This window comes from Ascaphus truei, chromosome 5, assembly GCF_040206685.1.
Source record: "Ascaphus truei isolate aAscTru1 chromosome 5, aAscTru1.hap1, whole genome shotgun sequence".
Classification (NCBI taxonomy): domain Eukaryota; kingdom Metazoa; phylum Chordata; class Amphibia; order Anura; family Ascaphidae; genus Ascaphus; species Ascaphus truei.
In genome coordinates, this window is record NC_134487.1 from 201679575 (window position 1) to 201751663 (window position 72089).

Consider the following 72089-nt stretch of genomic DNA (forward strand, 5'->3'; position numbering starts at 1 on the left):
TATTATTGGTTCCTCTTCGGGGTTATCTCATATAATTGGGTTCCTGTACAGGTGAAGGCGCTGCCACTTTATATATTTGTTAACCCAGGCTCCTAGTGGCAAAGGCTCAGCTCTCTGTGAGCCCACAGGTAACGCCAGCAAAAGTAGTCCCTTCATGCTAGAGGGGAAAAGGGCTGCGGAGTATGCGTATGGAGATCCGTGGTTTTCTCCCACAGCTCGACTCAGGGCTTTAACCTGAGTTGCTTGCTCCATTGCTGGGTGATGGGATGCTCCCATAGACGCCTGTTGTGCAGGGTGGTACTGGCCTGCTGGCGTTGGGGGGCGCCCCTGATTAGTCTCTTCCTCATGTCTTTGTTGCACAGAGGGAGCACTTAACTGATCTTCATGGTCACACAATTGAAATTACAGTTTGGTGTATATCCAGTTTAGTAGATCAGTCGATTAAAACCATAATGCTCATCAGGGGTCTAAGCCACAAAAAAAGAAATTACAAAACTGTAAGCTGAACAGCACTATTGAAGAACTCTTCAGAAAGCCTTGTGGAGCGAGTATATGCAACAGGCAGAACAAAACTATAGCCAACGTGGCAACATCTCTCCATCTTTAATTGTTAAGTGCCTTTGAAATGCTACTAAATAAAATTAGCACTGTTTAAAAGGCAAACCCTTCTCTTTCGCAAATAAATGACAGAAGTGGACAACTCAAGTTTATTCGGCTACGTATCAACACAAAGGCTAAATACTAGCCACATGTTTGTCACACTGTTCATGTGGATGAAGATGGATTTCACTTGACTATTTTGAATAATCCTACATTGCTTGATTTTGTAGATGCAGAAGTTTGTGTAATAACCATCACAAAAAACCTGCAAAAAAAAGACACATTACTGTTACAAACTTTCTAAAATACTTGTTTAACATAAAATCTATGACCAACAAAACTCACTATTTTTTTATTGTAGACCACGTTTCTGCATCAAGTTCCCGTGTGCCATATATTCCAGACCATTCATTGGATTTATAGTACACTATATATATGAACAAAAGGTTTTTTTAGATTAGGTGTTTCATGCCACTCTTTACTTCGGGTGAAAAACAACTTTTCTAGTGTGATTTATATATGAATATTTAAACACATTACTAATATGTTAATGCAGCAATACAGGTATCATTGTTTAAATTTATTATAGGCGAAGAGCTGAACTGTGTTAATTTCAGCTCTGGGGACACCTTACTTCCAGAATTAACTTCGTAGGGTGTGACGGTTATCTCTTTTCAGTTTAAACATCCCAGTCACGCAGGACAATAGAATGCCGCACTGGATGACGTTATCTCTAGAAGCAGGGGGTCCAATGAGCTGAAATGAATACAGTGCAGCTCCGAAAACCCCTGCTTCAATCCCGTAATAAAAAAATAAAGTAAAACCCGTATTGCTGCTTTAATTTAACTTTTATGATACAGGGATCGCAACCACGTGATCACTTCAATAGCAATCAGTTACAACCAGCATTCCGATGACTGAAATAGGAGTGTTTTTCCTTTCCAATCATGAATGCAATCTCCCATTCAAGAACGAGCAAAAAAGGTATGACATTCAGGGTCCCTGGAGTGCCGGCCCTTGTGGCTTTCAGGGACCTTCATAAATGCCACTCTAAAAGGTTAAAAATTAAGACAATGCCCGTAGGCCATGCTTAGAAAATCAGCCACCCTCCCCTTTTTCTGTCCAGTAACTCCACATTCAGTAGTGCTATCGTAGTGCATTCAAAAACCTTCAATGCAAACAGAAAATGTGGTACTTCAATACAATCAACGTATTATGGTGAAGCCATCATTTTAAAACAGAAAACATATTTTTTAAATAATAACTCAAGTGATTCTACAGTGACAAGTTGTGTTAAAAAAAAAAAGTTCTGTTTATTTCAATGTTGACCTACGAGTGATTAGCCTTATATTTTCCACAGTTCATTTCAGGGACTCCCCTTACCACTCTTCTGCTTTTCTATTGCCTACATTTTATCTGACTTTTAGGAAGAAGTGAATTTCGAATCGTTACAGAATTTGAGACTTGACTCACAAACCTACCAATTATAACAGCACAGACTGCAAGGCAGTGCCACCGTGAACTATATAAAAGCAGAAGAAAAAAATGTACCTTCTAAAACAGAGGGGAATCTTCTGTTCATTGTATACCTGAAATCTAGTGAAAGGCAGAAAGATTAGCGATTTATCAGTGGAACACATTACAATCAAATGTACAAAACCCACCTATATTCATATTATATTTATTGTAACAATCACACAATATAGAATACTTGTATAAAAGGTGAGTATTTTAACACAAATTTCTAATCTAAATGTAACCACCCCTTACTTTAGGTCCACATAATGCCTCAATAGTCTAAATGGTACAAGATCTAAACAACTGGGGCTAAAACGGTACCAAAAAGGGACAAACAAATACAAGAAGATGATAGGACAACAGCTATTGTATAATGTTTGACCTGTTTTTAGAGTTGATGGTACTTTACAGTCTTTCACTTATTTGCCACCTATGACATATAGTGTTACAGAGCTTTGTTATTAGAAGTTAAGGCCGGGAGTCATCAAAGCACGATGCGGGATAGTCAAACACGATGATGTAGGGTATCGAGCAAATTACTTTATCGGGAGATACTGTCAGACTGAGAGTGACATTCGTCATTGCATTTTTATGACTCCCGGTCTGTCTCCCACATGCACCAGAAGACTTAGACAGAGGGATGCTGGGTGAAATTTAAATACATTTACTGTTTAGCCAGGGTACAACCTAGACTTGAAAAACAGATTAGGAGCAAAGTTAATCCCATTGAGTCACAAATAAGAAAACAAACTGAGCATAAAGGGTCTGATTCCTTAAGCTCCGGATCAGCTGATGGCAGAAACGCTGATTCAAGTCAATTGGAGTTTTCACCCAAAGTGCGACTGGCCTTGGAGTTTTTACAATCAGTCCCAGAGAGTACTGTAACCATGCTGTAAAAGAGCAGAGTGTCCCCCGTGGATAGAAAATTTGAAAGGCGGAGCCCATCCGTCCCCGGGGTCGGCGGGACCAGCGGTGACGTGAGATCCACGCCCACCCTGCGGACTGGTAAGAATAGTCCTTGTTCTTGCCAGGCTCCGGTGCTGACACTAGCGGAGGAGGGGCCGTGCCAGGCCAGGCCGGCGCACGTGGCAGCAGGTGGACTTCCGGATGTCATCATGGAGGAAGAGATCCCGCATGGGGTTCCATCCCAAGATGGCGGCACCTTCGTGTCTGGTGATGACGTCGTTTCCGGCGGAGGCAGCGGAGCAACCGGAAAGAGATCGCCAACGCTTCGGCGATCGGGCAGTGGTTCCCGATCGACTAGGAAGACCAAGAGCAAGCGATGGACCGAGAAGGGTGAGGCTCAGCCGGCAGTACCACTGCTCAGTGGTACAGGACAGTCCGATAACGGAGAGCGGGTCGGAACCCCGCGGCTGCCAACCACCTACCCCTATGCCCAACCCCACGCCCTAGCTAATGACCCTGCCCCAATCACCTTTTCCCGGGAATCCACATCCAGTTTGGGGATATCAGAGGGGTCCTTGGGAGTTGGTGAGGAACGGACTGGGGAAGGACTGAGCAGTTATGCCTCCGAGGGTGGTTCGAGGGGAGGAGGGCAGCTGGGAAAAGCGTCGGAGTCCAGGTGGGTGCCTGAAGTGGCTGATGTGCCGTTGAAGGAGACGCCGAAGCATGAAAGGTGGTCCAGACCCCGTTCAGCGGAGACCTCCGGGATATGCTCTTGGGGGGGTACCGAAGAGGGAGACCCTCTAGAGTCTGGGCCCGAGAGGCCTAGGGAGACCCGTTGGTGGGCTCCCTTATTTGAGGGATATGTGGGGTGGATGGACCGCACGCGGTTTCTGTTAGAAAAGGATGATGTGGTTGACTACTGGTGGGCTAAAGGGGAGTTCACGCCCGCCGAGAGAAGGAAAGAATTACAATTCAGGTGGTTCCTAATAGGCCGGAACGAGATTGAACCAATGGGTCCTGAGATGTTATCAGACCCTGTGGACCCAGATGAGCCCTTGTCCTGGGTATTACCAGGGAGAGCGGGGAACGCCAATTTGACTAGGTGTAGCCGGGCTGAAAGGGCCATTACAGCCAAATACAAGTACTCCCATGGCTTGGAGTATCCATATGTCCCAGAACCCCTCATGCAGGAGATTGAGGATAACAGGGACCAATGGTTAAGGGAGACCATAGAGGAATACATGGTCAATAAGGGGGGTGCCATTACTGGCAGTAAGGCGGAGGAACGAATTGAACACCTAATAAGGGTGTGGAGTATAGGGCGGAGTGTTTACAAACACAAGGTGGTGTACCGGCCTGAGAGGGGTTTGCCGCGAAGTTACAGCGTGACTGTCCTGGACATGGTGGGTCGGGAGGTTAAGAAACCTGATCCCCGGCACTATTATTAGGAGGTACTGGATAGCATTGCGCGAGTTCGTGGCTGCTGGACAGGGCGTGCTTGGCGCGATGTGGTTTGTTTTTCATGAATCTGTAATGATTATGTGTGTGTGATCATTTTACAGTGCTTCCTGGAGAAAGGTACTTCAAATTTAGGTCCCAGCCGGGGTCGGTGGGATTCACCAGGGGGAGAATGTAACCATGCTGTAAAACGGCTGCAGTCATCTCTCCTGCTGACAATAAGGCCAGGTAAGTTATGGGCATGCCAGCAGTAATTATGGAGGTTTGCCCTCACACCCTGGTGAGGTGCCCTATGTATGGATGGGAGTGGTCACATGCTCTGAGTCCATAATTAGTTATGTCAGAGTTGTGTCAGCCCCCAGAGGATACATAAGACACAGCACTGATCAAAAGTTAGGAGTTCAGAAGTAGTTGCTAAGCTGTTGAAGGATTAGGTAATAGTTCTTCCCAGTTCTGGAAGGAGTTAAGAGTGATTCTGTTCTAAGCTGCTGCTTATGAGACTGTGACCAGGGACCTGGCACAGGGTAGGTATCCCTGCGGGGATAGGGAATCCCTACATTAGGAGGACTATACCTTTCAAAGGGAAGTACGGTGAACAATGGAGGGCTAAATACACCCATTGTGGAGAGCAGCTGGCCCACCGTATTCAATAAAGATGCTCCTGATTAAAGACACTCATGTGTAAGTGTGGAATCATTGCACAGAGAGGAGCACCACAGAGGAGTTCCTCACCAGGACCATCCACAAGCTCACGCTGGGATCCTGATGAGGTGGAGGCGCTGCACTGGATCTAGGTAGGACTCAAGCACACTACCTCAGCTGCCTGTCTGGGTTGGCAATCCCCACACAACATCATGCGGGAGACTCAGGAGTCCTGTTGCCAACAGGTGCACCACTGGACATCACTGTAATGGGGACTGGATAGACCACAGGGGCCAATATGGGATTGGGTGGGTCAGGCCAGGTCAGAAAATCCGTTACAGTACTTAGACAGAAGTAGAAAAATAGAAACGGGGAGAGTCCAGAGATCGAAAGGAAAATATTTTCTAAAGCAGGGGGTGTGCAAAATTTTTAAGTAGCATCCTCTGCCTACTCTTAACTTCCACACCCCCCCCTCTTTGGCATCTCTCTCTGTGACGTTGAGACGTTATCGTCATGGCATTGCGATGTTGCGTTGTCATGTGATGCGTTGGCATTTTGTTGCGTTGTCATAGCGACGAGTGTCAAGAGAAGCTGGAGAGAACGGAAGAAGCAATTTAGAGGCCTGGCGCTCTTCCCCAGGCAATCAATTTAAATGTTGTGGAAAAGAGCACGGGGCCTTTGCAAGCGCAGCGCCCCCCCTTTCAACATTTTGTGTCCCCCCCCCCCGTTTGCACACCTGTTCTACAGATTGGTGAAGCTTAGCAAATGTTGGCCATTTGCAGCTTCCAAAAAAGTTAAAGTTATCAAACTTCACTAAAAAATCCTCAAAAGCAAATATCTTACGCAGAAAGCCACTTGTTAGAAATGTTCCTGAAAATAATCGAATTTGTCAACTTTTCCAATATTTTTATACAAAAATTGAGAAGTGTTGAGTGCAAATCAACAAGTTTCCCTCAAACATTTTGCTGATTTACAAAGTTCTTAAAACAAATTACAATAACTTTTATGAAACTACTATATTAAATAAATATATTAATGTAAATACTTTATTACTGAGAACTACTATTAATGGATAAAATCTACTAGGTCCTTCAAAACCAAGTGATAACCCCTGTAAGAGTTTATGGTGTAGAAGTGTCCTTAAATTTAAAACCTCAATAGCGCTGGCATGTGGCATAAAGCCATGTATGGTTGTCACACAGTTAGTGTGACATTTGAAGAGTCAGTATCCTGAATCCTATATATTGGTGTCTCTATTGGTAGGGTCAGTTAGAAATGAATGTTACTGTCTGTATGATCAGTAAGAGCTGTAATAGGATGTTAAAGCATTCCTAGTAATAATATTTGATCCCAAGAGAGCCACTGTATAATATATTGATATTCTAAACTTGATATATGGCGAGACTGGTAATAGCCAATTTTGTGATACTGTTAGTGATAATTATGTGAACGGTATATATACAAAATAAGTCATGGGCCGTTTTAGAGCCCAGAAATGAAAAAAAAAAACGTGAAAAAAAACAGTCTCATGGATTGTGTCAGGAAGTAACTGGGACATCTGTGATTGTCCTGGAACAGGATTACACATTTTCTGTGTCTCTTTGCAGCTCACAGATTTTTGTCTCCTTAGTTCAGCTGCTTGTTAGTTCCCCTGTTCCAGCAGCTAGTTGCATGTGTAAAGATACATTATTGACACTTTCTATCTTTACACTGCCACCAGTTGGTTGCCCTGGCAACCTCCCATTCTCATTACCATGCGTTTGGTTTAGCCTTGTTGTTCCCCTACCCATTTCTGTTTATGGAATGGTCCTTTGACTCTTCCTGCTTGTCACAGGAACATGTGCTTTAGATCTAACTAGCTGGCTTAGTGAGTACATTCTTCCTCCATTACACCCCTGCAAAGGCCATCCTTTTTTACCCCCCCCCCCCCCCCTTTATACCAAGGCACCATCAGCTATTGAAGCACACTCACTACATTACACCATCTTCAAGTACCTTTTATATTTCTGTTGACTCCTCCAATAAAGTTAAAGAATATAGAAGGACTTTGTGTGCTTTCAAAAGGGGTTGCGTTAATTTACTGGAGTCATTCACATCCTACATGTGATCCTGGTTCCAGAAGAGTGATCGTGTTCAATGTATATACAGATAAAATAGGTGTGTGGATAATTGTCACAACCATCAAATATTTATCATTCTAATTGAATGCTTATCCAAATAGTAAAGATGAGGGTAGGCTGTTACTATTGATAGACGCTGTAGCGTACTGTGTCTCACATGCCTGCCTCTATTTACCGGACAGATTATATTTTGTGTATCGGCTTGAGTAATGGTATACTGAAATCGAGTTAGTGCTCTATAGACAGTATTGGTTTAATATACTGACTGCTACTGTTTACCTTGTGGGTCCACATCTTTTTATCTAGCTATAGATTGTTAGCCAGAGCTCAGCGTAATAGAACACACTGCCTGTCTAATGCCTTGACTGAGACCTGCGTCTCAGTCACACTTAGTGACGTGAAAAGCAGCACATCACCCGACGCGCTTTTCGTTCCGGGAGGAACTTCTTCATGGGTGGGCTAATGTCATACCAAGTGTCTCATACATGGCTTTATGCCACATGCCAGCGCTATTGAGGTTTTAAATGTAAGGACGCTTCTACACCATAAACCCTAACCTATTAATAAAGTATTATTAACATTAATATATTATTTAATCTAGAAGAGGTTGGGTGAGTCATTTATGGATTCTTCTTTCCTTGTATATGCCTCATGTTTATTCCCTGACAGCACCCCTCTAGAACATATTAACACTGTATTAGCTGAGCTGGGGCTCATCCTCTTTATCTCTCACCTTATTACATATTGAGTGAATCATCCCTTGTTTTGGATCTATCAAACCATGTGGAAACCAGAGTAAAACAATATTTTTTTAAGATAATTGTACAAGCTGTCTAAACAAAACTAACTAACACCATATCACTTCAACGTACAGAGTTTAAAGGAACAGTCCCCGCAGAGTCAAAAAAAGAACGAAGGATAGTGGCATGTTAGTAGGTTAAATGAACAATCTAAAAAAAAATATTTCACAAATCTTTTTTTAACCGTATTTTCCATGGTAGGCCTTAACCAAATCTGTTGGTCTTTACATTGTTTATCTTATTCTTCTCCAAATTAGAGGTAAATTTGTGTATTTGTTTTGTCCATTGTTTGTGAAATAGGTATAACCAGACAAAAATAGTTATGGTGGGTAAACAAAATTGACAAAAACCCTCCACCGTACATACAGTAAATAAAAATGCCATGTGGTGAAATTGCATAGCTCAGAGAGGTCTGCAACCCTGTCTTTCACCATTATCGCTTAACAGTGCTTCCACTGTAGCCAGGTACTCTGGGTAATGACATGCAAATGAGCAGTGTCCTTCTTAACTTCTTATCCATTGTAACATGGACCTAAAAGCTTATGCCTGCTGTATTACACAGCTTTCCAGCACAGCCTGGGCAAAGAAGTGCATAGCCAGTAAACCTACTCACAGGCAACATCTATTTCGACCTTTTGGGTATAAGAATAGGTATAAAACTGTAAGGGTGTGTTAGGTACTTTATGTGTGCGCGCGGAGGGAGTGCGGCAGGTTCCGCGACGGCACGATAGTACAGGGTGCCGCCATGTTATTGCGCAATGTTGCAGAGGGCACTAACAAAGTGGAGGTCGCGCATGCGCGATGGAAGCGCGCGAACGCCAGGCCAATAAGGGAAAGGCTCTATTAATGGACTACAACTTCCAGGAGCTCTGGATCAGTCACCTGACGCTAGGAGCCAATGAGAAAGCTGGGATTAGAAGGAAGAGGAAGTGGAGAGGGAGACCACGCTAGGGAGGAGAGGACAGAGCCGGAGGAGGTAGTGTGAGTGCAGGGGGTCAGTGACCCGCCTGCATAGGTCAGCTATTCCCCTCAGGCCCATAGGAGAATTCCCTGAGTCACCGTAGGCTGCGGTACTGCAGGGACGCTCGATAGCGGAAGGAATTGTCACTTTAGTTAGGGACAACGCACCGAGTTGTGGCCGGTCGCCGTCATCTGGGATCAGACGGCGGGACAGACACCGCGACATCGGGAGGACAAGGAGCGGAGGCACGGATCCTTTGTGAAGAAGGAACGGTCACCGCCGTGACCGGAAGGTACATTGTAATGGAAAGTGCACCAACACCGCTCATCAGGCGCTGATCCCGCCTTAGGAATACCTCTGTAGTGACACTAGCAAGTGGCTAGCGGACTGAGCATACTACCTAATACTTTACAAGGACAACCTCTATAAGAGCGTGTGTTATACCGGACAAATTCCCTAGAGGTGTGGCTGAGCCACTATAGTATAAGGACTCTAACGTTATAATATATGTGCAAGTTATGTGTGATGTTATATAGAGAATAAGATAAGACTGCCTATGCATAGTAAAACTTGGTTGCACGCACTGTATGGTATGTTTCTTGCCCAGGGCAATCTTACATAACGGGGATCCTGGGCAAGTGGAGGCGCTGCGCTAGAACCGTTACCCCAGGCTCCCAGCTAGCGGAGGCTCAGATCTCCTGGAGCCGCAGGTTGTGTACAGTACCAGTAGTCCCTTAGGAAGGCGTCAGAAAAAGGGCTACAAAACCATCATTGATTAAACAGATAAGTAGCTACCTGTATGCATGAATTCAATGGGCCTGGAGAAAAGTAAAACGTGCTTTTTTTTAACAGGATACTTACTTTAAGATTAGTTTAATTTTTCTAAGTTAGTGGAATATACTCATGTTTTTTTACCTGCCACGTGGGACTGCCCCTTTAAATCAAGATAAATACCCAAAGATGAAAATTCATTTTGATATTATTTCGCATTAAAAAAAAAATAGATATGTATGTTGCAGGTGCTATTCTGTGTACGAGACTGCATACAGTTGTCTTTACTTGCAGGTACTTTGTGTTGTGTAACTTTGAGTGCACCTCAGTACTACCTTGGCTCACGTTCAATTTATGAAACAGAGCGTATGCCCCAACCACACCGGCCACTTCCAGCAATATAATGCCTTTCAAGATCTTCTTGGCGACGGGTTCCATGCTGACGACCAACCTGTAATCTGATAACAGGGGGGGGGGGGGGGGGGTGTTGTGCTTAAACTGTAGTTTGATTTACTTAAAAATGTATATTATGTATAAAGTACAACCTTTTAAGAAAAAACATACTGTACACTAAATTATCGATGTATGCATAAAATACAATTACGATACACCTTTGGCACATTCTGTGTAAGCGATTTTAAAACGTAACTTAATAGTGGTCTTAAGGTTTATTTTAAAGCGGTAGTCCATCTACATTTTCACGACACCACTCATCATTATTCAAATAACTTACATCTGCTGCAGTCTAATAACCCCCGGTACGTTTATTCTAAATAGAAATAAAAACTGGACAGACGGGAAGGGGCACAGGTTGATTTATCTTGAAATGTAGGTTTCTAACCACTAATCTACATTGTAATACCCTAAAAACAGGGACTTAACATGTTATATTAGTATATTCTACCATCATATATTGCTTTCTAAGAAGTTATCTTGACATCACTGATTTGCTTCTTATATACTCCTGTGCTGCATTTGCACCATGTGAGTAAATGATTAATATGCACACTAATTATTCTGCAGTTATGTAATACTCTACAACAGCAGAAGATGGACACAATATAATTAGAATAAGTGCTGAAACTTTGAACTTTCCTTAGAACCGGATAACACCCTAATTCCTTATATAGCAAATGCATTCTAGTTTTTTTCCCGTTTCCAAGTTTGTTGTACAGTAGATTGTTGTCATGCTATCATCTGATCATGGGAATGTTTATCAAGATTAATCCATTTTCTTCAGCCATTACAACTCCCCAAACCACTCACTAAAGGTGCCAGCAAAGTGAAAACAGAGTAAAAATGATAGACATTTTTGCAGGACTTAATTTGAGTCATGCTTCATTTTGCAAGTCTTCATACATACTGCATCACCCATTGTGTTCTAGTACCCATTACTAAAATGAATAAAACAAGGAATTTGGAAAACTACATTTAATAGCACAGCACTATTTTGATGCAAACATCAGACACTTGATTTTAACATATTTTTGCATTGTGTACATGAATTGGCTGTTCACAAATCCCAATTGCAGACCAATGGGCTAGATTAAATCTTTGCTCTCAATGTAGTCGTGTACCTGGATATTTTTGGTAAAAAGACCTTTTTTAAAGTAGAAAGACATTCAACCCTTTTATGTATACTTGGCCAAGCCTCGTATGGTGCAAAATGTATTATAACTGATATATGTAGATTTATAACACAAACTATGCAATATTCTGTAAAAGTCAAAATACAGTAGACACTTTAAATCTCTGCAGACTTCACAATCTAATTTTGATTCCTTGAAGCAAAGGGGGGTGGGGGAGGGGAGACCTCAGCCTGAGGAATATTTCTCTAGCCGCTGATGCGAGGTACCGTACCCAAGTCTATAGCACTTCATAGCTCAAGATGCGATAGCCCACATCAGCACTTTGTGAATCCTGGCATTAATGTTAAACTGTTATATCCCACTCTTGTCCCATCGCCTCAGTAATTACATATGGAGGTAACACACTGGAATTACCCAAAACAAAAAGTGAGATGGAAGGGTCACTCAGATAACTCACACATTGAAAATTTGAGAGGATGTGTATATAAACCAATCACTTCATGCAACAAAAATCTCAATTACATTCATATTTTGTGAATGTTTGGTGTCTAAAAGAAAGAAATCCCAAATAATTTTTTTAAAATCAAAAATAGATAAAAGGAGGGAGAAAGAGAGCAACATTATTTTTAAACTATTGTCAATTGGAGGAGCGGCTAAGTGAGTAAAGACACTGACTGGCACGGAGTTTGAAGCAGGGGAACCTGTTCCTTGTCCCCCTGATGAAGTGTGACACGAAACGCATAGGATAGCCATTGCATGCTGGGTAATTACGTGACAACGCTATACGCCTAGCACTGCCTACATGAGTGCAGGGATCACTACACGTGGACGCCAGTTTAGAACTTCCCCTAAACACACGCCAACTGCGATCCGGAGGGGGATATTGCCTGGACTACGGACCTTCCGTTTGAGTGATATACCCATTCTGTGTACTTGGATCCATATGATTCCACTTTTATCGTAAGTTGTGTACTTGTTATTTTAATATGAATTTATAAATGTACTTATGCACTTTCAGTGATTCTTTTCCTTCTTCTCTGCGCCCCCATTCTTTTTGTTATATGTGTGTGAGTCCTCTCAAGCCTCACTGATCACGGGAGACGGGGAGCAGCATTGAAGAGGGATCTCCAAGGAGACATTTGACAGCCAGCGCGCACTAAAACTCTTTACTCGTGTCGGCTCCTTGTGACCTTGGGCAAGTCACCTTATCTCCCCTGTGCCTCAAGCACCAAAAACATAAGATTGTAAACTCCATGGGACAGGGACCTGTGCCTGCAAAATGTCTCTGTAAAGCGCTACGTAAAACTAGCAGCGCTATACAAGAACATATTATTAATTGGACTTATTCCCAAACTGCACTTAAAAAGTTATTTCTTAATACTAAGGCCCAGTCAACAACAAATTTGCTTTGAACAGAAAAAAAAACCCTTTATAGTAGTAACGATTTCCCCACTCTGTGCTCATAAAACTGATTGTCACTGATCAGTTCATTATTGACATACCATATTAATTTTCTGCTGAAGGGCCAAGTACTTAATCCCTCAACCGTCACTGTAGAGTTGGGCGTTATACTGATATGATAGTAATATTGCAATAATAAAAAAATGACGATGTTGATATGTACATTTTTTATTACTGCTGTATCAGTCAGCCATAGTAATTGTTGACATTTTAAGGTAAGCTAGTAATATGCAGTTTCAGACAAGGCATCTTCAAAGAAGGCAGAGCCGCCAAGTAAACCAGGATCTTTGGACCCCTATATTTCACCCAACCCTCAAATACAGTGATACACCCCTGGAGGATCGCTTTGCCCAGTGTTTGCGCTCTGCCTCTTAATCACTTCCCCACCCATCTCTGATGTTCAAGGACAGGGGGAAGTGTGACTTATTTTAAAATGAAATTGATAAAAAAAATAAACATTTAATCTGTAATAAATGTTAAGAGCCAATGCCTTCTACATTTCCCCTTTTATACATTATAGATCCCCCCCCCCCCAATAATTAAGAGTTGATATATTTTTCTATTGTACATATATGGATCATATTTGTTTTATACTAATTATTGTAGTTTTTTATATTTCCAAACCCTAGGTCACTGGATGTGCCTTATTTATTTTAGATAATAAAACATCATATAAGGTAGTTATGGCGTGGTACTTATATTTTGTCTGGGAGAATCTTTAATACAGAAATGCCTCCCTTAGACTTGTCTCTATGTGGTAGCCTAATGAAGAGCTCCTAGACAACTACTTAGTTTGATGATAGTCATGTACATAATCCACCAGTACTGTTTATACTCCATATACCTCTGCCATCTGTTAAAAATATCCCTTAATTCAAAGCATGGGTTGATCCTTCTCTTAAGAAAAGCCTCTCTATTTTTGTCAAGGTCAGTGGTGTTTTTGTAGGGAAATAAGTTGCCAGAAACCTGAGGGGGAAAAAATGAACAGATCTAAGCCTACAGTAACTAAATTAGCTTTAATATAGAAATATCTGAGGCTCATTTGTATTTCTTTCATCCCTTCCAAATAATTGTACAAATCACTGTAGTTTCTGGTTAGCTGCTTACATAAGGTGATGGCGCTCACTTCCCTTGAAAACCCAGCCCTGTTATCAAGGTCAACTTAAAATACAGAATGCCACCATGCTGCAGGTTACAGAAACACTTTCAGCCGGTGCATGGGCCTTGCTGGGTTACTAGAGATAGCACAGTATCTGCTGCGCACGTGCCGAGAATTGCTATACACTGCGGTTATGTTTCCCTCGTGGGAGGGCTGCTTTTTATAGACTGCCTTAATAAAGCAAACCCGTTGCCATGAGGTCAATGTCACCCCCTCCACTTATCTCCTACAGATAAACACGTGTCCTTATAATGATGCGTAAACCCTGCCAGCATGTGCCGTATAACACACTCCTGCTCTCCCCAACACAACAACTGCAGCAGCGTCACACTGCGCGGGGCTTTATATAACCTCACCCCGCCCCCTCCTTCCACGTGACCCCGTGTTCTTACCACGCGGAGACGACGGCAGCAGTTATAGGCAAGTATGTCAGCGAGGTGACGTCTGCAACGTACGATATCTGACGCGTGACCGCACCGAACGTGCCCTCGCTGCTACTGGCAAAACAACTCTCTCGCCATCATTGTTACTGGCAAAACAACTCTCCCGTCATCACTGTTTCTGGCAAGATAAGACGTTGCCCGACGCGCCTCAAGAAGTGAGTTGACATGAAAGCTCCATATGCTGAGATAACCGTGTATTCGTGTCTATAGTACAGATTGTGTTTAAAACGATACACTGTAAATACATATTTATTGGTGTTAAAAATCTCAGTGTCAGTGGTGCAAACTACTGTATTGTCACATCTAGTGTGGGGTTTTATATTATTGATTTGTTGCCGGGGAGCGAGGCTGTCAGGGGCACAGTTGACCGTATCCAAGATGGCTACCTCAAACGTGATTGTGTCAACGCGCGGCCGAGGACCAGCAGCCGGTTTTGCTTGTCGCGCTCATGACGCGTTTTTGCTTGTCGCGCTCACGACGTGTGGTGAAGGGAGAGAAGAAGCTTCCTGGAAGAGGAATCCGCAGAGGCATCTGACAGCAGGTGTATAACCAGAGAGGGCTAATGTGAGATGGATGTATCCACCCATCCTGGGGAAGGGGAATAAGGGATGTGTGTATATATCCTGGGGAGTGATAAAAAAAAAAGTGGATGCATATATCCTTGGGAGGGGAAATAAGAGGGGTATATATCCTGAGGTTTGGGAGATAAGAGGCTGTATATCCTGGGGAGGGATAATAATGGGGGAGAGTGTAACCTGAAAGGGTAATAAAGGAGGGTGCATAATCTGGTGAGGATTTAGAGAGATGCAAATACCCAGGGGAGTGGTAGTAGGGGCTCTTATATCCATTACAAATCATTAGCGGGTGTCTGACCAGGAGAGAGCAGTAAGACATTGTGTGTAAATAGGTGCTAACTTGTTTGTCTTCCTCAGGCATCAGGGATCTGAGGTGGACAAAGCATCAGAGCAGGAATGGAGCTGGCTCACAGCTTGCTGCTGAAGGAAAATGCCTTGGTGCAGATCACAGAGGCTAAGAAGTCTGTCTTCATCTTTGAATGGTTGCGGTTCCTGGACAAAGTACTTACCGCTGCAAACAGGGTAGGTTTCTTGATTACCATTTTATAAACTGTCACCCGTTCTGTCAATGCATGTAATTAATACACCAAGAAGTCTGTGTTCAGCATTCATTACATGTTTTATGTGGAAATCAGTTGTATTTCCTTTGAATAATTACATAACTAGTATTCTGTCTAAAAAGTGCTTAAAGGGCAATCCCAGATAAGGACAAAGAGAGATAACGGGTTAAATGTAACACAAGTACAGTATGTGTATATTTGTTGCTGGACATACTGTATTTCCATGGTAACCAAATGCTCTGGTGTGTTTTAGGGATAAGACCCATTGTGAGCTCTATCTACAAGCAAATTGCTGACCCACTCTTTATTTTATTTTTTTTGCATGTAAACTGTAACGAAGGCAAAAAAAGTAAGAAACTTCCAAAAACATTTGAATGGCAGTTACAGCCAGAAAGAGAGTGATACTCTGTATCGCGCTTTGATAAATCATATAAATAATCGAAACCAAAAATAATATGCACAGTCAAATGAAACACATTACAGAAAAGTCCTATAGCAAAAAGCCATGAGGTAGAATGTCAGTGTCGGCTACTTTTTCGTTATGGAAGTTTTCTTGTTTATATTGCTATCCTAGTGACTTCATTACAGCTATTGTATTGAGGATTAGGTTCTGCAAGAAAAATAGCACCACTATTGTATTGTATGTCTTTATTTATATAGCGCCATTAATGTACATAGCGCTATTGGGAATATATATGTCGCTGTGCAACGCAGCTGTTCTATTTAAGAACTAATTATGCTATCGTTATTAGCCAAACAGATAAAGGTGGGTGACAGTAGCACCAGTGTTGATCAAAAGAATGATCAGAAAGAATCCCCTTATATATAGCACTCAATTGTCATATATATTATTTAGAGTGGACACAAATGGTCCTGCTGTAAATTACAACAATAGACTTGTTGTAATTTACAGCAGGACCATTTGTGTCCATTCTAAATAATATATATGACAATTGAGTGCTATATATAATGGGATTCTTTCTGATCATTCTTTTGATCAACACTGGTACTTCTGTATAAATACCCTTGTAGCACCTGTCATTCACTCCTGTGCATATATTAATAATGGTGACTGCGGTCTCATTGACGTATCAAAGGTGGGTGACAATAATAACTTTATTTCATATAGCCCTTTTCTTCTAAACACAAAGCACTTCACAATTACAGTATAGTGCACAGTATGCAGCATTGTATATAGCCCTGAAGAGCTTTTCAATTTGTTTTTAGTTTGAGGCACAGCAAGATAAAGTGATTTGTGCAAGGTCACGAAGAGCTGACACCGGGATTTGAACCCCTGCTCAGTTTCCATTTTCAAACTGTGTCGTTATCAAAGTCAGTGTCTTTACTCACTGAGCCACTGTATCAAGCCATTACGTAGGACCTGGTGATAATAGAAAGATGCACATTATTCATAGGAACCTCAGTCATGTTTTTCATTGAGTCATCATGATTAATAATTTGTTTCACTTTTTTGTTGCCCTGTAGGACGGCTCCTTGAATGCCTCAGCCCTGGTCTCTGCAGCTTTGGACTTGCCCTAGCAACTCCTGAGCCAAGTAGTGTTCCTCAAATATTTTTTGTAAGCACTTTTTACATGGTAGATTTGTGGCTGCAAGGCTCAACAATGATCCTATCCTTGTGTTTTATTTACTTCTGGAAAATTATATTTAATTGGAAAGTAAGAGTATTTAAAAAAATGAGGTGGTAATTATTTAGGTCAACAGGTCAGTTTTTTTTTTTATTTATAAAAATGTTTTACCAGGTAGTAACCTCGTTTTCAGGTTTGTCCTTGGCATAGAGTTATTACAATATATGGTTACATTACAAGAACAGAAGTTATACATTTCATGGGCCGAGTTGGAAAATTGGGTAGAGGGGATAAAAGGGCTGTTGAGTTTCAGATTGAAATAAGAACCTTTAACATCAGCAAACAGCTCACACCCTTTGACTGTCCAACGACTGCGCCAAAGTCTGTCAGCCTTTGGGGCGACACAGATGTACACTGAAATGGTTCAGATTGAATGCAGCTGTGAATTCAAAGGCCTTTGCCCTCTTGGCTCATTAACATTCCATTGGGTAGAGTTGATGTTCCACATAGTACAAGCAAATGTTAATCCTTTGGACGCTGGTTCTGTGCAGATGGGAGCAGGTCTGGGAGAACCCCATCAGGCGCCCGCTTTTGGGGCGGCGCTGATGTACACAGAAAAAGTTGCAAAGAAGTAATATGTATTGCCTGCACAGAAACACTGGTCTGTGAAGTTTTGAGCACCATAGTGTAACGGTGAAGGGGTTAACCAAGCTCACTAATAAAGGTTCAGCCCACTTGCTTACCCCTGATCCGTGAGTTGAGGTCCTAGAGTGTCAGCTCTTGGACCCAGATGTCCTAAATGCATTACTGTGACTGGGTGCAAATTATGCGACAATAAAGAATCATGTGTGTTTTGCCTTTCCTGGGATGCTGGGATCGGGAGGTTTCTAGGCTGTAAGTTTCAGAGTTGGTTTGTCGGAGAAATTCTTCACAGAATGTGGCTATGTATCGGGGTTCCAGAGTTATGGGATACCCCAGGAATTGGATCCGGGAATCGAGTGAGATTCTCGGATACAGCCAAGCACATTGCTCCGGGCAAACCCTGACTCTGAAAACGCTATTGTGACTCACCGCCAGGATTCCTGCTGCAGCATCTTCCAGACAAGGTAAACGGGCATGAAGGGGCTAATGTATACCTACGGTCACCCATGGGGTCCCTAGTAGACAGAGGGGTCCCTAGTATAAAGAGTGGTACCCAGATACATGCCCAGGTACCCTGCACCTAGTATTGCGGTTCAGGGGGCACTCCAGGTAAGTGATAAAGCTGAGAGTGGTTCGTGTGTGTAAAAGTTTTACAAGTTATTTTTCTAAAGTGTGCCAAGTATGAGGCTAGTGAGGGTAGGTGCTATATACACTCACTCCATCCCTGACACCAGAACAGAGACTTATATATTTTACCACACATAAGACACAGTATATTTTATTAAAGGATTATATTTAATAGGTATATGTACTGGTAACCTGTAAATGAACTGTGGGATTTCCAAGTCATGGCTTCCGAGCAGACCAGATGGCTTCCACGCTTGGTGCCTATGGGTCTGTGAGAAGTCAGGACTTGAAAGTCTCAGGGATGCCAAGGTGTTAGAACAGGAGGGGTACTGCAGTTCTGCTTGAGTACCCGCCTCCTGGGCTAACACGGGGCTATCCGACCACCGTTTGCCAGAACCCATACTCTGTGGAGCCTGGACAGCGGGTGGGCTCAGTATGCAAAAAGGCAGAGGTGCCAGGTTGGCGCATGCCCCTTGACAGACTGAGAAAGGTGCCTACCCAGCTTTACAATACTGGCAAATCGGTGATTGGCTGACAGGAGAATTCCCACGCTTTGATAGGCTGCAGATGTTAGTGAGGGAGACACTGAAACCCATAAAGGGACTTTCAGCCAATCAGGAGCGCAGATTCCAAGTGCCAAACCAACAGCGGCAAATTCAAAGATGCTCTCTACTGAATAGACTCGAGCCGGCTTTAAAGATTTTCAACTCAGAAAAGTTTCTACGTCCCGCTTTTTGAGAACGTAGCGGTCGCAGTTGGCATTGCGCCGAGATCAGTTCCAGGACTTTCGTGAGTACCTACCGGTCAAGGAAAAGGGTTCATACAGAGGTCATTTTTGGGAATTTCATTCTTAGGATAGATGTATTCGTTAGCCCTGTTCCCAGTAAGTGTGTTAACGTTGTAAATTGTGTTACATTGTGTGTATGTGTTTTCCTGAAATAAATTACAATTTCTTTTACCTCCTTGCTTTGTTCAATCAATGATCCCGGCATAAAAATGTGTTAATAAACCTGGTCTCCCGTGACACATAGTAGTGCTGCCCATAGATTCTTAATTCTCATTATACAATAATGCATTTAGTTGACTGTAGTCACATCATATCTTATTATATATTTGTGAAAGCACTGTATGCCTGTCTGCATCTCCTGTGTCCCTAGGGGAAATCTCATTGGTCCCTTGGGCCGCCCGCCCCCGCACACCTCTCATTGGCCTGAGGCGGAGTGACGACACACACACACACATCTCCCGCTCTCTTACCCGCCGGTCCCGGAGTCTCATCTCCCGCTCTCTTACCCGCCGGTCCCGGAGGCTCCGCCTCTTCCTCCCCGAACATCAGCCTACAACTCATCGTGACCCGCGCGCACCTCCTCTCCCCGTGTCTCCCCGTTTCCCGCGCTTTTACCCCCCCCCCCCACCCGGCGCTGCTACAGTCAGCGGGGGAGCGGAGCGAGCGCCCGGGACACCCCCCACAGCTCTCAAGCACGCGCTGCGCGCCCCCGCGCTCTCCTCCCCGGGATGCCGCTGTGTCCTCTCCCCGCACTCTCCGCACTGTGACCGCCTCCTGTACTGGCTGCACGGGTTCCCACACCTGCAGCTCTCCCTGCGGCCCGGGGGCAGCGACTTCAACCCCACGGACAGCGGCTACTGGCAGGTCAGTGCCACCCGTGGCCTGTGTGCAGGGGGTGTGTAAGTGCCACGGCCTTTGTACAGGACGTGACTGGGTCTGTCCTTAGCCTGGTAGTGGGTGCAGCTCTGTCTGTGGGACAAGGTGCAGCCTGTGGCTGTGAAGTTCCCTGTGTCAGTGGGTGCAGCCTGTGGCTGTGATGCCCCCGTGTCAGTGGATGCCTGTGATGCCCCCGTGTCAGTGGGTGCCTGTGATGCCCCCCCTGCCCTTTGCCCCCCCGCCCCTCCCTGCCCTTTGCCCCCCCGCCCCTCCCCGCCCTTTGCCCCCCTGCCCCTCCCTGCCCTTTGCCCCCCTGACCTTTGCCCTCCACGCCCCTTGTCCCCTTCCACGCTCCTCCCCCCGCCCTTCCACGCCCCTCCCCCCCCCCCCCCGCCCTTCCACTCCATGCCCCCTGCCCTTCCACACCTGGGCAACGCCGGGTATATCAGCTAGTATCTTCTATATTTCCTTCTGTTTCTAACATTCTAATACATTATTTGTGTGTTATCTCTTTGGAAACAGTTAAATCCCATGTAACCAACCACAATAGTTTTTGAAAACACTTTTTAACCATTTTAAATTTGCCTCCTTAAATACATGTAACAATGCTAAAAGCTAAGATCTGGCTACTTTTGTTGCATTTGAAGTTAGTAACAAATTGTATGTCTTAAGGCGTTCTGAATGAGTGCGAGTTTTCCAATGAAGTATTTAATTTACCCATAGCCCTCACTGTCCTTATCAGAGAGCCAACAAAGATAAGGAGAGGGGCAAGAGGAGAGTTTTGCGTGGACAAATGCATGTTGGAAACAGTGATAAACACAGAAGGTAGTAACTAGAGGCAATATAACACCTCCTGAGTCGCAGCTCATGTTTCCAAACAAACTGTAAAAAAATGTCTTTATAAATACTTATAGATGTCAGATTGTGGTTTCAAGTAATCGATCACCCAGATGTAACCCCTTAACCATGTCACTGCCATCAATACACTTGGTTCCTACTGAGGACTTGACCCTTTAAATGTCATCCAGCTTGGAGTGCTGAATACCACCCATATTTTATTTCTTGATGGCACAATGACTAGCACAAATACATTAACTGCTTTTTTTTTTACTGCAAACAAGGCAGCACAATTGATTGCATTTCACTGAATGGACAAAGCTAAATATTGTCCCCGAAGCCTTTCACATGACATTTGTTTCTCAATTTATGTATACCAATTTAGTGAAAGGGATTTATTGCTTGGCGATGCTTTATTCAATGTGTATATTTAGAACATGGAATCTCTCACTTACCAATATTTTGCTTATTCTCTGGCAATGAAGGGTTAAGGCACTGTTCAGTAAACTGGTGAGCTGTGGGTCTGCTCCTTGTGACCGTGGGCAAGGCTGTTCGACCCTTTTGTGTTTCAGGAACTAAAGTGTAGATTGCAAACTTCTTGTATTGTGCTGCATACACGAGATGTAAACTAAATAAAAGTACATTCCTATCACAGACGGACATCAAAGACAACCAGAAGAAGCTCGTGGAACAGGTCACCGGTCTCATAAGCAGCTCCCCAGGCCCGCCCACTCGCAAACTATTAGCCAAGAACCTTGCCACACTCTACAGCATTGGAGACACTTTCACTGTCTTCCAAATCCTGGACAAGTGCAATGAAATGATCAAGAGTAAAGACGACACTGCTGCCTATCTACCAACTAAACTGTAAGTTTGAAGGCTGCAGTAGGGTGACCATCTGTTTTGTACATACTGAAAATAAATGGGATGGGGGGAAGAGGGGATGTAACCTCAAGCTACTGTCTAAGAGACGGTGCCAGGGGTAAAGAAATCAGGCAAGAAAGGACCCCTTTTAAACAAGCACTCGTGTGGTAATGAACATAAATGAATAAAATGACCTTTATTAATATATAAGGGTAAAATGAATGAAGGAATAGACACACAACACTATTAAAAAGAATATTAAACTAAATACCTCCCAGTCCAGTGTACCAGACTGGTTGCAATATGGATATGAGGGACCTTGTAATAACTGGCACATGCAAAGATAGATGGATAGCTTGTGCCTCGGTGTGGTATATATGTTGGAACCAGTCTCATGTCTGTCAATGATGTACCGGACAGACAGCTGTATATATAACCACAACTGATTGAATGGTTACTCTAAGAGAGTACACGGTGGAGTTAATAGTGAGTGATCAGTGCACAGTATCTCAAACTCACATACTAAATATTTCCAGAGGTTGGTATACCTAGAAATAGTACTCAAATCTTAAGGGTAAACAAAATAAATGAAATAAAAAGGTCCTTAAAGGCGACGCAGGGTATTAAAAATGAACACTAAAGCTACTGTGTAGCTAGGGAAAAGAGGCTTCAAAGTGGGAGCCTTAGACACCCTAATGGGTTAAGTATACACAAGGTCTCCCACAAGGCGCACTAACAGTATCTAGTTAGTGCCATAGATAGCCTAAGCCTATGTGGAAGCAGTGAAACAAATGTATAATACAAGCTAAACTGTAAGCTGCTTCTCAGGATCCTCCGTGGAAACAGCACAAATAGTACAGTAGGGATAAGCAGGTATCTGGGTATATTGCTAATATGTCAGTAGGTGTTTAAAAAGATACCCGATAACCAGTTGGTAATAGTGACCTATGTATAGGGTATGTATATATAAGTAGTGTCACCCAGTTTGCTCAGGGAAGTGGACACAGTTCAAAGGGTATCAGGCAATCAGACTTATCAGTTGACCTGAATATATACACTATTCCACATTTAATGTAATGGAGATCTATACAGGTCGCTGGGTATATACTGTGCATATGTGCAGTGTGGGTGCAGCGGATATGGTCTCCAATACACTCAAACATGTAAAAGTACCAAGATAGATAGTACCTGAGTGGATGAGTATGTGTTCAAACACGATAACCCTAAAAAAACATTCAGGCCCACACCCAATGATTCCAGCACTGATTGGGACACTTCCAACGATGAGGGCGAATTAGAACTTAGACATACAGGAGTTGAAGGTGGGCAAAACTCTTTTTTAGGCAAGGATACAGACAGTGTAATTCCTTTTCCAAATCCAAGACACGAAGGGGTAAGAGGAGTAGATCTTCAAGATAGAGACCAATGGGGTTTCAGGGGTCAAGGAGGGAGGAGGCGGTCGAGAAGGAGGCGCAGGTATTGACAACATCACAGGAGGAGAATAGTCAAGTGATTAACTTGTCTCAATTAGCCCTTGACGAATTCCACTTGAAAGCTCTCTCAAAAGTCTTGTCATTTTCCCCTTCATCCGACCTTAACATCTTTGAATGGGTGAAGGACGTTAACCTTTTTGGGCGTAATTTATTGTTACATAAGTTCTTTAAACGGAGAGAGGACTTTATTAATAAGAACCTAGGCCTACCTGACTTAGACCAACTTGACCGTGAGAACCTTCTCAACCTGGCCTCACTTGAAGAAGAGTCCAATAGACCTATTGGTGAGGGGCCATTCACAGATCTCAAACCCAGAGCCACGTTTATTCCTCCATTAGGAATTTGTCCCAAAGTGGAGGTATTTACCAAGTTGGTGGTTACCGACTTGGAAAATATTAGATATGCTACCAACACTGGTAACCTTAGTGCTCAGGAAAGAAAGGCCTTGGATGATCTACGTTCAAACTCGTCAATAGTCATCAAATCCTCTGATAAGGGGGGAACATTGTGATTATGGGAAGAGAGGAGTATACTGTATCAAAGAAAACCTGAGACTCCTATCCGACCGAACCTGCTACGAGGTTCTGAGTAAGGACCCAACTACTCACCATCCTCAATACAGGCTTAGCAGATAAAGTGATCAACAAGCGTGAATTGAATGGCATGTACAATAAGGTCCCTAAAATAGCCACATTCTATAGCCTCCCAAAAATCCACAAGCTTACGAGGCCACCACCGGGACGACCAATTGTCTCCGGGATTAACAACTTGAGTGAACAGGCAAGTGTCTATTTGGATAAAGTACTGAGACCGTTCGTGGTAGCACTTCCGTCCTATTTGAGAGATACCACGGATATTCTCACACGAATTGATGATATTGTGGTTGATAATGAAACACTCCTCATTAGCATGGACGTTGAGGCCTTATATACGAGCATCATACACGAACATGGCATAAATGCCACACTGTACTTTCTGAAAACATGGGGCCTATTGTACAATAACCATAACAAATTCATTGAACAACTGCTTTGGTTTGTACTGACGAAGAACTACTTTCTGTTTAACAACAAACTCTACAACCAGGTACAGGGGACTGCAATGGGGACGACTTGTGCCCCCTCATATGCGAACCTGTACCTGGGGTGGTGGGAGGCAGAAATAGTGTTCTCTGAAGAGAATGATATCTACACTACCCATATTATTTTATGGGCAAGATACATTGATGATATCATTATTCTCTGGAAGGGACCTCGTACACTGTTTGTTGACTTCATCAACAAACTTAACTGTAATTCCCTTAACCTTCGACTCACTTACGATATAGGGCCTGACAGCATAGTCTTCCTAGATCTTAAAATAACTTGTGCAACCAATGGTAGAATTGAGACTACAATTCATCGTAAAACCACCGCAACTAATAGTTTACTCCACGCTGATAGTCATCACCCTCAGAATCTCATAAATGGCATTCCAACTGGCCAATATTTGAGAGTTAAGAGAAATTGCTCGAATGATGAAGAATTTGAATCACAAGCACAATCTATGTGCCAACGCTTGCTCGCGAGAGGTTATAGTAAGAACAGCGTTAGGAAGGCTTATAATAGAGCCAAGCATACACACCGGGCATCTCTGCTGAATCCCAAACCCAAACCACGTGAGCAAAAAACAATTCGCCTCATTGGCACTTATAATAGACAATGGAAAACCATCTTTAACATTGTCAACAAACATTGGCATGTTCTCTTAGAGGACACGGATCTACGGGGAGTCTTGAAACCCAGACCAACTATGGTCAGCAGAAGATCTACTAACATCAGGGATCTTCTAGTCCATAGCCATCTTGAACCCATCACTTCGGGAACTTGGCTAGACAAAAGATCTCCGGGTAACTATAAGTGCAAGGGGTGCCGTGCATGTCAGTACGCTCAGGTCACCAAAACCTTTGGTAATTGGGATGATAGTAAAACCTTTAAAATACAGAATTTTGTGAACTGCAGAACTACTGGGGTGATCTACCAAGCAGTGTGCACATGCGGCAAGAAATATGTGGGGAAAACAAGTCGGCAGCTGAGACGTAGGGTCCTAGAACACATAGGGACCATACGCAATAAAACTGACACCCCACTTGCCAAACACGTTAACACTGCACATGGAGGTGACATTTCCAACTTACGTTTTAAGGGCATATACCAACTCCCAGAAACAATCAGAAGGGGGTGACTGGGACAGAGAACTCCTCAAAAACGAGGCAAAGTGGATTTATACCCTAGGAACTCTATCCGCAGGGTTTAAATGAGGGATTTATGTTTGCCCCATTTATTGGTTAGAATATTTTTTATACCTTATGCCACTTTTGACATCACGATAAGACCATATGTACTCATACTGCCAGGATCTGATAACCATGGGGTGTAAGTGTGATATTCACTTTGGCTCCAGCATTTGGGCTGTAACACCCCTTATACACCATAGCCTATACTGTATCCACTCCATATCCCAGCATTATGTACTGGCACATTTACAGCTAGGTACTATCTCTCTGTTCCCTATCACCATGAGCCTCTTGGATGGCATATGTTTATAGACCTTTCATTTACTTCCTTACTGTTCTGAATTTACTCAGGTTCTATCAGGAAGCCAGCCAGAACTTTCACACAAATAAATAGCAACACAAACACATGTTTTATTACTAACACATATACTTACCTTAGCGCCACTGTTGCCAAGGCAACGCTCGCCTATTTCAACGTTCGGCTTCCATAGAGGCGGGGCCACCTTGAGAAAGCGTCAGTGCGACGCGAAACGGCCGTCGGTGGTGGCCGCTCCTCTGTGACGTCAGCACATGTGTCAGTGCGGTGGCGTCTAGCGTAGCCCCGTGGCAGCCTTCACAGGGCTGAGCTATATCTAGGCTTGCTGCTATATGAGATATACTTCTCTCCACCCGGCTAGCTAACGTTCTGTGGTGTTCATTAATACACCACGCCGGGTGGAATCTCTGTAGATATAATCCGATTGATGCAGTGTTCATAACGCATTCTGGTCTCATCCACTCAGGTACTATCTATCTTGGTACTTTTACATGTTTGAGTGTATTGGAGACCATATCCGCTGCACCCACACTGCACATATGCACAGTATATACCCAGCGACCTGTATAGATCTCCATTACATTAAATGTGGAATAGTGTATATATTCAGGTCAACTGATAAGTCTGATTGCCTGATACCCTTTGAACTGTGTCCACTTCCCTGAGCAAACTGGGTGACACTACTTATATATACATACCCTATACATAGGTCACTATTACCAACTGGTTATCGGGTATCTTTTTAAACACCTACTGACATATTAGCAATATACCCAGATACCTGCTTATCCCTACTGTACTATTTGTGCTGTTTCCACGGAGGATCCTGAGAAGCAGCTTACAGTTTAGCTTGTATTATACATTTGTTTCACTGCTTCCACATAGGCTTAGGCTATCTATGGCACTAACTAGATACTGTTAGTGCGCCTTGTGGGAGACCTTGTGTATACTTAACCCATTAGGGTGTCTAAGGCTCCCACTTTGAAGCCTCTTTTCCCTAGCTACACAGTAGCTTTAGTGTTCATTTTTAATACCCTGCGTCGCCTTTAAGGACCTTTTTATTTCATTTATTTTGTTTACCCTTAAGATTTGAGTACTATTTCTAGGTATACCAACCTCTGGAAATATTTAGTATGTGAGTTTGAGATACTGTGCACTGATCACTCACTACTAACTCCACCGTGTACTCTCTTAGAGTAACCATTCAATCAGTTGTGGTTATATATACAGCTGTCTGTCCGGTACATCATTGACAGACATGAGACTGGTTCCAACATATATACCACACTGAGGCACAAGCTATCCATCTATCTTTGCATGTGCCAGTTATTACAAGGTCCCTCATATCCATATTGCAACCAGTCTGGTACACTGGACTGGGAGGTATTTAGTTTAATATTCTTTTTAATAGTCTTGTACATACTGAAGCAGACTATTTAATCAGCCGCGGTCCTTCTCTGGCAACAATTTGTAACAAATGCTTAACTGAATGCTAATTACAGACAAAACTGTTCTGCTGAGGTACTATCAGGGTCACCAGCATCTGTGTATATTTTATCTGTATCTATATATCCGGGTCACACACGTCACATACATTAGCACTTATTCTAAACGCTTATTTTGATGTATGTACTTGAAATGGGTACTGATAGCTTCTGCCTCTTTCAGGGCCGCTGTTGCTTGTGTCGGAGCATTTTATGAGAAGATGGGTAGGATGCTGGGAAGCTCCTTTCCTGAAACCGTGAATAACCTCTTAAAGTCACTGAAAAGTGCTGAGGTAAGATGCACAATTAGATGGCCTTCTAAAAACTTCTCGAGTTTATGATCCCAGTTTCTACGAATATCTAGAGCACGGGTGGCCAACTCCATTCATCAATGGCAATCAACAGGCCAGGTTTTCAGGATATCCCTGCTTCAGCACAGGTGGCTGCCATTCTAACGGAGCAATTGATTGATCACTGATGTGATGAAGCTGGGATAGCCTGAAAACCTGACCTGTTGGTGACCATTGAGTATTGAAGTTGGCCACTCCTGCTCTAGAGCCCTGGTAAGAAGAAGTTAATGAAAATTGAACACAAAATCATATAAGCAGGGTGACGGGTCTCGATGCATGAATAATACAATTTATTTATGAAGCTTTCAACATTTCGGTCCTCCCTTAGGACATTTCTCAAGAGCAGTCATATCGTAACAGCTGTTTTTGGCTTTTTACAAGTACCTCTGATGTAGCTGGAGTACGCGGAACAGTGTGTTTGCAAGTCATGTGCTCATAGTCATCTTTCCAAAGATGCCATCACACTCCGTTATTGGTTAAGCAGTGATCTGTAACATATCTAACCTCTGGAAATCATCAGTGTAGTGAAGGTGTCTCCAGGACGGTGCGACTAAACTATGATCAACTCGACTGCATGCGGTTTTCAATGTAAAATATATATATATATATGTATGTATGTATGTATGTATGTATATGTGATAAAAAATCACTGGCACTCCAATAGAAATTCAATAATGAATAGGTGCATGTCCCATATAAATAATAAAAGTATACATTACCGCATAGCAGCAAAAAGGAGACCGCACTCAGGTGAATGAAAAATGAATGTATTAAATACAGCACATAACTCCAAGTTATACTCCAAGTTATGTGCTGTATTTAATACATTCATTTTCATTCACCTGAGTGCTGTCTCCTTTTTGCTGCTATGCGGTAATGTGTATATATATATATATATATATATATATACTGGACACCTAACAAGCTCCTATTGAACCCCCAAAATAACCACAACATATATATAAGCATATGAGTGTCACAGAGGAGTGCTACTGAGCATGGCAATATATATTTAAAACCAGAGACAGAACATAAAACACAGACAAAGCTCAGTTTTAGCACATTTAGTGAAACTCATACACGGTACAGTGCCTAAATATATGTATAAATATCTATTAAGTAAAATGGTCTTTTAGTTTGACATTTTTGGCCAAAATTGTTGTAAGCCCCTGAGCCAACTTCACGGCAGACCACAATTCAGGGGTCCCTAACGCTAATATAAATTCTTAATAACCTGTATAATAACAGGAAGAATGATTTATAGAAAATCTGTCAATATTAGTTGCAAAGTTCTAAGTCTGATTGAAGCCTTTATTAACCTGTACATTACCAGGAAAAGCACTCTGTATTAGAGTTGTCACAACCATCCAGCAAGCAAACAAGTTCCCCTGTGTGGAAGATGCTATGGAGTGAGCCCTTAACCATTTAAATGTGGGAGGGGGTGAGCTTAAATTAAGTAGGAGGTTGCCAACCTCCAATCAGCCAGGACTAGCTGAAACACAATTGTGAAATATACTGGACACCTAACAAGCTCCTATTGAACCCCCAAAATAACCACAACATATATATAAGCATAAGAGTGTCACAGAGGAGTGCTACTGAGCATGGCAATATATATTTAAAACCAGAGACAGAACATAAAACACAGACAAAGCTCTGTTTTAGCACATCTAGTGAAACACATACACGGTACATACATACATACATACATACATACATACATACATACATACATACATACATACACTGAAAATAACATCAACATAGAGTTCCACATAAATTTGCTATATTCAGTTTGGTATAAAGTAGCTATTTTCTTTTATTTAAAACCTAGTGTTAAGTAACTTTTTAAATTTTTTTATTTATGATTTATAGTCGCTGCAATTATCTATCTTTACTTCCTTTTAGACAGAACGGCGAATGCAACTGTATAAAGCTTAAGTTGTCCTACGTTATCTGGTATTGTGACTGTTCTCTTGTGCCGTTTAAGTCGCAGGGTCGCAGTGAAATCCTAATGAGTTTGCAGAAGGTCCTTGGCGGTCTCGGAGGGGCTGCATCTTCCAGCCACAGAGACATCTACAAGAACGCTCGGTCCCTTCTGACTGACAGGTCCATGGCTGTACGATGTGCTGTAGCCAAGGTGAGTAACCACTGTGTAATGTGAATAAGAACTGCATGAAGCTACAAAACAAATAATATACTGTGTAGACCAGTGGTTTTAAACCTTTTTTTGGTTGGGGAACCCCAGAATTCGATTTTGAAATTCTGAAGAACCCCAACCCTCGCCCCCATTCTCTCGTCGCTCCCGTCTCTCTCCCCCACCCCCACCCCCCTACCCCTGTCTCTTTCCTCCGCCACACACTCTCCCCTCCCCCTCACTCTACCCCTCTTGCACACACATACACTCCCCCACTCGCTTACACGCACTCCCCCACTCGCTTACACATACACTCCCCCTCTCGCTTACACACACACACACAAACTCCCCCTCTCGCTTACACACACACACAAACTCCCCCATTCGCTTACACACACACAAACTCCCCCTCTCGCTTACACACACACAAACTCCCCATCTCGCTTACACACACACACAAACTCCCCCTCTCGCTTACACACACACACAAACTCCCCCTCTCGCTTACACACACACACAAACTCCCCCTCTCGCTTACACACACACACAAACTCCCCCTCTCGCTTACACACACACAAACTCCCCCTCTCGCTTACACACACACACAAACTCCCCCTCTCGCTTACACACACACACAAACTCCCCCACTCTCTTACTCTTACACACACAGTCCACCACTCTCTTACTCTTACACACTCAGTCCACCACTCTCTTACACACACACACTCCCCCACTCTTACACACACTCCCCCACGCTTACACACACATTCCCCTACTTGCTTACACACACATTCCCCCACTTGCTTACACACACATTCCCCCACTTGCTTACACACACATTCCCCCACTTGCTTACACACACATTCCCCCACTTGCTTACACACACATTCCCCCACTTGCTTACACACACATTCCCCCACTTGCTTACACACACACACATTCCCCCACTTGCTTACACACACACACATTCCCCCACTTGCTTACACACACACACATTCCCCCACTTGCTTACACACACACACATTCCCCCACTTGCTTACACACACACATTCCCCCACTTGCGTACACACACACAAACATTCCCTCACTTGCTTACACACACACACACACACTCCCCCATTCGCTTACATATGCACACACACACACACCCCCACTCGCTTACACACACACTCCCCCACTCGCATACACACACTCCCCCACTCGCTTACACACACATACACACACAAACTCCCCCTCTCGTCCTCTGTTGCTCGACTGCTAAAACTCTGACTCAGGCCCTCATTCTCTCCCGTCTTGATTACTGTAACCTCCTGCTGTCCGGCCTTCCTGCCTCTCACCTGTCTCCCCTACAATCTATCCTAAATGCTGCTGCCAGAATCACTCTTCTCTTTCCTAGATCTGTCTCAGCATCTCCCCTCCTGAAATCCCTCTACTGGCTTCCAATCAAATCCCGCATCTCACACTCCATTCTTCTCACTTTTAAAGCTTTACACTCTTCTGCCCCTCCTTACATCTCAGCCCTAATTTCTCGCTATGCACCACCCCGACTCTTGCGTTCTGCTCAAGGATGTCTTCTTTCTACCCCCTTTTTATCTAAAGCCCTCTCCCGCCTTAAACCTTTTTCACTGACTGCCCCACACCTCTGGAATGCCCTTCCCCTCAGTACCCGACTAGCACCCTCTCTATCCACCTTTAAGACCCACCTTAAGACACACTTGCTTAAAGAAGCATACGAATAGCACTGTGAACATTCTGAACACATGATACATAAAGCTTGGCCCCCTGCAGACGCATTTACCAGAACTCCCTCCTACTGTCTCTGTATGTTCTCCCTACCTACCAATTAGATTGTAAGCTCCTCAGGGCAGGGACTCCTCTTCCTTAATGTTATGTTTGTCTAAAGCACTTATTATCATGATCTGTTATTTATATTATCTGTTATTTATTCGATTACCACATGTATTACTACTGTGAAGCGCTATGTACATTAATGGCGCTATATAAATAAAGACATACAATACAATACACACACTCCCCCACTCGCATACACCCACACACTCCCCCACTCGCATACACACACACACACTCCCCCACTCGCTTACACACACACTTCCCCACTCGCATACACACACACACACACTCCCCCTCTCGCTTACACACACACACACACATACACTCTTTGACACATGCTCTAACAGTGACACACAGAGACTGACACACCCCTCTCTCTCTCTCTTTGAGGGAGCTGCGTGCTCTTGCCTGATCCTTCCTCTCCCCCCTGTCAGCAGGAAGTTGACACGACTTCCGACGCAGGGAGAGGAAGGATAGCAGTGACCGTGTGGCTGCTGCTGAGCTCCGTAGCCGCCGGGTCCTTGCTATGTGGGGGTTCCGCCGCGGGGCCCTGGGACAGCATGGGAGAGTTCTCCCAGCTCTCCCCCCCCATGGCGGCTGTGGAACTTGCTTACACACACACTCCCCAACTCGCTTACACACACACACACTCACTCCCCAACTCGCTTACACACACACACTCCCCCATTCGCTTACACACACTCCTCCACTCGCTTACACACACTCCCCCACTCGCTTATACACACACACACTCCCCCACTCGCTTATACACCCACATACTCCCCCACTCGCTTATACACCCACATACTCCCCCACTCGCTTATACACCCACATACTCCCCCACTCGCTTATACACCCACATACTCCCCCACTCGCTTATACACCCACACACTCCCCCACTCGCTTATACACCCACACACTCCCCCACTCGCTTACACACCCACACACTCCCCCACTCGCTTACACACCCACATACTCCCCCACTCGCTTATACACCCACACACTCCCCCACTCGCTTATACACCCACATACTCCCCCACTCGCTTATACACCCACACACTCCCCCACTCGCTTACACACCCACACACTCCCCCACTCGCTTACACACCCACAAACTCCCCCATTCGCTTACACACACACACACTCCCCCACTCGCTTACACACACACACACTCACCCACTCGCTTACACATACACACACACTCCCCCCACTCGCTGGCACACACTCCCCCACTCGCTTACACAAACACACACACTCCGCAACTCGCTAACATTCCCCACTCGCTTGCTCACACACTCACTCCCCCACTTGCTCACACACCCACTCCCCCAGTCGCTCACACACATTCCTTCACTTGCATACACACACACTCACCCTCTCTCTTATACACACACACTCCCCCACTCGCTTACACACACCTACACTCCCCTACTCTTACACACACACACTCCCCCACTTGCTTACACACATTCCCCCACTTGCTTACACACACACCCCACTCTCTTACACACACGCACTCCCCAACTCGCTTACACACACACACTCCCCAACTTCGCTTATACACACTCCCCCACTCGCTTACACACACACACACTCCCCCAATCGCTTACACACACACACACTCCCCCGCTCGCTTACACACACACACTCCCCAACTCGCTTACACACACACTCCCCCATTACACACACTCCCCCACTCGCTTATACAACCACATACTCCCCCACTCGCATACACCCACATACTCCCCCACTCTCAGACACACACACACTCCCCTACTCGCATACGCCCACAAACTCCCCTACTCGCATACACCCACATACTCCCCCACTCGCTTACACACACACACACACACACTCCCCCACTCGCTTACACACACACTCCCCCATGTGCTTACACACACACTCCCCCATGTGCTTACACACACACTCCCCCATTCGCTTACACACACACTCCCCCATTCGCTTACACACACTCCCCCACTCGCTTACACATACTCCCCCACTCGCTTATACACCCACACACTCCCACACTCGCTTACACACCCACACACTCCCCCACTCGCTTACACACCCACAAACTCCCCCATTCGCTTACACACACACACACTCCCCCACTCGCTTACACACACACACTCACCCACTCGCTTACACATACACACACACTCCCCCCACTCGCTGGCACACACTCCCCCACTCGCTTACACAAACACACACACTCCGCAACTCGCTAACATTCCCCACTCGCTTGCTCACACACTCACTCCCCCACTTGCTCACACACCCACTCCCCCAGTCGCTCACACACATTCCTTCACTTGCATACACACACACTCACCCTCTCTCTTATACACACACACTCCCCCACTCGCTTACACACACCTACACTCCCCTACTCTTACACACACACACTCCCCCACTTGCTTACACACACACTCCCCCACTTGCTTACACACATTCCCCCACTTGCTTACACACACACCCCACTCTCTTACACATACGCACTCCCCAACTCGCTTACACACACACACTCCCCAACTTCGCTTATACAAACTCCCCCACTCGCTTACACACACACACACTCCCCCAATCGCTTACACACACACACTCCCCCGCTCGCTTACACACACACACTCCCCAACTCGCTTACACACACACTCCCCCATTACACACACTCCCCCACTCGCTTATACAACCACATACTCCCCCACTCGCATACACCCACATACTCCCCCACTCGCATACACCCACATACTCCCCCACTCTCATACACACACACACACTCCCCTACTCGCATACGCCCACAAACTCCCCTACTCGCATACACCCACATACTCCCCCACTCGCTTACACACACACACACACACTCCCCCACTCGCTTACACACACACACTCCCCCATGTGCTTACACACACACTCCCCCATGTGCTTACACACACACTCCCCCATTCGCTTACACACACACTCCCCCATTCGCTTACACACACTCCCCCACTCGCTTACACACACTCCCCCACTCGCTTACACACACACACTCCCCCCACTCGCTGACACACAGTCCCCCACTCGCTTATACAAACACACACACTCTGCAACTCGCTAACATTCCCCACTCGCTTACACACACACACACTCCCCCACTCGCATACACACACACACTCCCTCTCTCGCTTACACACACACACTCTTTGACACATGCTCTAACACTGACACACAGAGACTGACACACCCCTCTCTCTCTCTCTTTGAGGGAGCTGCGTGCTCTTGCCTGATCCTTCCTCTCCCCCCTGTCAGTAGGAAGTTGACACGACTTCCGACGCAGGGAGAGGAAGGATAGCAGTGACCGTGCGGCTGCTGCTGAGCTCTGTAGCCGCCGGGTCATTGCTATGTGGGGGTTCCGCCGCGGGGCCCTGGGACAGCATAGGAGAGTTCTCCCAGCTCTAACCCCCATGGCGGCTGTGGAACCCCTGAGGGGTGCTCGCGAACCCCGAGGTTCCACGAAACCCTGGTTGAAAATCACTGGTGTAGACAATCATGCAAAGCAATACTAAATGGATATTATTGTGTTTGCTTCATAACATAACTAATGAACTTCCAAATGGGTAGTCAATCTTTTTATGATTTTATGATGATGCTTGTAGCTTTATCTCAAATTTGTAGCAAATGACCATTTTGTGCTGGTGAAAAAGCAGTATTTTATTCAGATTTAAATAGCAATTGTAGAACGAAAGTAATTATACATGTACAGGCAGTCCTCGGTTATCCAACGGAATCCATTCTGGAAGTAGCGTTGGATTGTAAAACCGTTGTAAAGTGAGTCCCATGTTAATCAGTGGCGGTGAGCGTTGGATAACGCATTCAGGCGTCGGATAACGCATTCTGGCTTAAAAAAACGGCCCTTATGGGTTGCATTGTAAAGCGTTGGATATTCCATTTGTTGCAAAAGAGAAACGTTGGATAACAAAGACTACCTGCATATTGTTGCATTTAAGCTTAAGATCTGAGAGGTATCTTTGTAATTTCTGAAGAAAGAACCAACATACTAAAGACACTATTGGATATAATTGTTCAACACTATGTCAGATATTATACCTATCGCAATTATTCACGTGGGTTAGATTTTTTAATTTAGTACTAAACCATATATGCCAGAGACTTCAACATCGGTGTGCTTTGGAGCTTATCAAATAAGCCTCATAGTCTTCTACTACTTTACTTTTAGAGAATATTCAATTTTCACATTTGTTGTAAAGGTGCCTTTTTTTTTTTTCATTAAAAACTCAGTAAAATTCTTTAAGGCTTAAGTGTACTGATCATTAAAACTGAATTTGAGCACAAAAAAGGTATTTGAGACTTATTTATGCTCCTCCTCTATGGATGGGGTTGATCAGGAACAGATTTATGAAGTGGCTATATAGAAATGCTCAACATTTTAAATGTAACCCTTTCGCTGCCTGTGGAGCTTGCCTAGTATTGCAGTTTATGCCGTATTGAGTTAATACGAGTTGAGTGTGTTTTGGTATGTGTGTGTGTGTCTCTGCAGTTTTGTGGGTTTACAGGGGGCATTGCTGTGTGTGTTTGTGGGTGTACAGGAGGGGGGACTGCAGAGTGTGTTTCCGTATAGAGGGGGGTTGCAGAGTGTGTTTGTGTGTATAGGGGGGGCTGCAGTGTGTGTGTGTGTGTGTTTGTGTGTGTTTGTGTGTGTGTGTGTGTGTGTGTGTGTGTGTGTGTGTGTGTGTGTGTGTGTGTGTGTGTGTGTGTGTGTGTGTGTGTGTGTGTGTGTTTATAAAGGGTGGTTGTGTGTATGTACAATTTTCTTTTAATAAACTTGCAGTAAAAACATAAGAATGTAGATGATCATGCTGATAAAAATCAATATGACTACAAAAGTGTCCTATCTTTTTTTATGAAAAATGTAAAGAAAACAAAATTAGCCTACATTTACACTACCGACACACTTTATTGAAGTGTGGTCGGTACCGCAAGCCGGGAAATCTCCCGGCTTGCTAGTGGCCGCCCCGCGGTCACGCGTCATCGGGAGCGTGCGCCCCCTGCACGCGTGTCCAGGGGCTCCCCGAGGGAGCCCTGGTGTCCCGCGATCGCGGGACAGCGGCAGGGGGTTCCGGGGGACCCGGCGGACCCGGCAGCGGTAGGGAGAGCGCCCCGATCGGAGGGCGCTCTTCCGCTGCTTCGGCGCGCGCCCGTCACACTCGGGCGCGCGCCAGGCTACTGCTGCGGCACAGAACGGGCAAATGCTCGAATAAACTGTGCCGCAGCAGTAGCCTATAATAGTAATAATCCCCTCAGAACATGGTATTACTGGCCAATAATGCCCTGTCTGGGTTAAAGTCCCTTGGCTTCGCCTCGGGCCTTCAACTCTTCCAGCCAGGGAATTATTGGCCAGTAATGCCCTGTTCTTCGGAGATTATTACTTAAGTAATGTTTTTTTTCCGCAGTGCCTGCTGGAGCTGCAGACCGAGGCCGTTTTCATGTGGACAGCCGAGCTGGAGAACGTAGCAACACTTTGTTTTAAGGCCTTAGAAGGCTCCAACTATGGAGTGAGAGTCGCAGTTTCTAAACTCTTGGGAACGGTTATGGCCACGGCATTAATGCCAAAGCAAGCAACAGGTAGGTTTACAGCAGCTCGGTTGCATTCATAAGGACTCGTACAGAAGGTGGGTGGGAATAACCAAAATCCCCAGTCAGTAACCAGCAAAGTACTTCTAGTAAAATTCCAGTGGTCAAGGAGAAATCTCTCAGAAATTCATTATTGTAGAGTCTTGCCATGTGCGGCTTAATAACAAAGCATCAAACTTCTTCTTGGATTAGGAAACCCAGCAGTAAAGCCAGAGTCCAATGAGGGATGAAGACACTATTAGTGTAAATCCCTAGACAGCTGTCCTTGCACATCTCTATTTCTCTACAAGAGCTCCATTCCTAATGCCATCGTCAATGACCTGTACATTTCAAGTTAGATTTTTTTTTTTAATTTGTTTTCTTTTACTTTTTATCTTATTCACTAAAGTCATGCGACAGAATGTTAAGAGGGCCACGTTAGAGGAGGTGTTGGAACTTATGGCCACAGGATTTCTGCGGGGAGGCTCCGGATTCCTTAAGAGTGGAGGAGAAATGTTGAAAGGCGGAGGATCAATCAGTCGAGAAGTGAGAGTTGGCGTTACACAGGTTTGTTCTGCAATATGTATAAACCTATAAGCAGCCGTACATAGCCTAGAAAGAAAAAAATAGCCATTAACATCTTGTGTGTATTATTTTCTACTTCTGTACAACAATGAAGCAGAGTTTTATTTTTTAGCATTTTTGGAAATGAAAAATACAACTTTGGCTAGTAACAGAGTCAACAATAAATCATTTTGAAAACAATGTGATTGGGTAGTCCCTGCCATGAAAAACTTACATGGCTGCACATACATGAATTCTCAAATGTTAAGAGATGGTTAATACATCCTACAAAGTGATAACCCTGGAGTTCTATAATACCATTATCAACTCTGAATTCTACTACCGAACTTTACTCAAGGTACCTGTTCTGTAAGTGAGGGCAGTAATAGTGTGGATGTATTAGAAAGCAAGACGTACATTGTAATTCTTTGCTAAAATATCCTTAAAAGTCTAAATAATGGAAGCAGGCTTCTAAACTAGTTATTTTTGAGGTGTGTGTTTTTGTTTTGCTTCGTCTCCCAAGCCTTGCACCACATCTCCAAATAATTGCTTTTACCGTTCATTTAGTGATTGAAACCTGCATTGTGGTTTCCCTGGCATCAGTTTAATTTAGTACAGTAATAGTAATGAATATTTTTATTGTGCATTCTGCTCTTACGTTGCCCTGTACACACAGGGACCCTTCAACCAGTTCTCCATATCGGACAACATTTTGGAGTGGAAAGGTTACGCGTGTGTGTGTGTGTGTGTGTGTGTGTGTGTGTGTGTGTGTGTGTGTGTGTGTGTGTGTGTGTGTGTGTGTGTGTGTGTGTGTGTGTCGTAGCCCGAGAGGCAGATGGTGTCTCGGGCTACAATCCGGAGGTTCCCTCAGCTGGCGGTGGGCATTTAAAGCCGTACCACCACACAGTTATAAAGAAACCTTTATGTGATTTCTATTTAATCCATCTTGTAAGTGGGCATTGTCTTCCCCCCTACTTTTTATAATAAATCCAATTTTTCTGGTAATGCCCTAGGATTGTGCGCTGTTTCTTTTGTTATATATATAATATATATATATATATATATATATATATATATATATATATATATATATATAAAAATTCATTTAAATATTTAACATGTATTTTAATATTTTACAAACCTTTGATAACATTTGTATTTAAATACATATTTAAGCTACCTTAAGTTACAAGTGTTTTCAGTTTGAAAAAACTGCATTTAGCTGCCTAAGCAACTAGTAGTATGAAATTAGCAGGAGCAGAGAGTCTTAAGGGCCACATGAAGGCTCTTTGCGGGCCCCATTTGACCTATGGGCAGGCAGTTGAAGAGCCTGGCTGTACACACAATGAAACCAAGCCAATGCATTTCTCTACCAAAGAGCTTGACCTAATTTTAGTACACACCACAGAAAGTAATTTGTTTGAGATCACATGAAGCTTACACTAGATCTTTCACTAGGGATCACCTGTCCTCTTGTCCACCACAGAGGTGACACTCGCCAGTAATTTGTAACTACTTCAAACATGACTTCGATGCAATGAGGACACAAGGGAGAGATTTCGGCCATCAACAAAGAAAAACACAATCGTACTGTGCATACTGTCAGTTCATTAGGTCACTTTTATGGGATGCTCATTGGGTTTGCAGTAAACTAAAATCCCATGTGATGCTAAGGTTTATTACAAAATAATGTCTCTCCTTCATGTTTGTTTTAGCTACTCTTGTTCTACATGCAGAATTGTCTCCACATTCTACAATAATATGCTAGATCATGGGTACACAAACTTCTGGTGCTGCCCCCCCCCCCCTCTACCTTTTTGCTGCGGGGTCATGTGACCCTGATGCCGCGTTGCCATGACGGGCGTCGAAGGACGCAGTGGGGTCATGTGATGTCACATGCCACGGCTGAGTTGAGTTGCAGAGGCCTTGCGCAGTCCCCCGGCATTTAATTTAAATGCCTTGGGGAAGAGTGTGGGACCTCTGCAACCGCCTGCGCCCCACCAGAAAAATCTTGTGCACCCCTGCACTAGACAGTGAAGAAAACCAAAATGGCCTTTTGACTGGTCACATTATTGCAAGCTTTTTCTATTGGTAAAGAATGGTGTTGTGAATAATAATGGAATCAAATCTTGTTCAATTTGTTAGCTTTGTTTTGTCATTTAAGTACTGGTTTATTGGGAATTGTAACCATGGGTTGATACCACTTTTACTGACCGTTTATAGATCTTTAATGCATGTTAGCTGCTCACTATCCCATTAAACTAGGCTTTATATGGAATTGAAAGACCTAAATGGCCCAGATTACTAAACGGTGCTTGGCCTTGATGTATTAATTTGACTGGGCCTGACGGTGCACTAAAATGTGTGTCCGCTGTGTAGAGCATTGCGCAGGTTTTGCATCTTGCGTCTTGGCATGGTTTCGTCCCGCATTCAGTTGTGCTGCTGAATACCTACCCACATCATTTATATTAACTCCCACTCCACACACACCTTTTGTAAAGCACTGTATACACTGTGGGCTCTCCATTCATTTATATTCATACAGATTCACACACACACTCTTACATCACTAACTTTCAGGAACCATTTAACACCTCCACACACGGGGGAGGGACGAGCACAGATAAGATTCCTAGAGACACTGTTTTTAAGTATACCCTTTGCTTGCTTCATTCATTGTAACATCGCCGGAAGAAGAGATCAGTGTATCTCGAAAGCTCGCACAAATAAAAGCATTTCGTTAGCCACAGAACGGTATCGTCTATTTATTTTTTGATTATTGAAGCTCGGCTAACACGGTACTGATACCTCTACATATATTATATATATATATATATATATATATATATTTAATATTTTTATTTTTTACACTCCATGTAATGCTTCTTAAAACTGTTTCTATTTATTAACATCCTTTTAAAGTGACTTGTTGACTTGACTTTTCTGTTGGTCACAGGCGTACGTGATTTTTGTCACGACACTAGGAGGCGAGTGGCTGGAGCGCAATTTTGCCACGTTCCTGTCTCACGTGCTTGACCTGCTCTCACACCCCCGTGCCACCCAGACGCATGTGGAGGCCGTGTACTCCCGGAGGTGCGTGTCCTTTATCCTGAGAGCCACCGTGGGCAGCCTACTAGGGGAGAAAGCCCAAAACGCAGCGGCTAAGGAGATCTGCCAGGCCATCAGTAAGCAGATGAAATCCGTGGGTAAGATGATTGTGTTTATTTTTTATTTTATCGTCCTGTTTTTGTTGAGGTTTTCAAGGTATAACAAAAGAGGGAGGGGGGGGATGTAAAGGTAAGGATACATAAATAATGATGGAATGGAGTGGGGAGTTGGGGGTGGGAGGGGTACAACAGTTTAATGCTATAGCGCTCAAGTAAAGACATCAGCAAGTATAACTTTTTTATGTAGTGTAAACAGTCTATTTATGTGGAAGGCAATCCTGAGAGTCATCAAGGAGGACACTATGTATGTAACTATGTAAAAAAAAAGTACAACAATCAAAGGCTGAAATATGATTTGCTTTTTTGCCACTTGAATATAAGAATTGGGGATACGTACAATGTAGTTTCTGTGTTCTCAATTGCCCATAAATGCAGATTTACTGAAAGCTGCTAAGATTTTAGGTACAATCGTTCTCAATTAACATGCTATTTTTTTTTTTTTAACAACATAACAATGAAATTGTCTCCTTTAAAGAATTGTTGCCATGATTATAGCAAACATTTGGCTGTGCGGGTTTAATTGGAAATGAAGAGAAGTTTTCTTTTTCAATGGGTGAATCTGAACAATGGAGAGCTTGAAATTCGACCATTTTCTTTACCCCTAGCTCACACATGTCCCTGTTGACGGGCAGTAAAGATAAGGAAGGAGGGAGTTAGCCGCGCAGGCCCCTGTTCAACACGTCCTCGTCCTCTGTCTCCGCTCACCATGTTTACAACCTAACTTTAAAAAGTGCATACAAATACGTACTGTACAAGTGTTTGTTTATATTTATTTTTAAGTAAATCACTCCTATTTACTTGAATGGGCAGGATGGTGCTTTATTGCTTAGCACTGCTTCATAAATATGGCCTCTAAAACATGTAATTGCCTTTCGTTCACTTTCATCCTAAAAGGGATTGCACCTTGAAGGCATATTCAGCTTTTTGCCGGTTGGTTGGTTACCAGGATTTTATCTTCATTTACAGAGCAGCGGCCCTTCATGGAAATACTGGAACAGCTGATTTTCCTAGCCTGATACGATTACTCTTTCTTAGAACCTTATTTGTTGCACTGTCCTACATTTTATGTAATGCCCAATATTGGCATAAAAATTTAGAATCTTACTCCTGTTTATTTAGATCCTTTTTATGGTCGTGCTCGATATGACATATCAACTTTTGCGGTGTAATTGTCCTGTTTCGTGTTTTTTTTGTTGTTGTTTAGAAGCTGTGGTGAATGATGCCAACAATGAAAATAAAGGCGGATCTGCCGACGTTTCTGCCACTCAGCATGTCATGGTGTGTGCCCTGCAGGAGCTGGGGAGTCTGGTACAAAGCCTGAACTCCACAGCATCACCTCTCATACTGGAGCCTTCTATAGGTAACTGCAGCCAGATGCACAGCAGGCGTAATTTATACAAACAGTAGATTGTATTGATAAGAATTTGTCACGTACGCCGCACCCTTGAGCACATGATTTCTGTGTGTGAAAAGGGTTAATACATCTGGCGGTCCAGCTGACTTGCTAACCTTCCCGCAAGGCCCTCAAAACGAGCAATATCTCCCCCAAAAAACTCAATACGCTGCCACCACTAAGAATAAATGAAGGGCTTGCTCCCTGGAGTTCACAGCCCATGTTTACTGGAAAAATATGTAACAATGTAGCAAAATGTGTCAGAAAATACAGTTTATCTCTTCTAAAAGGTTACAAGGTTCAATTAGAGCTCCAAAACAGTACTTATTCCATTTTAGGTATAATGTACGAAAAGTGGTAAAGTGATTGTTTAAAGAAAAAGCGTTTCAAAGACCGTTTCAGAAAATAATGGGATAAAAACAGAAAACTTAAATACGTTCTCACATGCTAAAGTTCTTAAGAGGATATGAAGAAATATGAGAATCCACCTGTTATTTGGCCTAAAACCCCTCTATGTTGAACCTCTTCAGCCTACACCTGCGTTGCCCCAAAGGCTATTTTTAAAACAAGCCAAATCAAGAAAACTGCTTAGCACATAGAGCTGAAACTACCATGTGAGTGCAGTTTGTCTTCGTGTTTCCCCTTTGCACTGCTATGAAGTGTTTCAACCTTTTGCCGTTTGTATTTAGGACTTTTGGACACAGTGACGTCTGTCCTCCTTCACCCCAGCATGGCAGCCAGACTCGCAGCTGCATGGTGCCTGCGCTGTGTTGCTGTGGCACTACCCTTTCAGCTTACACCGCTGCTGGACAGGTGTGTAGAAAGACTAAACAACTTGAAGAATTCCCCTGAAGCGGTTAGCGGTTACAGCTTTGCAATGGCTGCTCTACTAGGCGGTGTACATCAGTGTCCTTTGGGTATTCCTCACGCCAAAGGAAAGGTAAGAAACAAAATGTATCTGGTCTTTCAATACTTTATGGGCCATAATTACTAGGTTACTGTAAGCCTTGCAGCTTAGCACCGCTTGGTAAATATTGCTCATTGTTTATGTCTCTCACAAACTGTGTGTCTGTGCATGTGTGTACAGGCATACCCCGCTTTAACATACGCAATGGGACCGGAGCATGTATGTAAAGTGAAAATGTACTTATAGTGAAGCACTACCTTTTTTCCACTTTACAATGCATGTATTGTACTGCAAACATCATATATGTGCATAACTGATGTAAATAATGCATTTGTAACCAAAATAAATACAGTAGGCTTTATTGAAATAAAATCTTTAATGTCAGCTGATTTTTCTTATGTGCTGACAGATACAACATGGATGAATGGAAAATTATTTTAAAAATATGTAGGAAGGGTGAAGGAGAGGGCATATCTTCTACTGTACAGTATTTTTACTGAAAGGGCATGAAGGTGAGGTGCATTTATTTGACTGACTGATATATTTTTGGGACTTATTTTTTGTGACTTTGGTGAAAACAGTACAGTACAATACAGTACTGTACAGTGTTTTACAATGCTGTGCTTCCTTAGGCCGTGCGTATAGTGCCCGCGACCGGCGACGTCACCCATCATAGCTAGCGAAAGTTATATTTCACTTTGCGGCGGCAGCGCGGGCTCCCGGGCATTTGATTTGTTCAGGGGCTGTCACATGAGGTGACAGCCCATGAAAATCAAATATTCCCGGCTTCCAACGTCCGCTCCGTCGCATTGCCGCTCTCGCGCTTACTATAAGCGCACGTGGCGGCGGCAATGTGTTTGTTTTTGGGTGGCATCGCCGGCACTATACGCACGGCCTTACTCAGGTCCTTGATCAGCTTGGCTTGCACGCACTCCCTCAGTCACGCACACACTCCCTCTGTCACACAATCTCTCACGCACTCCCTCAGTCACACAATCTCTCACGCACTCCCTCAGTCACACAATCTCTCACGCACTCCCTCAGTCACACAATCTCTCACGCACTCCCTCAGTCACACAATCTCTCACGCAATCTCACTCAGTCACGCATGCACACGCACTTAGTCACGCACGCACTCTGTCACGCACGCACGTGCACTCAGACACAGACACACGCACGCACTCAGACACAGATACACGCGCAGACACACGCGCAGACACACACACACGCAGACAGACACACACACACACGCAGACAGACACACACACGCAGACAGACACACACACGCAGACAGACACACACACGCAGACAGACACACACACGCAGACAGACACACACACACGCAGACAGACACACACGCAGACAGACACACACACACGCAGACAGACACACACACACGCAGACAGACACACACACACGCAGACAGACACACACACACGCAGACAGACACACACACACGCAGACAGACACACACACACGCAGACAGACACACACACACGCAGATAGACACACACACACGCAGACAGACACACACACACGCAGACAGACACACACGCAGACAGACACACACACGCAGACAGACACACACACACGCAGACAGACACACACACACGCAGACAGACACACACACGCAGACAGACACACACACACTCAGACAGACACACACACACTCAGACAGACACACACACACTCAGACAGACACACACACACTCAGACAGACACACACACTCAGATAGACACACTCAGACACTCAGACAGACACACACACACACACTCAGACAGACACACACACACACACACTCAGACAGACACACACACACAGAAACACACACAGACAGACAGACAGACACACACACACACAAGCACAGAATGCAGTAGAAGAGCACCTCCTCCCCGTAGCCTGTAACTCACATGCAAAGTTCCATTCTACAGCAGCAGCAGCAGCAGCAGCAGCAGGCTAGAGCGAGCTCTGAGGAGGGAGGAGGGAGAAGGGAGCAGGAGAGCGGAGGGAGAAAAGCCAGGAGCTGCAGTGCGGGCGGAATCACTGCTATAGCAGCTGATTGATGGTGCGCCCGATCTCCCCGTTCCCCCTGCCATCTGGCCCCGTTCCCCCTTACCCCTTACCTGCACTCCCACTCAGTTAGGGACCACAAAGAAGGAGGTTGCAGTATTGATGAGAGGTGCGCACGCACGCCGCCCCCTGGTGTCCGTACTCGCGAAGCATGCGTACGTACAAAGGGGTATGGTGTAACTAAAAATAAATGTACGTACTTGCGAGTGTAGGTAAAGTGGGTGTACGTAAAACGGGGTATGCCTGTATTTATATGTGTATATACCGTACTCGTTCAGCCTAATAGACATTACTGAAACTTGGCTAACGCCACCTGTTACTATCTCACCTGCTGCACTGTCTTACAGTGACCTTTCCTTTAGTCATACCCCTGACCAGGGAGCAGACATGGTGGAGGAGGCCTTCTTCTCTCTCATTGATGCACTTTCCAAGTAATACCCCCTTGTCCTTCCCTCTCGTTACCCTCATTTGAAAAAAACACTCCCCTGTCTCTCCGTATTGCAGACAATTTTGTTGCCTGGCTTCCACACCTGCTCATTCCTGACTTCCTCACTCATTCTAGCAGACTTTAATATTCCTATTGATAACCCTAATACTCCAGCTTCCTCTTATTTCCTCTTTGACCTCATTCTTTGGTCTCTGAGCAGTTGTCCAGCTCTGCTTCACATTGTGATGGTTACTTGCTTGATATTATGTTCTGTCGTCTCTGTTCCCTCACTAAATGTCAATGGAGGAAATCACTCTCTAAAGCAGGATTTATGCACCGCAAATTAATTCTCTTTGCCTGTAATTCTGCCCAAATCCTTCCTAAACAAAACTACTTTTACTCTCACATATCTACTATCCACCAATTCACAATGGCTGTTTTCAACTTTCAACTCTCTTTGTCCTTCCACCCAAGGTCCCACTTCTGGCCTTATAGCTCAAGATCTAGCTAACCACTTTAGAGATTAAATCAACGCTATTCGACACGACTTTGTCAAGCCACATCCACACCAGTTACCAAGGAGAAAGTCTCCCATCTTCTCCCCTCACCCCCCCCTCTACAATTTTCTCTCTCAATCCTCTCATCTCCTGACCTCTCCTCTTTCATTCCAATTGTGTGTAACTGTTTTTCTGCTATTTGCTCGTGGATGTCCCATTATCATCTCTAACCTAACATGTCAAAAACAGAGCTTATCAGTTCCCTTCCTTCTGACCCTACATCTGTACCTAATTTCTCAATTGAATTGTAAGTCTCCACTATACTTTGTAGACTCCAAGCTAGATGCACGGGTGTCATTTTTGTACTCCTCCCTCACCCCTCACAATCAGTACCTCGCCAAATTTTGTTTCCATCTCTGCAATATTGCCAATCTACATCCCTTCCTCACCTTTCTGACCTAATTTCCAAGTTATTTCTCAAATGCAATCTACTTTGTGCTCATGTTCTAGGTCTCTTCACTTCCATGGCAACTAAACCCATGCTAAGCAATCCAACACATGCTATTATGCACTGCAGCAGTTTAGTGAAGGTTATTCTGGTTCCTGAGTATTACTGTTGCCAATCTGTATACTGTATGAAATCCGTCTCATTATTTTGATTTTGTTGTTGCAGATGGTTGTCAGCATAGCCGAAGACTTGTTACGCACTGCTTCACAAAATAGCAGACTATCGTTACAACGCACGCAGGCTGGATGGCTATTGCTTGGAGCTCTAATGACATTAGGTACGTACGCTGCTCTGCATCTTCTCTGTACCCTTCCTGTTTGAGAGATGCACAAAGTAGAAACCAAGCACAAGGAATACCTGCCTTTGGCTGGGGTTCATCGGGGTATCACACCCCAATCCAATCCGTTGGTAATTGCATCACAGCCGGATGAATCCCTGTCTTGCTATGTAACTCATTTCTATGGCAAAAGTTGAATTTCTGTAACTTGGAATAATAGAAAAGGATAATGGAAAAGTGTGCATCGCTCATAGGCGCTTTTTGGGAACAAAGAGTAGTTGGGTTAGTGATAATATAATGTGGTGCCTGATCCATAAACCTACTTCCTTTGGATTTATCATCAAGCTAACACTCTCTCTCAGAACCTGAATAGATGGGCTGCTGTAAGCTGAGTACTGCACTGGTTATACCGTCTGAAGCTCCCTCTTATTTAGCTCCCCATAGTCCCCGCATTTTTACAAATAAATGTGAGTGTTGTGAGTACTTGTTTGTTTTTGTTCTTCTCTGTAGTAAAAGCTTGTCATATCCTTGCCAAACATACATGGAGACAAGTCTTGTCTGCTCACATCCTTTCCGTTCACAGTCCATTGCTATAGTCCCTATGGCTTCTCACCAATTTCTTGTCTCAAACTTACACAGGCCCCTCAGTTGTGCGATACCATCTCCCTATGATGCTTCTGCTTTGGCGAAATGTGTTTCCTCGTTCCTTAAAAGAGTTGGAGGCAGAGAAAGCCAGAGGAGACTCTTTTACTTGGCAGGTGACTCTGGAAGGTCGCGCTGGAGCTCTCTGTGGTAAGAAGCAGGATGGTACACCCCCGATTTCCTTATTGGTGCAGTCCGATTTAGGAATAAAAATAAATTGATGTTTAATTGGGTAATTCTATAGTTCAACGTTTTAGTAGCCGCATTGGTGCTGGAGAAGTGTAAATGTGTTGTAGGCTGTGATACCTTTTTTAGTGGAAAAACAGAGTCCTCCATAGATGAAATTATAGTGTACAGAGCTTTCGAAACGTCAAAAGTTTATTTTTCTAGTGTACAATGAAAATTAAACCTCTGTACACTAACTTAATCTATGAAAAACTCTTTGTCCGCTAAAAGGTATCACAGCCTAATATGGGTCTAGTCTGAGTAATAAAAAATAAATAAAAAAATAGACCTGTATTTAAATATGTAAGCATTGTAAGCTGTTCGGGGAAAGGACTCCTTTTCCGAATGTCTACTTTTATTCCTATCATGTATCTTATTATGATGTCAGGTGTATTACTACTGCAAAGCGCTATGTACTTGGATGGGCGCTATAAAGATGTATGCATGTGTGTGTATATGTATATATATATATATATATATATGTATATATATGTATGTATATATGTGTGTATAAATGTATAGTATACACATTGTTTTGTGTATTATACACACGTTTTTTAATTTCAGTAATGTTTCAGTTGGATCTATAAATGCCATTAATTAAATGTTTTCCATTTGTACAGCAGACTAAATCATGAATCATCTATGTTAATATATTTTGATGAAACATTGACTTTTTTTCAAGCTATGCGAAGTTTTGTTGCTCACTGCCCTGAGCTGCTCACTGAGGATGTGATCAGGAAGTTGATGACAGTAAGTAATTGGGGCATGGCTGGATAAAATGCTTAAGTTATGCAGTTTAATTAGTCTTTACATCTAAATCTCATTTAAATCAGGAACCTGCACCATTGAATTTGTATTTATTTTTTTGCGTGCTTGTAATTGGAACCAGGGAAATTTGGTGGAAAAGACAAATAGTTGGTAACTACTACAGATGCAACGGCCATTATCCGAACATTTACCTGGGTACATTTTGTGTTGTGCCGCGTGTAGGCTGCGATATATTCACTAGTTTTGCCGCTGCAAACGGCCCATCGGATAAACACAGCAGGGGTCCCTGCTGTGTGAATCCTGCCGGGATCTGCCTCTCTGTAATAGACGCGCAGTAAGAGGCTGAATCAGTCACTAACTGCGCACCTCTCATAGGCGATCACGGGGGGTTTATTTAATTTTAAACATTACAGTATCGTAGCAGGGGGTCTCCGGAGCTGAACCGCATTGGTTTCAACTCCGGGGATCCCCTGCTTCCAGAGATACAGGCCCCGTTATAGGGTGCCGGTATCTCCTATGCATGGAAATGTTCCGATCACGTGACGCGAGACATTTACATGCATAAGAGATACCGGCACCCCATAACGGGGCCTGTATCTCAGGAAGTAGGGGGTCCATGGACTTGAAATCAATGCGGTTCAGCTCCAGAGACCCCCTGCTACATTACTGTAATGTTTAAAATTAAATAAACCCCCCGCGATCGCCTGTGAGAGGCGCGCACTGTGAGTGTGACTGATTCAGCCTATCTCTTACTGTGCGTCTATTACAGAAAGGCAGACCCCGGTAGGACTCACACAGCAGGGACCCCTGCTGTGTTAATCCGATGGGCCATTATAGTCTGCCCGGCAAAACTTGTGCGGATCACGGTGAGATCTCGAAATCCGTTTCGAGATTTGTTCGAATAACGGCCGCTGCATCTGTACTTCAGTGTAACAAGCTAATGAAACTCTGTTTTCCAAATATTGGAGTGTTTCACTGATGTCAGAACTACTGACTAGATTGCATTTTATTATAAATGCTACCCTCTCACACTGCTTGAATATAGAATATACCATTCTGTTTTTATTGATCACCGCCTGTAACATTATAAAGTAAATATATTAATGAGCAATTTTTGAACTGCAGACCATTCCAAATATAAATATGAAAAAAGCTTTTAGGAGATTATTTTAATTAAATTATTGGCATCAATCACAAGTTAGTGTCATTTTTTTCCCCTTCTTATTCTTTTCTAAATGACAAAAGTAGTTTTGAAATGACCTGTGTGGCTGATAATACTGTGATGTCACCAATGTTTGTTTACTTCTGATATGTGGTATCACAATATACATGTGTTACCAGAGGCACACAGGTGTGCTCCACTATTATTTTATAGAATATATTATTTTGCCAAATCCGCATATAATTGGTTAGAAGAGAAAAGTATTCTTGTTCGTACTGTGTGTCCTGCAAAGTGTTTTTAGGCGTTTGGAAAAAATGGGTTAGGTTAAACCAGTAGTTCACAGCCATACTGTATCCCTAAGGAACCACAGATACAACAGATATATTTACTAACTAGTATTCTGCCATGCGGAAGACTAGTTGGTTCTGTTCATGTGTTCACAACAACAGATTTCTACCTACCCTCTTAATAATGGAGTCACCTACCACCACAGACTTTTTTGTTCTGAGTATCCTGTCCCCTCTGTGCTGGATGAACAATTCCCCGGGCTGCTAAAGGAATCGGTCTCCCCAGCCTTGCCATTCCTGCCATGACACACCTAATATCTACACTCAATCTGGCAAATCTATTGGGATCTGTCAACTCAGAACTGGCCTGCCTCTCCCTATTGCCCCTGCTTCTTCTTCTGTTACCCAGCTACCTACCTGTTCCTCACTCACAGCTCCACCATCTGCAACACTAGTCCCAGCTAGGGCTTGCTTTGTGAGCACTAAACTCTGTTAAAGATTGTCAATGGCTCTCAATGTTGCAAATTGCCTCTTCAGATTAGCAATCTGAGACTCCAAAGAAACCACCTGCTCAAACTTGCCACCGCTGTATGGTCCCTGGAACAGCTGCTCCAAGGGACCAGTACACTGTTTTTTTTTGTTTTGTTTTTTTTTAACCCGATTGTGCCAGTCACATCTGAATGAATTTGGTGTAAATATTATTAGAATATAATCTGATGCTACTGGAAGCTTGGTCCAGCTACTGTGCCTTGAAGACAGAGTTACGAACCAATGAATGAAACTGTTGAATCTGTGCTCAAACAGCTAATAAACCTGTTGACTATTCAAGATAGTTTAGATTTTTTTTTATTTGTAGTTGCAATAAGAGAGCCTGGTTCGGTATAAACTGTCCTTCTGAAATCATTTATTGTGTTTAATGCAAACTTTTTATTTCCCCTCTTGATTTAACTCTATAGCATCCTTTCTGTAATTAAAGCACATGGGACACATCTAAAGGCAAGTGCTGCAATGGTCCGTCTGAGGCTGTATGACATTTTGGCTTTGTTGCCCCCCAAGACGTATGAAGGTAAAGATAACCTCTTAATGTTCTCTTTTTTTAAGAATGGCTAAGTTGATATAGAAAACTTGGTGGACTTCTAGCTCCAGGATCTTAACTGGGAACAACAATGTTTTTGAGCATCAGGAAGAAACAATAAAATGTGACAAGATTCTCGTATTGGAATTGTCATTCTCAACTTCTTGTTTTTGACCTTGGTATTCACGAATAAAGGTCCCTACCCCTCTCCTCTCCCCCCCCCCCCCCCCAGTTCTCACATCCTGTGTGATAGGAACATAGAATGAGCCTCTAATTTGTATCTGCAATGGTATTTTGTTTTAATTTATTAACAGTTTTCTTATCTCTTCTAAATATTCATGTATACCTAAATATCCATTCTTTTGTATAGGAAACTTCAACGTGCTTCTTCGTGAGCTAGTGGCAGAGTTCACCTTAACCGACAACTCTTCCAATACCACCACATCCCTCCTCTCTGTGTCACTATGATGACAGTGTGCTGCTTGGCTCGTGGCTGCAGGAGACTGACCACAAATCCATTGAAGATCAGGTATGGGATTGATGTGGAGTGACAAACAATATTTCTCACCCCCCTCCCCTCCCCCTACAAAAGGTAGCGAATGATCTTGATTGTTGCATGATCAGTGTGGTCCCAAATTGAACGAACCAAGTTAAAGCTGGGTGATGCCTTCACAAAACAATCGTACCGAAATGAGTGTTAAATTATTTTTGTAAGCTTATTGTGAAAAGGCACTGTCGCTGGAAGTGTATGATGGGGTTTACTACCCTTATCTCTGCTTACATTTCCAGTTTCCCAGTTTGTCATTTGACTCAGTGGGCATGTATAATTCTGGTTATTTTACCCCTGTGATGGAACAGACCAGATTGGGTCATCCCCCTTTCAGAGTTCGTATTTTAGAATTCTTTATAATTATTGAATATAAAGAAAGAAAGAATCCCTTTAGTGTGGCACTAGAGAGGTTCACCCTAATTAAAACTTAAATTTTATTATACCTGATTAAAATAAATTGTTTGGAATAACCACATACAAAAAACAAACATACAATGATATTAAAAGACGGAGAGGTGTGACAGGGTGTTTAGTGGAGGTATAATTATATATAAATACCTCTCTAATACTTAGTGGACCCTATAGTAAGGGTGATCGCTATACTGGATATGTATAGGTATATATCAGACCCCTAACCAAAAGCAATGGACGGAGGTATAGGCAGATGAATATGCTTAGCTGTTGGATGTGAGACTGAGTATATTGCTGGCTGAGTTGAAGCAGCCACTACTCACTGCACATGGTGTCATAAAATATACTGTTGTAAGCTTTATTGTGACAGGTCTAGTATAAGGCCAGCCACATTCACTGCAGATATATAGTAGATCAACCCTAGGGTCTGAGTGCTCTTGCTGCCCACGAACGCAGTCTACGAAGCACTCAGACAGTATATCACACACACCTCACCGATGAGCCGACGTCACGTGACGGTGACGTCAGACGTACCCTACGTACGTTTCACCGTAACTGGCTTCATCGGGGGCCCCCGATGAAGCCAGTTACGGTGAAACGTACGTAGGGTACGTCTGACGTCACCGTCACGTGACGTCGGCTCATCGGTGAGGTGTGTGTGATATACTGTCTGAGTGCTTCGTAGACTGCGTTCGTGGGCAGCAAGAGCACTCAGACCCTAGGGTTGATCTACTATATATCTGCAGTGAATGTGGCTGGCCTTATACTAGACCTGTCACAATAAAGCTTACAACAGTATATTTTATGACACCATGTGCAGTGAGTAGTGGCTGCTTCAACTCAGCCAGCAATATACTCAGTCTCACATCCAACAGCTAAGCATATTCATCTGCCTATACCTTCGTCCATTGCTTTTGGTTAGGGGTCTGATATATACCTATACATATCCAGTATAGCGATCACCCTTACTATAGGGTCCACTAAGTATTAGAGAGGTATTTATATATAATTATACCTCCACTAAACACCCTGTCACACCTCTCCGTCTTTTAATATCATTGTATGTTTGTTTTTTGTATGTGGTTATTCCAAACAATTTATTTTAATCAGGTATAATAAAATTTAAGTTTTAATTAGGGTGAACCTCTCTAGTGCCACACTAAAGGGATTCTTTCTTTCTTTATATTCACTCTGTGTACACTCCCTGTGAGCACCACCCTCCCTTAGCAATTGTTTGGATTAGATTCCCTCCTCAGCTTGAGCAGAGTTTACAATCTGCAGCTTCCAACTGCATGCAGATTTCTTTTCTGTTCTTTATAATTATTCCTATTCTTTCGCCCTCATTGGGCGAGCTGCTCACGTGACGCATCAGTGAGCAGCTATATCAAATTTGGTTGTCTCGCCAAGCAGATAAGCGCCACGCTCGCTCACGCTGGCCACACACATTGCAGCAATGTGTTTCATCGCGGCCAGCGGGAGCGCCCACTCAGCGCCACCCTGGACAAGGCCTAAGACTTGTCTTTGGCTTGTTTCTTGTAAGGTCAGTCTTATTTTTCCCAGTTGGCTGTACAGCTTCCATCTTAAGACCAGAGAATTGTTTTCTCATTGGTTGGTACAGTACTCGCAACCTTCAAGGGGGGGGAGGGGGCAGAGAGGGTTTATGGGGGATTGTGACACAGATGTTTTATTCTGTTACTGCTTTTATTAATTGATATTTGCATGTTGTGCAGCTCCAGCCCAACAGTGCATCTGGAAGTGGGGCTTTAGAACATGACCCTTCCTCAATATATCTGCGCATCCCAGCCGGAGAAGCTGGCCTGGCCCCCTCCCGCTAGGAGTGTCTGTGATCGATGCTTCTGTGGCTCTCTTTGGGGTGGTGTTCCCTCACGTGTCATCCAAGCACAGGTCAGTGTGGCATTTCAATTTGCGGCAGCAAATTGGGAAGCAGTTGCTAAAGCAACTGGGTCACTTTCAGGTGAGTGTTACTGAAGGCAGAGTTTCTGCAAAGGAGACGTCCTAGCAAAATGTGATGCTAGTTCAAGCTCTAAACCAGGGGTGCGCAAACTGGGGGGTGCGCCCCCTAGGGGGGGCGTCGTGTTTACACAGGCCCAGTGCTTCCCCGAATGCATTTAAATTAAATGCTAGGGGGCCGCACAAGGCCTCTGTAAATTCCCTTACCTTGATTTGGCTTCCAGCAATATGACTCGATGGCAACCCGGCGTCAAATGACGCTGTGGGGTCACGTGACGTTGTGTTGCTATGGCAACATGACGTCACATGACTCTGCTTCGTCATTTGATGCCGGAGCCGAGTGGGAGGAGGGTGGGGGGCGCGAGCAGGGGGGGAGATCAGGCTTATTCTCCGTTCTGGAAGAACATTTAGAGCATCAATTTAAAAACATAATTTCTTGTTGTATTTCAAAAAAAAATCTCTCTTGCCGTTGAATTTTGATATTGTTTTATTTTAATGTTCTGTGTTTTTGTTTTTTTTTAAACAATACCTTTTGCAGTTTTTTTTTTTCTGCAATGTTGACACGTTCAAATTTGCTCCTACTTTGCGTTCAGCTATGTAACTCTTAACATTGGCATTTATAAAACAAAGCCCAGTTACTAAATATATATATATATATTTCTCAAAAGAATTGGTGTGCACACCTGTAACACCTCCAAATTACACGTGAGAATAATATAACATGTAATAGTGCTCCTAGTAGGTGCTGCTTAATGTCTAAGGTCCACAAGATCCTCAAGAGAGAAATATAAAGAGAAATGACAGAAGCGCAAATAACTAGGAAAAAGATATACATACTAAATAAATAGTAAAAAGGGAAAATGAAGACTATTCTACTAGGTCGAAATCAGAGGTGAATGTCCAATTCAATGAACAGAGAAGAAAACCGGTCCTGAAAATTAATAATAGCACAATATGGTGAAGTACTGTAAAAAAAAGGTTTACTACCCAAAAATAAAATGCCACTTACAATCTGGCAGAGTAAAATCGCACTGTGAGCAACATCCCAATACAGCAATCTGCTCCATGTCGGCTGACGCCGCTTGTTCGGATGGTAAGTAGTCTCTGGTCACACAGCACGCTCTGTCGATTCAGACCACCTAGTCACCAGTCGATTAAGTTAGGGGGCGTGACGGGGCCTGTGCATTGGAGTTGATGCAACTACAGACACAGCTGTGAGGTTTCCACTCCAATGCACAGGCGCCGTCACTCCCCCTGATGTAATCGACTGGTGACGAGGTGGTACGCACAACTTCAGCTTGCCCCGGTGCCGGGAAACAATTACTCTTGCTACATCTGTATAATGTGGTCTCCTTTTTCATTACTTGGCCATTTTGTTCAGCTGCTGCAATTCCTGCTTTCTCATTGTGCCTACGGGTAGTAATAATAAATGATGGGTATGAAAAGAATGGTCTGTTTAGTGTCGAATTTTGCTGTGTAAGACCCATTGCAACAAGTTGCTGTTGTGTTTTTGTGTTTATTACAGGCTGCAAATGTTGGATCATTTTGCTGAATGTGTCAAGCAAGCTAAAGGAGTTCGCCAGCAGGCTGTGCAGCTGAATATTTTCACAGCTGTGCTTAGTGCACTAAAGGTAGGAACAATACCATACTGATAAATAACATGTGAAATGTACATATGATATAAAACACATTACTCTGCTGTTCTGGAGAAGTGAAACATTTTGCACGCTAACGATAAGAACATCTACATTCACAGCCTAGATACTTTGTAATATCCCAATAAATATTTGCCATGTGATGATTTTCCAATATAATTGAGGGACTTCAGTGAGTAATTGTGTTTAGCATTCTGACAATCCTAAAGGTAGGTGTATATTTTAGCATTGCAATTCTTTGTAATATAGGAGCCAATGTGCTAGCCATTTGATACATTAGCCATTCGGCTATTCTGGAGAAATTAATACATTTGCACACTAAAGATGGGGAAAATCTAAAATTCACAGCCTAGATACTTTTTTTTTAAATCCCAATAAATATTTGAGGATTTCTTAAAAACATTTCAGGGACTTCAATGGGCAATCATTCATTCCCCCAACTTTTAGAGGTGGGGAGAGATATTTACTTTCTTCTGTTCCAATGCAAGGGTGGGAATCTGGATTCTTGACACATTAGATTTTCTCAAGCTCCCGAATATAGAACATTTAATAATGTTACTATATTAATTAAGATCATATGGGCCATATTTCCAATGCATATGAAATAGTAGTAAGCGTAAATGTGTGTGCTTTTGTGTATAACTAATCTAAAGGATATTGCTTAAGGCGGGATCGCCGCCTTTTTTCACTATTGATGTTTTTTTTTTTTAGAGAATTTGAATCACGGTGTCCTTCATAGAGCAACCTCACTATTTTGAACTTTACCCTGTAAAGACTGTAGCCAATGACACTGAGTTTCAATTAGGGAACCCTGGTTCAATTCCTGGTGTCAGCCCCTTGTGACCTTGGGCAAGTCACTTCATCTCTACTAATAGAAAAATAATACATTTTATTATTAATTATATGAGATACGAACGTGAACATAGATAAAAGAAAAAGTGCGCTAGCACAGCGTATGACTGTCATGCAAGAAGATACAACTCCAATGTGTGGGAGACGGAAACACTATAACTTGTAAGTATAATACATGGTATATAGATGCATGAAAACATGCAGAACTAGTATACAAATGGACTCCTATTGTATGTCTGCTGTACCTTAATGACAATACTTAAGTATAGCTGTATAATATGAATGGAGTACTATGTACGTGAAGGTGTCTGAGAAATGGACAAGTGTGTCTCAAAAGGACATAATAGCACCAGCGCAATAGCTGTGCAGGTAGGGAAACACTTTACTCTATTGACACACACACAGATCCTTGCAAATCCCTGATATATAGGTGTGTACCCGTGGTTCATAGTGAAGTAAATCCAGGATATACTCGGTAACCTCATTCATTCATTCAAAATCACCCTCACTGGATTACTGGATAGCTATACATAAGGTATATCATGTTGTTAATCAGGACAGGCAAGCAACAGGTTAATGCAATCTCTATTCCTAGTCCATGCAAATGCATACGAAGGACAGGAAAAGAAGAAAATCACTGAGTCTGTAAGGTAAGACGACTCAGACTGTCCAGTTACGGAAAATTCCGTCTGTGTAGTTAAGATACCCTTTAAATGAGTGCCAATACCTAAGTAATCAGCACTTTTACAATTTGTATATCACAGGGTAAATTGTGTATTGTGTCAAATGGTACTCTATAATCAGAGAAATCTTGATCTAAAGGACGTAATACAAAGAAACCGTCTTGTCTAGTAGCGCTGTTATAAGTAAGGCTTATAAAACCTTCACTTAGAATAAAGGTACTGCAGTCCTGTCTCCACTAGTGGATACCACGTATGGCCCACATCTTAGTTAAATAACTAGGAGTTCAAAGCATGGAAAGTCGCTGCTGTGCATAGATACCGGAGCTACCGCTCCTGTCGCGCTGATGACGTCAGTGTGAAGTCATAACCCGACGCGCGTATCGTTCAGTAGCCTGTACTTCTTCGGGGACCACACCTAAAAGTGCTGATTACTTAGGTATTGGCACTCATTTAAAGGGTACCTTAACTGCACAGACGGAATTTTCCGTAACTGGACAGTCTGAGTCTTCTTACCTTACAGACGCAGTGATTTTCTTCTTTTCCTGTCCTTCATATGCATTTGCATGGACTAGGAATATAGATTGCATTAACCTGTTGCTTGCCTGTCCTGATTAACAACATGATATACCTTATGTATAGCTATCCAGTAATCCAGTGAGGGTGATTTTGAATGAATGAGGTTAGAGTATATCCTGGATTAACTTCACTATGAACTACGGGTACACACCTATATATCAGGGATTTGCACGGATCTGAGTGTGTGTCAATAGAGTAAAGTGTTTCCCTACCTGCACAGCTATTGCGCTGGTGCTATTATGTCCTTTTGAGACACACTTGTCCATTTCTCAGACACCTTCACGTACATAGTACTCCATTCATATTATACAGCTATACTTAAGTATTGTCATTAAGGTACAGCAGACATACAATAGGAGTCCATTTGTATACTAGTTCTGCATGTTTTCATGCATCTATATACCATGTATTATACTTGCCAGTTATAGTATTTCCGTCTACCACACATTGGAGTTGTATCTTCTTGCATGACAAAGTCATACGCTGTGCTAGCGCACTTTTTTTTATCAATGTTCCCGTTCGTATCTCATATAATTAATCATAAAATGTATTTCTTTTTCTATTAGTAGAGTTTAGTGTGCATCATCGTAGGGTTCTTTCTCTCTGTCGTGTAATCCAATATGTGTATACCCTGATAGCACCACTCTAGGAAGTATACGTTTTATTTTATTTTCGGTAGGCTGAGCAGGCACTCTGTGTGTTTTTATGTGTAAGTCACTTTATCTCCCTGTGCCTCAGGTACCAAAATCATAGATTGTAAGCTCATCTGAGCGGCGACTGTGTCTGTAAAAATCCTATGTGCTGCGTCCTGCGTGCTGTATTGTAATTGTGAAGCCCTTTGAGTCCCTTTGAGAGAAAAGAGCTGTATGAAATAGCGATATTACCCTTTTAGCAATTGCTTAAGTTGTGTAGAGTTGATTTTAAAGCATTGTTGTTATTTTGCTTCTTTATCCAGGGCCTAGCAGAGAACAAGAGCTCTCTAGGTCCGGAGGAAGTACGTAAATCAGCCCTGACGCTGGTAATGGGTGCCCTGGACAATCCCAACCCCATCCTAAGATGTGCTGCTGGAGAGGCCCTGGGCAGAATGGCTCATGTGGTTGGAGAAGCAACTTTCATTGCCAGGATGGCACAGTACAGCTTTGACAAGTGAGACAATGCTCGAAAGCATAGAAAAGGGGCTTTGGGACTGGGGCTTATATTTAGACTATTTATATTGCAGTTTAAACTGGCTTAGGTTTTTTTTGTGCAATAAGTCCTATTGCAGCAACGGCGCAACTTTGTACTATGCTGTGTGTTTTCTGTGCAATATATACAGTGTGTTTAAATTGCCAACAGCACCGACCATACATGACTGCCTTGTGAACTAACTTTCAGCTACAATCATCACAAATCATTTATTGTAACAAATGTTACCAATTAAAATAATTTTATTTAACTATACTATATGCAACATCAATTGCAAAGATCGCTTCTATTGTAGAATTCCCTATACATTATCCACTGAACACAATATCATATAATCTGTTGATAACACGCTCTATCGGATAGTGAAGTTGGCACTATTCCCTAAGCACCTGATTACCAGAGTGTAGGACCTGAGTACATACAATTGGGGCCTGTTCGGGGCTATCAATCTCTCCATCTGTGAGGGTTGATTGTACTTATTGTTGGTTGCAACCTTGTAGAAGCCCTGACAACGTTCATGTTTTGAAAGAAAATGGCATTACTTCACTCTTCCTCCGTAATAGCTGTCGTGGGACATAAAACGCCAGTTTCTTGCACAGTAGAGATGTTCACGGTTTGACAAAGCTGTTAAAAAGGCATGCCAAATGACCATATTCAACTAAGGTTTATGTTGGCATTAGATTCTTTTTCTCCCTTCAATCAACTCATAGCTGTAACAGCAGCTGCCTATTGTATAGTATGGCTCTTGTGTAAATACCATGATAACATTTCATTGTATACTCTTCCTAAAAATTGTCATATCGTATATATTCCATAACGTAGTTTCTTTAACTTTTTCACTTTCATTCATTGTATATATCCTTGAAATTGTCTAAACCACTTGCTTGTTTAAATACACACATTCCAACTATCAATAGATATCCTTACTTGTGTTAGAATGTAGTTTCTAATCATTTGTTTGTACCTCAGCGTAACTTTAATATGTTCCAGCACTTTGACTGAGTGCCTGAAAATAACATTCTGATTCCTGAATTCTGCATGTAATCAATGTGTGTTCTGTGTTAGAAAGTGTTAAGCAAGTCCTGTATTCTGCATGTGCTCTGCACATGGACTTCTACATCATTTTCATCTAGGCTGAAGTCTGCTCGGGATGTAGTGGCTAGGATAGGCCACTCTCTGGCACTCGGTTGCCTCCATCGTTACGTTAGAGGGATTGGGTCAGGCCAGCACCTGAAGACTAGCGTCAGCATTCTCTTGGCATTGGCTCAGGATGGCACCTCACCAGAAGTTCAGGTGAGAGAAGATTATGGGCATGCGGCACATCTAACACCGCTCTAAAGACCACTGTCACATAATCTATGGGTCTAACTGCAGCCTTGATTTTAACAATCCTATCGAAGCAACAAAAATGAAAAACCATTACCTTGTATTTAGACTTTAGCTTTCAATTTGGAATTAAATGCCATTTCCCGTATTTGTAAGTCAAATGGTCGCTAAGCGGCTGATCGCTGCTCAGTCGGCGAATTTCGGATAGCGATAAAATTTTGCGTCGATACAGGCCGTTATCGAGCACTTATCGAGGCTATCTGAATACGGGTACCCATTTTGGGCAATAAGTGCTCGATAGGGGCCTTATCGAGGCTTTCTGAATAAGGCCCTGTGTGTAACCTTTTCTTTTTTGTATGGCATCCCCCATCGCTCCCCTGGGATTTGGAGAGCTGCTTATGTCTAGACTTTTGGAACAGTCTATAAGAGAGGGTTGAGTGATATTGGTTTGCCCTTCTATTATCACTTTCACTTATATTAGGTTTTTGGTGTACACATCAAACATGTTTATTATTATTAATATTATTTATATATTCACTGTGTTTTATATCACTGAGCACTTTTAGGGGTTAAGGTTAGAGCGCCATGCAGTGTTTTTTCCAATAATCTATGGTGACCTATCTGTAGCTTATAGCCCATTTAATATCTTGTATAGGCAGAAATAAATCTGTGGTGTCCAAAGGTTGACGGCATCCATCAATATACCTTGATCATCTCCCAAAGATCCAATGCTCAAAACGATGGGCTGGCCAGGAAGGCAATTGAGAGATTTGTGGATCTTTGGAAGATGGTGAAACACAGGTATGATGGGATATGTACAATTAAGAAATTCATACTCGTTATTTTCCCTGATTTGCGGTTTCTCAGCAGACAATGGGGGCTATGCACTAAGCTCAATGGCTTTGCGTTCTGATTTGGCCAAAAAGCAGGTTCGTTAAAAAGTGAAGCCGGGGACGCGATGCACTAAGGTCTTGAGGCCATTTTTTAACGTACATTCTCAAAATAGCTCAAAACAGCCACAGCGTACGTGATGCTTTTTTCCCCCCTGCTAGCGTTCTTAACCTTTCCGTACGCTAGCTGATAGAAAAAAAAGCCGCATGTAAAATTTGCATGGAGATTTGCTATCTCCATGCAAGACTGTTACAGGCGATCGTACACTAAATAAATACATTTTAATAATAGTGTACATGAGCAGGGGGTCTCCCGAGCTGAACCGCATTGGTTTCAGGTCCGAGGACCCCCTACTTCAGGAGTTACAGGCCCCGTTATGGGGTGCCGGTATCCCCTGCAGTTTAAAGCTCCCACGTCACGTGACCGGGTTATTTACATTCTGCAGGGGATACCGGCACCCCATAAAGGGGCCTGTATCTCCTGAAGTAGGGGGTCCTTGGACCTGAAACCAATGCGGTTCAGCTCAGGAGAGCCCCTGCACATCTACACTAGTATTAAAACATACATAACAATAAACAATAATTCATTACCGTAGCAGCTATCCGCTATGGTAATGAAGCAGCATTAATGTATTTTAAATAATAGTGTGCGGGAGCAGGGGGTCCCCTGAGCTGAACCGCATTGATTTCTGCCTCAGAGACCCCCTGTTTCCCGAGTTACAGGCCCCGGTATGGGGCATCGGGTGCAAGTGCCGCCGCCATCTTTATAGCGTCCAAGACGCGACGTGGGCTCTATAAAGATGGCGTCCGCACTGGCACCGATGCCCCAAACCGGGGCCTCTAACTCAGGAAGCCGGAAGAAGATGGAAGAAGATGGAAGAAGATGGAAGAAGATGGAAGAAGACCCCAAAGAAGAAAGAAGACACAGACGTGGATTTGTTATGGTTTTTTATTTTATGGTTTACCTGTGGATTGGTTCCTGTGCTTCCGGGTCACTTGGATTTCGGAGAGTGGACATCTAATGGTGAGTAAACAAAAGAAAAGTTTATTATTTTTACTTTTACAGGTTTTTATGATTTTTCATTCTTGTCTTTTATTTTTTCAGTCCCATTTAATGCCCGTTAATGTATCTATGTATATAATACATTCACGGACACTGAATGGGTGTATTGTATGTGAATTTTGTATGTAAATGCATTGTATTTTATGCTGTATTATTGCCCCTGTATGTTATGTTTATCTATCTGTATGGATAGACATACAGGGATAATAATTGATTGTTTGGCTTATGTTTAGGTTCTTTTTATGTATGGATAATGTATTTAGCATCTTTATTTTGTCATTGTTGTGAATAATGTAATTTGTATTTAGCTAATGGCTTCTTTATGGTAGTAAGATTAGAATGATGGTGGTTGCTTTAAATTAGAATTGTTTTGGCAATGGTTTGGCTTTAGCAATTGAATAGGAAATTGTATAATTGATTTGTATTGTATTTTAATTGTTTGAGGAAATGGATTAATTGATTGATGCTAATTGTATTGATGTTGGTTAGTTTCTAATTGATTTTCAGGATGGCATTGGTGGTTAGGGGACATTGTTCATAGTGTATTTTATTGTTACATATATTTTGCATAGTGTTATATGATGCACAGATTGTTTGCATCATGTACACTTTCTTTGCAATTGTGTGACATTTCATAGACATTTGTGTAGCTGCAGTTTGTTTTTTTTATATTTGCAATGGCTGCTGGATTTATTTTAACATGCACTGTGGTGATTTTAAGATTAAAAATGCATGTTTTGATTTATGCATGTTTTATGTGTTTAATAATGGGCAAATAATCTATTATCCATATCTGGATAATAGTTATTTGGCACATTATTGTACTGTAGGTGTTGGGGGGGGGGGGGGATGTATGTATAGGTCCGGTTTATTTATTTTGCATTCAGGGTTGGTTCCTTGGTTCTGCGTGAGACGTCTGGAGACCACCTGCGGTTTCCTCGGGTATTTCACGGGTATCAGGCTGGTGGTTCCACGGGTGACACCTGCGGGGATGAAGCGGTGGTCCCACATCTGTGAGGGCACCGCGGACCCGTAGTCTGCGGGGATGAAGCGGTGGTCCCACATCCGTGGGGGCACCGCGGACCCATAGTGAGCACTCATGAGTTCCCCAGACCCCCGTGAGAACCACCCGAGGCCTCGCAGACACCTGTGGGTCTGACCGGGGCTCCCAGACATCTGCGGGCCTACCTTGGGGACCCAATTGTGGCCCACGGTGACCCAAGGAGACCACCTGGGGGCCATGGCGCTTGGCGGGACCCACCAACAGGCCTCCAGAACCTGTGTGAAACATGTTGCTGGTACCCTGTAGGTCTGTCAGTTGACCCGCCAGCCCGCCGGGGACTCGCGTGGGGCTGGGGTATGAACCCTGTATGTAAAAGAATAAATCATGTATTTATGGGCGGGCACAGGGGGTGGGTTATGTATTTAATAAATAGAATGATGTTTATTGTGGGGCAGTGTATTGTTTTTATTGTGGGTACTGGGGGTGGGGGGAGGGGGTATTGGCCCCAAGGGTATGTGTGTAGGCCTCCCTTGTGGGTAGTGGGTGAGGGTGGTTAGGCCTCACGGGGTTGGGGGTTAGTGTGGGAGGGTATGTAGGCCTCCCGAGTGGTGGGTGAGGGTGAGTTAACCCCTTAATGACTGTAGCGGTTTATAACCGCTATGGTGATTAAGGGGTTAGGGGACATTACATTGGTTATTGTAATTGTTGTGCATGTTTTGCAGCACTGTAGGGGCATGGGCAGAATGAAGATGAGGATGAAGACGGCCTTCATCGTGGGTGCTTGCAAAAGGTAAGTGTAATATGTTTTGACTGTATTTATTGAATGTTATATGTATTTAAAATGGCCAAATGCATTATTATCCATATTTGGATAATAGTAATTTTGGCCATTACTTTCTTTTCTTATTTTTGGAGGTGTAACATTGGTACCACAGGCCCGCGGGGACCCCGGGACGGCCGCGGGTACCCCCGGACTCCCGCAGGGACCCCCGCACTCCCGTGGGGACCCCCGCTTGGTGAGCCCCGGACCCCTGCGGGGTCAGCTGGGGACACCCGCCAGCCTGCTGTATGGGTTTTGCGCATGCTAAAATAAAAAGCCGTAATTTTAAGTCCAGATTTCTTTGCGTCTACTCTGACCTGATGTGTTCTGATCAACGCAACTTTCGCGTTTGCTAAGGTTGTGTTGCTTAGTGCATCCCGCTTAAGGGCAGAATTTTACGCAAACAGGGTTGTGATCAAGCAAAATTGGACTTAGAAAAAATCCCTGAAAAAAGTCATTTTTAGACCGCAAAACGCCTGTTTGCGTTGCTTAGTGCACCGGGTTGAGCCAAAAATCACGATCGAAGAGCATTTTGCGGTCTAAAAGTGACTTAACGGAGCTTAGTGCATAGCCCCCATTGTGTTTTTAGATTGAGGTGGACACTTTTTATTTGCCTGCCTACGGTGAGTGCTGCTGCAAGGTGACCGCTATAAAAGGGATCTTTATAGAATGGCCAAGTCACTCTATGATAAAGCACCGTTGTTGGTGCAAATCATTATTTGTCCAGCTTATTTTTCAATCATATGGCTGTGCACCGCCTCCTTGTTGGATTCTTTGCTTTGTGAGTATACTTCGGCAGGATCACTCCCACCGAGAGGTAACTCAGTGACATTAGGACAGTGACTTTGTTACCGTGTGTTAGAAAAGTGATATTCGTTCATGCTTTATTTCTGGAGTTATTGAGCCAGAGTTTTTCAAACCCAGTGGGCTATTTGGGACATTCAGGGGTTGAGGTTGGTGCAGGCGGACACGCTGATTGTGGGCTCCCTGACATCTGGACCCCCTCCCCTTCTCTTTAGTGGTCGGACATTATTATATCAATTCACACATTTATGGGTTTGGCTCCAATACCAAATTCACTTATTGCTTTATGATTTGTGTGTTTAGAAGGCCTCGTAAGTTCCCACTTAAATTGCATGTCGCCCTGAAGGTTTTTGAGGCATCGGATTGGGGCGAGGGACCGGCAAGTGAGCCGTTGTTGTTTCTGGGCAGCCATAACCAGAATCGGCACCCCATCGGATGGCCAATAGCAGCCAACACCAGTGCCACGGAAGCGGTGAGACCGTCACTCACAGCACTGCCCAGATTTCTATCTGTTTTATGCCTTAAAGAATGGCCTTTGTTTAAGTGCACATTCTGTAGGACCATGTTTTTATTGCACAGAAGAGGGTGACACCCGCACAAACCTAAGTATGTAAATAGGTGGTACAGAGAGGGTGCACTAGGGGAAATACACTGGGGTCTGGGGGTAGCAAAAAAAGAATACCTGTCAAAGAGGCAGGATAAAGGCCAAATTGCATGCACTCTAGACAGGGGGGGCGCAAACTTTTTTCCCTGCGCCCCCCTGCCGGCTGTCCCCTCTCTTCCGCGCCCCCCCTAACCACCAATTACCCATCCTCCGGCGTCATGACGTCACGTTGCCATAGCAACGTGACGTCACATGACCTCGACGCCGCGTTGCCATGGCGACGCAAGAAGGAAGCCGCCGGAGTCACGGGTAAGTATGGTTTACAGAGGCCCTGCAGCTCCCCCGGCACTTAATTTAAGTGCCTTCGGGAAGCGCGCAGGGCCTCTGTAAACCCCGCGCCCCCCCGCCGGCAGTCTCGCGCCCCCCCTGGGGGTCGCGCCCCACAGTTTGCGCACCGCTGCTCTAGACTCCGAGTTAGTTGAAAGGCTGAATGACAGCGAGGGATGTAACCCAGTAGATAGGAAATTATATCAATGTCTGGACAATTCCAGACATAGAATAAAATGCCTGGAGTGTAATCTGCTGACACCTAGTGGTTGTATAGTAATGTGAACATGAATTCAAATCTATCTTTAATATTTAAATCACTAAAGGAAATGCAGAGGTCAGCTGATAATGTTGATTAAAAGAATGAATAATTGATCGCACAGGAACGTGTAGTCACAGCGGCAACTGCTGCACACACTAGTAGTGTTCACCTTCAAAAATGCATGAATAGCCAGCAGGATTTATAAATGTATGGGCTTCTCTCTTGCTGGCATGATGTATAGCACAGCGTTTACTATCCGCTCTCTAGGCGGGTAAATCAGAGAGCCAGTCAACACAAGGTTACCACTATCTGTAGAATTCAGTAGTCTAATTGGTGAGTATGCAAATTGTGGTAAACAACGTGGTATGTAATTAACCTATCATTCTAAAAAAGAACAAGATGTGCTTGTGACGGTAGGGGTAAATGTGACTGCTTTTAATTAAGGTCAAGCCTGCCATTACCCCTACCAGTCAGTAATACATTTGTATTATGTTATATGTGTATATGTATTCTGTAACCTGGGTCCAGCACTTCAAGGACCACAGGTTAATTTTGTTTTCAGATGGACTGTTGCAAGTGGTCTGTCATCTTCCCAAGTAAAGCTCTGCATGTAACTGTTTGTGTTGCCCTTCCCCCCACCAATCAGGGGCTGTGTTTGTTGCCAACAGGTGGGGGAGGGGAGAACCATGGTGAGGTAAGATCAGCTCTTTGTTAGCTGTGAGGTCAGAGTGTTTTAGTTGTAAAGCAGATTTAGTTTGAAGCAGCAGCTGGGAAGAAGCTGCAAGGACACTGCAGTAAGGCTGCGTCCATAGAAGGACAAGTAGCGCTGAGGCGTGCGGACGCTCCGCGCTGAGCCCCTGCATCCTCAATGAGGATGCCTTGAGAGGGGGCTCACGCGAGCGTCCGCAGGCGTGCGGAGGCTTTGGAGTTTTCAGCCGAGCGCCAAGCTGTTTTTCAGCGTGCTGTCGGCTGAAAACATCCAATCAGCCTTAAGCAGCGTCAACGTCACGGCGCCGTGACGTCGGCGCCGTGACATTGACGTCAGTGCGTCGCGGGCAATTGGCCCAGCGACGTCACTGCCCCGCCTACAACCACCTCTCCCCGGCTCCCTTCGCGCACGCTAGCTCGCCTGCAAGTCCGTGGAATCGCGCTGACTTAAGCAGGCGAGCCTCAGCGTTAGCGCGCATCCGCTCTCCTCACCCCTCTATGGCTCGGGCCTAAGAAGAACAAAGCAAATCTCTTTAGGGAGGTCTCTACATTTATTGGGTACCCCAATTTCCCAGTTGTAAGCCTGTATGTGTTGATTTGCTGTAAATAGCTGTAGATTATTCTTTTTCCAATAAATTAATTTGATAAACTCTGTGCTTCTGTCTGGTGAATTGATCCCTGGTGTGTTAGTCCTGGTCTCCTGTGACAGTGCTTATAATTGCATACAACAACCACATAAAGTCACCAGTATGTGGACCGTGTGAGACCATTTTTCCTACAAACATAACCCTACAATAAGGGTGGGGAGGGATAGGGGAACAAGGTAGAAGAAAGGGGAGCAAAAATCTACACTTAAGGCTAATCTTACCCTGGTCCAATACTGCGCTCATGAACATCAGCTGGGACTCACTGGGGATCACGGTGGGTCAATTTGCCTGATTGCTGATCTTAGTGGAGTAGGATTGGTCACATAATGCGTGAGGTCATGGGTGAAGCTTACCCTTGATGCACTATTCGCTGTAACTTTCTCAAAAGGGTGTAATACACCTCTGCATTTTGTTTAGTGATTTAAATATTAAAGATAGATTTCAATTCATGTTCACATTACTATACAACCACTAGAGGTCAGCAGATTACTCTCCAGGCATTGTATTCTATATCCGGAATTGTCCAGACATTGATATCCTTTCCTATCTACTGGGATACATCCCTCACTGTTATTCAGCCTTTCAACTAGCACAGAGTCTAGAGTGCAGTCAAGTGGGACTTTATCCTGCCTCTTTGACAGGTATTCTTTTTCACTACCCCCTTATTTTTATTGTCATAAAGTTTTTCGTTTTCACCATGTGTGCTGTGGTGTGCATTTTCTTCCTTTTCCCCTGAGATCACCCACGCCCACAACACAGTTGTACAGCCTTGCCACTGATTGCGATTTGCTTGTTATGTTTTACCGGTCTGTGAGTATAACCTTTGGAGGTTACTTCTGAATTTCTGCTTCACAAGCCCATATGTTATTACCCTACGGTGTCCTTTATCTTTCTTCCTCCCATATGACTGGTGCGGTCCTCCGCTCCCTTTTTCTTGGAAGACTACATTGACCCGAAGAAACTCTGAAACGGTTTCTCATCTAAGGTTGAGTGGAGGCCATTTTTTTGTATCCTATTTGGGTTCTAATTCTCTTTTTACTCCAATTTTATTTTATTTTGCATGGCACAACAGTCACTATTATATTGAATAGATTAATTGGACAATAGGTCCTTAATTCAATGCTTTATGTTTTTTTAGATCATCACTGTGTCACTTTACACGTGTATATATATTGTTCTCACGGTTATAATAGAACACTGTTCACGTATAATATTGGTTTAATATTTTTAATTGTATGAGAGTGCCACCCTAGACCTTTTGTGTTCAGAATATATGGTTACTGACACGTTCAAATATTTGACAAAATCTATAATATGCTGTGACGGAGCGGCCTTGTCGGTATAGTCAGAAAAGAGCTTACACACCACTTTCTTGCTATGACAAGTGCTTTATTTCCCTTACCAGGGAAGCAGGTTGTAGTTGCACAAAGAATAAAGCAATACAAGTAAATGGCATGTCTGCAACAAAAACAATAGTCCTTAGTTCCAGGTATACAACAGGGAGTTCAGGCTCTGCCCTCAGCCAGACTCTCTGCAACCTGTTTCCTCACAGGATGAGAGCAAAATAACAGCCTGGAAGAAATCTGCTGTCTTCCTTTTAAACCTCCCCTTTCCAATCAGCTAGCAAACCTGCCAGCTAGTGTGTGGTTCTTTTGGTCTGCTAAAGTGAGAGAGTTTTTTTTAACCTCTTGTATACTCCCTCACATACCTCCCCCCTCAGAGTGCGGCTCCTCGCACACTAGCTTTTTGAAACAACCCCCCCGCACTTCCCAGGACAAAAAAATTGCATTAGCGTGTAACTTCCCAGCACTATGTTGTACCCGGAAGGACAAGGGTTGAAGATAGAGGTACAAGCGCGTGACTGTGGAGTTGGTGTCCTTCATTGTATGTAGCCATTTTAGGGAAGCATGGTCTGTGACCTGAATAAATGTGGTACCCAGGAGATAATACCCGAGTGCTAATACTGCCCACTTCACCGCTAAACACTCCTTCTCTATTACAGAGTAGGCCTATTTTCTTTTTAAGAGCGGCCTACTTAGGTATAGGACCGGACACTCTTCCCCGTCTACCTCCTGAGACAAGATGGCCCCTAAACCTTCTGAGGCATCTGTCTGAAGAATGAAGGGCTTCTCAAAGTCTGGACTCTGTAAAACTGGCTCTGAACAGAGTATCCTTTTCACTCCCTGAAATGCCTCCTCACATTGTACTGTCCACTAGACTTTATTGGGTGCCACGTTTCTTATTAGATTGGTGAGGGGGCCAAGGACTGTGGAAAGATTTGGTACGAATTTCCTATAATACCATGTTAAGCCCAGGAAAGCTCTCACCTGCTTTTTTTTGTTGGTATTGGACAATACATCAATGCCTGCACCTTGCTGCAGACAGGCTTTATTTGTCCATTACCAAGTATGCAGCCTAAGTACTTTGTTTCATTTCTCCCTATTGAGCATTTTGCTGGGTTGGCAGTCAGGCCTGCCTTTCTAAGGGACCTTAGTACTGCCGACACTTTAGCCAAATGTGTTTCCCAATCTGTGGAATAAATGACTACATCATTGAGGTAGGCTGCTGCATATTTTCTATGGGGTAACAATATCTGATCCATTAACCTCTGGAAGGTAGCGGGAGCACCATGCAATCCAAACGGCATGGTCCGAAAGTGAAACAGACCACAGGGAGTGGCAAAAGCAGTCTTTTCCTGTGACTTTTCTGTTAAAGGGATCTGCCAATATCCCTTAGTCAGATCTAACATCTTAATATACTTGGCCTTCCCAAGCCTCTCTAACAATTCATCAACTCTGGGCATGGGGTATGCATCAAATTTAGAAACCGCATTTACTTTTCTAAAATCTACCCATCCGGCTTAGGGACTAACATGATGGGGCTACACCACTCACTCCATGACCTTTCTATCAACCAAAATTTAAGATTGTTTTCTAGTTCTGTTTCTACTACTCCACTTAATTTTTCAGGAATTCGGTAAGGTCTCTGTTTCACTTTACCTGGTTCCGTTTCGACATGGTGTGCAATCAAATGTGTTTTCCCTGGCAATGGAGAGAACATATAAAAAAATTGTTCCACCATCTTTCGTGCCTGTACTTTCTGTTCCATGGACTTTTTCCTGCCAGGGTCTACTTGTGGTCCCAAGTCTAACGCCTTCTCTCCTATTGAGACAAACAAACTCTCTTGCGCTTTCCAGGGCTTCAAAAGATTTACATGATAAATGTGTTTTTCTTTTCATTTCCCTGGCTGAAATATTTCGTAGTCTACGGCAGAGGTGCGCAAACTGGGGGGGCGCGACCCCCAGGGGGGGGCGAGACTGCGGGGGGGCACGGGGTTTACAGAGGCCCCGCGCGCTTCCCGAAGGCACTTAAATTAAGTGCCGGGGAGCTGCAGGGCCTCTGTAAACCTTCACTTACCTAGGCTCCGGCGGCTTCCTTCCTGCGTCGCCATGGCAACGTGGCGTCAAAATGACGCCGCGAGGTCATGTGACGTCACGTTGCTATGGCAACATGATGTCATGACGCCGGAGCGCAGGTGAGTGGGGGTTAGGGGGGGCACGGGAGTGAGGGGACCGCCGGTAGGGGGGCGCAGGGAAAAACGTTTGCGCCCCCCTGGTCTACGGGTCCTACTTTTCGTGTTACCTCAAAGTGTCCTTTCCATTTTGCCAACAACTTCGACTCTGTAGTCGGAAGCAGAAGCAAAACCCTATCCCCTGGCTGAAATTCTCTTGCGCGAGCTCCTCTATTATAATCACTTTCTTGTGTTATTTGTGCCTCTCGCAAATTTTCCTGTGCGAACACCGCTAGACTTTCTAACTTTTCTCTTAGTGTCCTGGAACAGGACTACACATTTTCTGTCTCCCTTTGCAGTTTTGACTATTCCTATCTCCCTTCTTCAGCTGCCTGTAATTCTCCCTATTCCAGCAGCTAGCTGCATGTGTAAAGCAACATTATTGCTACATTTGCCCTTCACACAGTTCTAGTTGGTTGCCCTGACAACCTTCCAATCCTCATAGATAGAAGAGTGGTTCAATCCTACTCCCCTGTTATCCTGACAGTGACTTTGGTCCTTAGACCCTTCCTGCCAGCCACAGGAACATGTGCTTTTAGATCTAACTAGCTGGCTTAGTGAGTACATGCTTCCTCCATTACACCCCTGCAAGGCCATCCTTTTTTACCGTCCCCCCATAACAGAGCACCTACACATATAGACAGTGGTTGACAAATCACCAAACAATCTACTCGCCACACAAAAAAATCTACTCGCCACCTAGTAACAAACGTGTGCTGCTTGGGCCAATATTTACTCGCCCGGGGGTTAAATCCACTCGCCCGGGGCGAGCAAATGTATAGGTTTGTCGAACACTGCATATAGAGAAGCACTCTCTCACTACACATTACCATCTGCAAGTATCCTTT

General features: G+C 43.8%; 1 protein-coding gene across 1 annotated transcript; it reads left to right on the forward strand.

Annotated features, from left to right (window-relative positions):
- The first annotated feature begins 14705 nt into the window (after positions 1–14705).
- LOC142494711 (HEAT repeat-containing protein 5B-like) lies at positions 14706–60637 on the forward strand. The gene is given in 22 exon segments (XM_075599145.1): positions 14706–14969; positions 15361–15525; positions 21574–21785; positions 27535–27643; positions 29691–29840; positions 37142–37313; positions 37711–37868; positions 40822–41071; positions 42297–42452; positions 43175–43425; positions 47061–47172; positions 47812–47964; positions 48725–48792; positions 50797–50852; positions 51216–51325; positions 51705–51783; positions 51785–51863; positions 54026–54107; positions 54110–54200; positions 55792–55897; positions 58988–59178; positions 60351–60637. Coding segments are annotated over 21 exon segments (2916 nt in total). The 5' UTR covers positions 14706–14969; positions 15361–15399; the 3' UTR covers positions 60556–60637.
- The last annotated feature ends 11452 nt before the right edge of the window (positions 60638–72089 follow it).